This window comes from Bombus fervidus, chromosome 15, assembly GCF_041682495.2.
Source record: "Bombus fervidus isolate BK054 chromosome 15, iyBomFerv1, whole genome shotgun sequence".
NCBI classification, from domain to species: domain Eukaryota; kingdom Metazoa; phylum Arthropoda; class Insecta; order Hymenoptera; family Apidae; genus Bombus; species Bombus fervidus.
Window position 1 is genome coordinate 2,010,437 of NC_091531.1, and position 72,089 is coordinate 2,082,525.

A 72,089-nucleotide genomic window follows, 5' to 3' on the forward strand; every position below is an offset into this window, starting at 1 on the left:
ACCAGCTTTAATCCTCTCCCGTGCTAGTATCCCTGCACATAGCAGGTTAGCCGAAAAGTGGAATCGGTTTTGCCAGTAGCACTAAACTCTAGTCGACGCTACCCGTAACGTTTGAAATAAATAAAAATTTGAAATAGTCCTTAGACTATTTCTGGTGGCAGCAACTACCGTATTAATCAGAAATCCAAATAAATAATTCATACACAATAATATCATTTCAATATTTCCCTTCCGACTAAACTCTAAATCAAAAGAAAAAAATTTTTACAAAATTTCAATCTCAACTTGACTTAAAACAAATAAATACGTAACAGAAAAAATTTTTGGTGGCAGCGGTGGGATACGCTCCACAGAGGATTAAAGCTCTTACGAATATCAACTAAAAAAAATAAGTAGGAAAATGTCGACCGCCCGAGATTCGCTAGGTGAAGATACGCTTTTGGCGTTGACGGAAAAATTGAAAGCGTGGGACGAAAATTTCCGTGTATTGACCGACATAAGCTCAAGACTAATTAAATTAGAAGATGACGTGCGCCTAAGCAGACAAACGAACGAGACCGAAATACCCGTACCATCACCGATAACACCGCGAGAAACAAGACTGACCGATAATTATCAACCGATTAAATTAAAGGACGCGATTGAATCAGTACCAGTGTTCGACGGATACCGACCGTCTGTGTTCCAATTCTTGAGATCATGCGAGCGAGCGCGAAGTATGATTCCTAGGCATCAAGAGCCTCAGTTAGTAAAACTATTAATGAATAAACTTCGCGGACACGCGTTTCTCGCCGTAGAGGACCATGAGGTAGAGACCTTAAACGATTTCGGGAATAAATTAAAAGATATGTTTGGCCCAGGAAAAACCGTTAACGAATACAGGGGAGAGTTGGGAACGGTATTCAAACGACCAGGAGAAAATATATTAGATTACATCGACCGCGTCAGAAACCTCAGATTAGCTATAATTGATGGAGAAAGAAGTCAGTACGGTTCCATATCACAAGACGTTCAAGATACGATCGATTGGGACACGAGGGAGGCTTTCGTCAAGGGGCTCCCGAACGAAGTATATTTACGAGTAAAGTTATCAGAATACCAATCCTTAGAAGACGCGTATCGCCAAGCCGTAAAAGCAACGCGGGAACTAAAACAAGTAAACGACAGAATGCGATACCAACGTCCGACATTCTCAAGTAATAATAACCGAAACAACGCTCGTCTTTCTAATAACAATTACACCGGGAACAACCGAAACAACGTTAACTCTCCTAATAATAACTACACCAGGAACAACATCCAAGATCGAAGATCGGTACCTCCATCGCAGAATTTTTCGAATACTACGAGACAAAATATCACATGTAATTATTGTAAAAAACCCGGGCATTTAGTGAAAGATTGTTACAAATTTAAAGCCCGAGTAGATGCCGGATTAATCGTACCCTATACCTCAAGACCATCGGGAAACCAGACACGTCCTTCGGGAGAATGGGGCGAGCCACGAAGGAACGATACGCCGAATCGCCCAAGAGTACAGGCGGCAACCAGGAGACCGGCGCCGACGGCAACAAACAGAACGAGGGCAGCCGCCCCCGCGAGATCGACTCCACCACTCATAACGAGAGACAGAGAGAACGCAATGCCGACCGTAAGGTCGAACGAACAACCGTTAAATACTGTGGGGGAGTCATCCCACAACCAAACGAGGTCGCAAACGGAGAATCCGGAATCTCCAGACAAAAGAGAAAGAGTGAAGCACAAGCAACCGGCGAAGGAAAATCACCAAGAGTCGGACTCAGATTCGGGCAACGACCTCTTCGGATTATTTCAATAAAGCCAAATAATTCTCTATGTACTCCAACCGCGCGAATAGTCTCCCCGGATTTAAAAACCAAGACGAGTTTATTACTGGACTCCGGATCAGAAATCAATATTATCAAGAAACCTGCCTTACCCGCTTCAGCAATCATCAACGAGCAAGAATCGATAGAAGTTCGAGGAATCACGGCAACGAGCCTGGTCTCCCTAGGGCAGACGGTAATACAGGTTGCGGGCCATCCAGTTATTTTTCATGTAGTTGATGATTCATTGCTAATCGATCAAGACGGAATCCTAGGATCCGAATTTTTTGCAGGTTGTAAAGCTCGTTTAGATTATGAGGAAGAGCATATCAAATGGGGAAATATTTATATAGCCTTCGATACTAGAGAAAAAATAATTATACCGAAGCGAAGTTCAGTAACATGTTCAATTAATATTGCGAATCCGGAAATAAACGAGGGATTTATTCCAAAAATCGAGCCAATTAAGGGAGTCTATTTTGGTAACGCAGTTGTGAGAAACTACAAGGGACGAGGTTACCTAAGGATAATAAATACCACATCAAGAGACTACGAATTTATCACTCCTACTATGGTAATCAAAGAATTCTAAAATACCACCTCGCTCCCTAGTATGACGTGCAACGTGATCTCGAAATCAAAGGAAAGCAGATTCGACGAAATAATCAAATTATTACGGCTCGAACACTTGAATAAAGAAGAGAGAAAAAACGTCGAGGAATTAATACAGAAGAATCAAGACAGATTTCATCTTCCAGGAGACACGCTGGAAGGAACAGAAATCCTAGAGCATCGAATAATTACGACGGACGAGGTACCAATAAATGTCAAACAATATCGTTATCCGCCTGCACATCGAGAAGAGATAAATCGCCAAATTCAAGAATTACTGGATACTGACGTCGTGGAACCATCGATATCTCTATACAATTCTCCGTTATGGATTGTGCCGAAAAAACCAGATTCACAGGGAAATAAACGATGGAGACTGGTTATCGATTATAGAAAGCTTAACGATAAAACGATTGGCGATGCTTATCCCCTACCCAACATCACGGAAATACTAGATCAATTGGGAAGTGCAAAATATTTTTCCACGTTTGACTTGGCGTCAGGCTTTCACCAGATCCGAATGGCACGAGAGGATGCCCACAAGACCGCATTTTCGACACCATACGGACACTTTCAATTTAAAAGAATGCCCTTTGGATTAAAAAATGCTCCAGCAACATTTCAACGTTTGATGAATTCAGTGCTATCAGGATTGCAAGGAATAGAGATGTTTGTCTATCTGGATGACATAGTGATTTATTCGAGGTCTCTCCAAGAACACGAAATCAAATTTAATAAATTAATGGAAAGACTGAGGAAAGCTAAATTGCGATTGCAACCCGATAAATGCGAATTTCTACGCCATGAAGTGAATTATTTGGGACATGTGATCAGTGAAAACGGAGTTAAACCAGATTCAAAGAAAATCGAGGCAGTACTAAATTTTCCACGACCAAAGAAAACAAGAAACATCAAGCAATTTCTAGGATTAGCGGGATATTACCGGAGATTCATACCTAATTTTTCCAAAGTTGCAAAACCACTAACACAATTGTTAGAGAAGGACATTCCCTTCAAGTGGCAGGAAACTCAAGAAAATGCATTCAACTCTCTAAAAACAACTCTCACGACAGAACCCATTCTACAATATCCGGATTTTTCCAAACCCTTTAACCTTACTACAGACGCATCAGGATACGCAATAAGCGGTGTACTGAGTCAAGGGCCAATCGGAAAAGATTTACCAATCGCATATGCCTCAAGACTATTAAATTCCGCCGAACAAAACTACTCTACCATAGAAAAGGAGTGTCTGGCAATCGTTTACTGTACGATGCATTTCAGACCATACCTGTATGGTAGAAAGTTTACGATAATAACCGATCACAAACCGTTAGTATGGATGAATTCCATTAAAGATCCCACGTCGAGAATTTGGAAATGGAAATTGAAATTGTCGGACTTCGAATTTGATATCCAATATAAAGAAGGTAGAGCGAACGCGAACGCAGATGCATTATCCCGAAATCCGCCAGAGATGTGCTTGCCAATCAGGAAACGAGAAGAAGATTCGCCAGATCGATATCCACATCTAAAAAGATTTCAATTGGATACCTCGACCGAGGACTCTCCGATATTCGAGGCTAAGCCACGCGTATTGTCGCATTACGATAAACAGGGAAAACCTACTCGAAAGCATCTCACCATAGAAGAAACACCCGTAAAATATTTTGACGAAGCACTAGCCGAGCTCGATCGAGAAAAAGAATACACGGATACAACAAGCGAAGAAGAGCCCTCCACTGAAGATCCAGAACTAATTCAACAACGAGAAAAGGACACGAGACCTACGATAATCGCGGAACTAAGAATTTCAGAAACCCGAGACTCAATTACGAGAGTAAATGACCATAGAGTAATATTTATAGATGTACATGGAAATCCGATAGATAAAGGAGCATTAGAAATGAAGGAGACGGGAAAATTGCCTAGTTACGAAGATTTAATGTTGGAAAAAGCAAGATTGAATTACGATTCCGGGAAATACATCGTATCCCTACCGATAAAAGAAAATAGAAATATTCCAATAACACCAGAAAATTTATTAAACTCGCTAAGATCTCTACTAGATGTAGTAAATGAAAAACAATTAACATCCTTTAGCATCAGCAAAGGAAATTTAGAAGAGATACCCTGGCGGCATACAATCAGAAAATTAAAAGAAATATTTATGGAAAAAACCTTAACCATCACCATCTGCACTGGGGAAGTAATTACCCCGCCTGTTGAAATACGAAATAACATAATAAGAGAAAAACACGAATCATCCGTAGCAGGACATAAAGGAGTAACGAAGACCTATCAAAGAATACGACAATGTTATTATTGGGAAAATATGAAGAAGGAAATCCAGGAATACGTAAGAACATGTAAAGAATGCCAATTGAAAAAGTTAACTAGAATAAAAACAAAGCAACCAATGGTACTCACTGATACACCGGGCAGGGCTTTCGACAAAATTAGTATGGATATCGTCGGTCCATTACCAAAGACAGCAAAAGGAAACGAATACATATTAACAATTCAAGATTTATTAACAAAATATTCAATCGGGATTCCAATAGGAGGAATATCTTCAGCCGAGATAGCGGACGCTTTTATAAAACGATTTATTTGTCGTTTCGGGTCACCGAGAGCTATTCTTACCGATCAAGGAAGAAACTTTACATAGCAAAAAGATTCCGCATCAAACAATATACCACGACGGCATATCATCCACAAAGTAACGGTTCAATCGAAAGATCTCACCACGTATTGATTGAATATCTCAAGTTATATATCGAAAATTCCAGAAATTGGGACGAATGGGTGGAATTAGCCATGTTTTCCTATAACACCTCTGTACACGAAGGAACGAAATTCTCTCCGCACGAATTAGTCTTTGGACACTTGGCCAGAGAACCCACTGGCGAAATACTAATCGAAGAAAACATGGAACCAACTTATACGGAATATCTCAGAGACCTGTTCGATAAAATCAACACCGTGCAGCAAACAGCAAGAGAAAATTTGATAAAATCCAAACTAAGATCAAAAGAATATTACGACAGACGAATTAACCCTCAAAATTTCAAAATTGGAGATCTAGTATACCTACTAAAGGAACCTAGCAAAGGAAAGTTTTCCGATCAATACACAGGACCGCATAAAGTGCTAGAAATCTTGCAGAACCAAAACGTCAAGATTGAAGTAAATGGGATTCCGCGAACAGTGCACTTAAATAAGTTAAAACTAGCGCATAATCGAAATAAACGATGAATAAAGTGATTGCAGTGGGCAACGTAGTGCAGTAGTGTATGTTGTGGTGCTGTTCGTCGAATAATACAGATAGCGAAAACCTAAAAGAAAAAGGGAAAATTATTATGTGTGCTTCAATTATCGTTTAAATATAAAACGTGTTAACTCAATGAATAATTAACTAGTGAAAGTGAAAGTTACCTTGTGAACAAGAAAGTGTATGTGCAAATATAGGTTATGATTCCTTGTTCGTGGAACGTAATGTATGACAGCTACCTAAAATAAGTGAATAAATTAGTTTCAATTGTCTCAGTGCAAAATACAAGGTTACTCTTATTTCTAATAAACTCGACAGTAAGAAACGATTTAATAAATTGTTAATAGGAAGATGAATCACCTGGCAATCGTCAAATCACCTCATCAAAATAACACATGGCTCTGATCGCAGGAGAAACGGTCCACATAGTCAAATGCATTCCGGTACAAGTAAAGATACGACATACAACAGAATGCTACTCGGAGCTACCCGTTTGGCAAGGAAATCGCACCGCATTTCTAACGCCAAAAACACACATCATAACGCAACACGGAAACCATAGAGAATGTAGCGCAGTACTACCCACGTTATACAACATCGACGGACTCTGGCACAAATTCGTACCAAAACCCATGGAAGCAATCGCACCACAGGAACTCCGCCCGGACGTGCGCCAAACGTGGCGATATCCAGCACCATCGTCATTGGCCACGAGCGGAATATATACCCAAAAGGACCTGGACGCACTACGGGACCACGTCATGTTCCCGGCAGAAAAAACTGCAGTCTTGAACACATTGGCCAAAGGAGCGACAGGAAAAACAATCGGAACAGTAAACATCCTGGGAATGATGGACGAAAACACATTGACGACAATAGCGAAAAATACCGTATCAAGCTTATGGACTGGTTTCATGGAATTCGGAACTGCCAGTGCAGCAATAATTGGGATATCGATAACACCGGTAGTCACTCAACAACCAACGATATCTACATCCGCCATGAACGAACTCAGAGACACCATCAGTCAAATTTCCTTTGGAAATTTGAACTCCAAGGGCGGGAGTGTCACGTCCCGCGCTCCGCGCGATCCGTAACGCCAAAGTAAAATTGGTAATTTCTTTCAAATCAAGGTAATTTAAAACGTTTATTTGAAACCGTGTTTACAGTATTTGAAGTGAAAGGCAGTTAAAGCCGCTAAAAGCTATATCTTGCGAAAATTTATCTATGTTTTTATATTTATCTAATTATGTTTTTATAATGATATTAAGACAATTTAAATTGTAAACAAAGTCGTCAATTAAACAAACGTTGGAGATCTTCCCAAACATTTTCAAAAGAAAGACCCCGACGCTTTTCCATCTCCGACAGATATAAATAAATGTAGCGACTCAGAGAAGTCAGTAACAATAATTACCCTTCGTCTATCGAATAATAATATTACCGTTCGTCAACCGAATAATTAGCATTCAAAGAGTTAGTTAACATTTTGTCTATCGAAGAGTTATCATTTTGTCAACCGAAGAATTTTATATCTGTCAGTCAATTGTCAATATCGAAATCGAGCAAGATTTGAATAAATCATTAGATATTGTTAATTTACTTTCAACCAGCTTTAATCCTCTCCCGTGCTAGTATCCCTGCACATAGCAGGTTAGCCGAAAAGTGGAATCGGTTTTGCCAGTAGCACTAAACTCTAGTCGACGCTACCCGTAACGTTTGAAATAAATAAAAATTTGAAATAGTCCTTAGACTATTTCTGGTGGCAGCAACTACCGTATTAATCAGAAATCCAAATAAATAATTCATACACAATAATATCATTTCAATATTTCCCTTCCGACTAAACTCTAAATCAAAAGAAAAAAATTTTTACAAAATTTCAATCTCAACTTGACTTAAAACAAATAAATACGTAACAGTTGCTTCGTATCGTATCTTGTCATATTGTTTATTGCTCTTGTTTGATGGCCAATTTTTTCTAATTCTTCACTTAATTTTTTTGTGTTAGTTTTTGGATGTAAACCTCTTATAACTATTTTATAGCTCCTTTCCGTTTTGAGTTGGTACGTGTGGTATATAGCATTTTTTTTCCTTTAGTTCTTTTATCACTTTCCTATAAACTTCTGGGGTGTTTGATTGAATTTTTACTTGTTCTAATTTTGTTTGTTTTATTGTGTAGTTATCTTTCCCGACTATATTGTTTAGTAGTTTAATAAGCGGGTCTATTATTTGAGCCTCAACAAATATTGGTGGTGGTTTTGATATGTAAGGTGATTTAGTTGTGGCTTTGCTTGTCGGGTCATTGTCTATTTCTTCCGTTAATGAGCTGAAGGAGTTTCTTAAAGGTAATTCTTGCAGCCATCGTTGCTTTTCTGTATCTGGGTTTCCTGCAGCACTTGGCCTGGAATTATTTTACGTTTTTTGCTAGTCTTTGATAGCTTCCAGTTCTCGTCCTGGTAACTTCTTTCGTTATCGTGTCTGCACTCCTCCTGTCTCCACTGCTATTCCATTTCTTCTGTTTCCATATCGTTTTGGTTGTTACTATTTTGCTATTGTTGCTTTAAGCTTGGTAAATCTAACGACCCATTTATATAATATTTTTCTCCTTTCGTTGCAATCTTAATTGTTATCTGCTGCTGCATCGTTTGTCACTATCACTATTCGTAACACCTCTCTGAATCACTTGACTGGAGCACACGTTTGCTGATACACGACTTCTATGTACTTAGAATTTTTCATTTTTTCAATTTTTCAAGAAGTTCCCAAATTGTGATACCGCAATCGCTCTAGAATTATCGTAAATTTTCATTGGTGTCTCGATCATTATTTTGAAATCTTTCAATAATTTCCTTACAATTTTATTCCGCTCACTGCTTCTGACAAATCTAGATACTCGGCGACTGTTGATGATTTGGTCAAGCTAATGACTCTATGTAACTACTTTGGTCTAATTTCATCTCACATTTCTTGTGATCATATTCAGTGTTTATTCCTAAGTAAGTCTTACTTCACCTAAGTCCATCGCAAATTTGTTTGACAATTTGTTTTTATTTTCATCGATTTTTCTTTTGTTCTTTCCACATATTAGTAAGTCGTCTACGAATAGAATTGAAAGTATATGACATCATCGCTCTTATACTTCATATACACACAATAATCATTATCACTTCTTTGAAATCCTAATTTTTTTATATACTCGTCGAAAAATTCATACCAAGCTCTTGAACTTTCACGTAATCCATATAACGCCTTTGATAACTGACATACTTACCCGCTTTTATCGTCGTAAACCATAGGTATACAAATACTTTCCCTGGACGTCAGCAACGCCTTCAACTCTATCCCCTGGGCGAGGATAATGGAGGCTCTGCGACACTTCGAGGTGCCGGCGTACCTGGTTGAGGTCATCGGAGCCTACCTGAACGATAGGTGGATCACCTTCACTGGGAGGAACGGGGAAGAGAGAAGACGTGTGGAGCGCGGCGTCCCGCAGGGTTCGGTGCTAGGACCGATCTTGTGGATCACGGCCTACGACTCCGTCCTTCGATGCCCGATGCCCCCGGGCACGGGCTTGGTTTGTTACGCCGACGATACCTTGGTGCTAGCCGGGGGACGGTGGTGGAGTGAGACCGTGATTCTCACGAAAGACGCTGTGGCATGCGCGGTGCACGCTATTCAGCGACTGGGATTGAGCGTGTCGCCGGCCAAGTCGGAGGCCCTGTGGTTCTTCGACCGCCGCCGCAGGGGATCCCCTCCCGATGGTTTATCCGTGGCCATAAATGGCGAAGCGGTGCCGGTGAAGTGTCGTATGAGGTACCTGGGCCTCATCATCGACAGTCGGTGGACGTTCAGACCACATTTCGAGCTCCTGGTCCCGAGGGTGACGGCCGCAGCCAACGTCTTGTGCGGCCTTCTTCCGAATATAGGCGGAGCAGGGTCGGGAGTCCGCCGACTCTACGAGGGAGTGATCCGGTCCCGGGTCCTCTACGGGGCACCGGTGTGGGCCCAAGATCTGATGGCCAACCGTCGCAGTCGTACCCTGGTGAGGAGACTGCAAAGGACGATCGCTATCCGAATAGCCAGAGGATATCGAACAATATCCTACGAGTCGGCGACAGTGCTGGCGGCGTCCCCCCCGTTTGAGCTGCGGGCCCTTGAGCTCTGTCGGTTGTATGAACACCTGAGGGCACCGCCTTCGACGGCGGCGTTGTCGCCGGACGGCCTCTCGGCCTCGAACGTCCGGGAAGAGGCAAAGCTGGAGATCTGGGAGCGGTGGCGCTCCCAGCTGATGGAGGAGGACGCCAGGCGACCACACCGAGCCGTCCGCGCCGTGCTTCCCAATTGGGAGGCTTGGGGAGATCAAGGCGGGGTTCCGCTCACCTTCAGGACGACACAGATGCTCACCGGACACGGAGTATTCGGTGGGTACCTGCTGAAGATCGGGCGGGAGGTGACGTCCACCTGTCACCACTGCGGGGAAGAGGAGGACACGGCGCAGCACACGCTGGAGTTCTGTCCAGCGTGGGCGGAACCGCGGCGCGTCCTGCAGCTCGACATCGGCGAGAGGTTGGCTCCGGAAGCAGTCGTTGAGGCCATGCTCCGAGGGCCCCGGGAGTTTAACGCTATCCGCACCTACTGCAAGGAGGTTATGCAGAGAAAGGAGCGGGCAGAAAGAGGCCGGGAGAGAAGAGCCGATCCCAGTAGATCGTCGCATCAACGTCGCAAGGGCTCCGTACGACGCAGGGGCGCGGCGCCACCGTCGCTGCCCCGGGTACGTCAGATTAGGGGACGTGGCGCTAGGAGGAGTGGTTCCCCCTAGCTTTCCAACTCAAGCCGGGACGCCTCCCTAGACAACTACAACGGCAGGGAGATAGACGACGAGGTTGCACTCGGTAGTGATTCGCAAGAGACCCCGGGTGCACCTCTGAACGTCGGGATGACCACCGTGGGGTTTTAGTCGGTAAGAGTCCGACACTACACGGTCGTTGCTACGCAGCGCCGAGTGTCCATGAGGATTTCCCCACGTTAAAAAAAAAAAAAAAAAAAAGGCCCTCCTGCGCACAACATTCTGTCTGCAAATGGCACGGCGCGCTGCCATGTACGTCGTCGCGTCCTCTCTCAGAGGCCATCCGGATCTCCAACCGGACACTGCTTGGCGTCTCCCGGGTACCGGAGGGTCCAGCACCTAATTTCAATCCCCTTCGGAGGTCGCGGTGGCCCTAAAAATATATTCGCCCAACGTGGGGCTCGAGAACCCACGACCCTGAGATTAAGAGTCTCATGCTCTATCGACTGAGCTAGCCGGGTTTTTACGGCTACAACATACCAGTCTTCTAACTTCATTCAATTAACGTACGTCCTTATTCGATAATTTATTACCACCTGTTATAAAACTATCCTTTCTTTATGGTCAGCTCTTTGCTTGTCACATTTGACAGTAGCTCAATCTTTCGAAAGTAATCATTAGTTCACTTCGATATAATTTGTTCTATTTGAACATTTTAATGTTTTGGTTTTCTTTTATACAGATTATTATTCGAGGAAATTTTGGTGGCATTGATGATCGATGATCGATCCAATACAAATGTGATGACATTTTATTTACTTTAATGAAAACAGATATATTTATAAGTTTGTTTCTTCTTTTGAGTGGATAATTAATCGTGTTTATTAATTCGATATACATCATTAGCAAATAATTCATAATATTAACTCCATTAATATGGAATGTGACAAAATTATAAATAATTTTTATGATTTATTAAGATCATTAAGATGAAGATAGACAAAATTAATTATTTCTACCCATTTCGAATACATTAAGAAAGACAATATTCAGACATGTCATCTACGAAGCACATCATGCGAGAAGTTCCGTTCTATTGTAAAGAAGATTCTGACAAAATTATTGATTCCAATGCATTTGGATATACAAAATCTTATTAGATTATTTTTGTGTTGCTATAAGTAATTATATAATGCGAACAATATATGTTTCTTAACTTTTGTCGCAAAATTTCCCGATTCAATATTAATTTTACACAAGTCTAACCGAAAAACGTATATGATTGCGATTTCATATATACACTGTTATCTTCTTACACTCTTTTTAATTTCGTCCAATGTATTTCAGAAAATAAAAAATAAACAGTATACTCCAAGCGATCATAATATTTCTCAACTTCTGACAATAAGTGTATTTCAAATTTATTTTTATTGCTTAATGTTGGCCCATATGTCAATCTTTCAAGAGCATGAATTATCGAACAGATTTTGGATACGGAAAAAATCAATACATTTAAGTTCCTCAGACACCAAACAAGGGAGATAAAGTTCCAGATTCCGCCGTTACTATGCCGACGAACAAGAGGAATAATGGGTGTGCAGACCCAAGATTAATTTAAAAGCATGTACAACACGCTGAAAACTGAAAGAGTGTTCTTTACATTCATACCACAAGTGGAGAACCATATTGTTACGCCGTATGAAGCGGCAAACAAGTCAGCCCTTGTTACCTGACTGCCAGCGGCCCTCATACCGTCATTCTGACCTTCTACAGACCCAAGGACCCACCATATACTCTAACGATAGTTTAATGGCTAACGTATATAGATGGGTCAATCGGTCTGCACTAAAATTACGGGACGTAGAGTCCCAAAAAGTACTTTACGTTTACAGCGGGCTATTCACCACGACCTGGAATTTATTACGTGCTGGTAACAATCACGGAGAAAGCGGGTATCTGCCATATGGAAAGAGCGGATGTGTATACAAAGGAAAAAGGGATTCATCCCAAAAAACAATATCGTCAACTACCTAAGACGGTAGAAAGTCTCCTATTCCTGTGATGGCGTAAAAACGAACAGTGAGTCGAGTCTAGGCCAGTCTGTGCAAAACATCTCCCGGGTTCCATTGGTTCTTCAATCTCTCGCGACAGTCAAGTCAACTGTTCGTACGACAATCGGGCAATCATATTGACTCTACGTTCCGTGTTAGTAATCAAATTCACCGACTTCGCTTGTGTGTGAGAGTGTATATCATTATAAACTTGGAATAAATATATACATTAATAAAACTGTAGACTACAGTTTTATTCCATTAGAACTACCCCTATTATCCCAAAAGAAATATGGAGATCGACCTGCTCGTGGTGTCGATTTGTCCTCGCGAACGCGTCTCCCCGCGACAGGCCGAAAATACACATATAGATGTCATTGTAAAAAGTATGTGTGAGGCCTACTTCCCGAAAAACGTCTTCGAAGAACTAGTTTTAAAATCATTCAGGTCAAAGTCGTAAAAGTGGACAGATTCGAAACTAAGCATCTTCAACAAAACAGTAACAAACTTGACACGTTTATCATGAAACTATGACTTGCAAGTCTGTTCCAGAGGCACTATATGCTTGGCAAGATAGTGACATGAGACATATACAGGAAATCCGACAGACTACAATTCAAGAACTCGAAGAATCGATTACGTTGCAGTGAACAGCAACAGTAAGAGAGTGCGTAAAGTGTGTTGGGTGCGTAAAGTGTGTTGGGCGAGCACGCTCCGAACTCATGCCCAATAAACAAATATACAGTTGTGAACCAGCAAACGAAGAATAGGAAATCAAACCCTATAGAGAAAGTACTCGATTCATTTAGAAATCAAGAAGCGTGTTGAAATGACAGAGCAAGAAGCGAAAGAAGAGTAAAATAAAATTTTTCAACAACTTCGTAAGCCCGCCAAAGAGCTTCACACGTTTTCACCCCTTTACGAACAATCCTCCTGATCAAAGTAAACCCTTGTCTCAGTAGAGCAAACGATGAGTATGGACAACATGTTGAACCTGATGAAGAGCATAAACACCTTCAAGGAATTGTTCTATGCTCATTTGACGGTAATGAACGCTTTGTCGCTCAGATGGCACGGATAAACTCTGACAGATTTACCACAAGTCACTTTGGACGTGTAACAAACTTCGAAATTGCAAAATTCAATACCAATCTTCTTGTCTCGTAATATAATAATCGAAGGTTACTACTGCTACAGCTCCTGCAAGCTCACTCGTTTGAGGTGGCCCTGCTGACAAATACGAAGGTCACGGAGAGGCATAAGGTCCTGTTCAAGGGTCTTCGTTTCGAAAAAGTGTGACCATTTGAATTCGAAGTTCGGGGGCGAAGCCCCTTTATCACTTAATTCAATCCGATATCATTTAACTTTGAAGCGATAATCACTAGCCGTGCAGACAAGGGAAAATCGAGCTTTCAGTTATCACGATAAACATAGCAAACAAAACGCGGCTTTTCATATATTCTGTTTATTCTATTTACGTTGCAGGCTCTTAAGCTTGTGTCTTATTACAACGTCTTTGCCGCGGAATGAGACGCGCTTTTCGAAAAACTATATCCGTGCGATACAATTTTTTCATCCGCGGTGGTGATTATAACGCGAGACACGTTCCCTGGAGCAGCTCATTAAATAATAACAGAGACGAGAACCTGTAACACTGATTTAACAAGTGACAGGTGGATCTAGTCCTCCAGTTCAGCCACACTGATTTAGATGGCAGTCGTTCTTGGATTTGGTATTCGAAGAAAAGCTGGATATTTTTCTGTACCGAACTGTCAGAATTTGATATCTTTGTCCACGAGGATAAGAACACTGAGACAACAGTAACAAAATAGAGATCGTCCTCCAGACCATAAATAATAATATTCCTTCGGCCCTAGAATCCTCCATTTCAGCTCTCACATGGGATTTCAATTACGTTGAGAGATATCTGGATTCCCACTTCGGAGGTTTGCCGCAAGACAAACACCGAATCTCTGAAGAAGCGCTTCGGCACACTATGTTACTCTATCCCATCGTTCGTCGAACACGGCAAGGGATATAGAGCCATAAAAATGCGTATCAGTAAGGCCTTTGATAGATCCACGAGTTCTCTGCACTCAGAGAATTAAAGATTCCAAAACCATGTTTCTGCAAGTTAGATGAGGGCTGGGCTAACCTCTTCATCGGCGCCCTCAAATTTTCGTCAGACGACTCTCACCGTCTTCCACAGTTGAATAACCTTCTCGCCTAGTGTGACAGAGCAGAAGATACATCGTTACTGGTAACAAGCCGACAAATAAGTCCAGATCGTGATGTCTCCGGTACCGCCGGCTCCACAGAACTTACTAGTAACGCGATGGCATGCCATGAATAAACGTCTACGCAACACGTGATTCTGTTATTCACTATAGTATGCCATGACTTCCTTTCAAGTTATAAACTGTTCTCTGGACAGGTCTTTAATTACTATTGTGCTCGCGTGCTATTTTAGCACTTTAAACTTGTTAAACTTTTATCACTCGTTACAACAGCACTTGTTACTGATATCAGATTCCCAAATTTCAAAACCTTCAAAATGCAGATCTTCGTTGAACCGCTGGAACAAGGTCCGTACCTTCAGCTGAGGAAACAGGGATTGTAATCGCTCCGGCTCCGATGTCTCAGTGAATTATTTCACATCGTGGATTCAATTTAAGTTCCTGAATAGGAAAAGGTTATCAGGTTTCGATTTCTCCAAAGCAATACCAATATAGCTCCCGCAAAGGTACACATTCTTCTTTTCCTTGATCCTCAATGATCTCTTGAACCTGCATACTTTGATACCTGCATACTAAGATATGGAAGATGGGGAAAGTAGTTCCCTTGCTGGGGAAGGATAAGAAAAAACCAAATCCAGCCAGGTACAGATCAATGAGTTTGCTGTTTGCAGAGTATCCATTAGTAAGGTCTTTGAGAGGGTGATACAGAGACTCATACTGTTTCATTGTAAAGAGGCTTCCATTCCTCCCGATCAGCAATTTGGCTTCCGGGACAAATACAGTAAGATACACGCAATAATAAAATTCGTGACAGGCGTCTGCTGGTAGCAAAACTATACTCATAGACCTGGAAAGGGCTTTTGACATGTATCGATCGAGCGGTTTGCGATAAAAGCTGATACGATACGGTTTCCTTAATCATCTAGTTCGGGTGATTTGGTCCATAATCCCTGAAAGGTGTCTCATTGGATGGCAAGCTCGAATATCGTCTTCGGGTTGAATGACAGGCTGCAACAGGGAACGTTCAACACCTCCATCCTGTTTAATTTGTATTTTAGTGCTTTGAGCCTCCTCCATCTCAATAGCGACTTTAACCTATGCGCGTTAGTATTTACTAATGGCCTCCTGATTTACGCGACGGGAATGTATTCCTAGCTGCGGGAAATTTTCGATCGCATTATGGTTTACTGTGGTAACTGAAAGTTCCGTACATTCTCGCTGATTTCTTATCACCGGTAATAGCCCCTGTCCGTTCCGCATAAGAATATCCCGGTATATATTTCTATTGCAAATTACAGATTACACAGCAAGTTAAGACTCAAATATAAAATAAATCAGATAAGACTTTTATAGCAAATAATGGCTCGTTCTTCTCAAAGCATCTCTGCGTGAAGTGTAGTCTTCAGTTGTACAAATTGCTGGCATTAATCCTATCCCGACTTATGCCTGTCCGATTTGGCTCAATGTCACAACGAGCCTGATGGACCAGCTCAGGCGTTTCAAACGGAAATGTCCGAGGCATTGCATGGGGCTGTATCGCACGAGCTATTTTACATACCAATAAAAATATTTTACATAATTTTATATACTATATACAAATTGCACATAGCTTTTAAATTTCTCGTATCCGTAGGACGCGATGAGAGTACCATGGACTCTCAGTTGACCTGTTTATGTTAGAATTAGCGAAGAATCTTAGAGCCAAAGTATGTCTAATCGTCGATCAACTTTGGTGGAGATTCATCAAATCCAAATCATTACTTATATCATTTTTGTAAAATGAATTCAAAGTAAAGTATGTAGCATCTATTTTCCTCTTCAGGATTGATATTTCAACAAAACCGCGCACATGCATAAACCATGATAAATAATTTACGACTGCAACTATAATGCATTTTTATATGCTACTGAGAACACCTACACTTCGTTAGCAGTGCGATACTAGTAACGGTACTAGTGGTTTCGTGCGGGAATTGCTGGAAATTTTAAGAATAATCACTACTTTGGGCAACTTGTCTGAAAGTTAATTTCTCTGCGATCTGGGGGATATTGAAATATGTTGCAAGGCTCAATATTGTGGACAATTTTGTTTTCCTATACATATAACTGGTGATCGTTGGTTTACCAATTATATAAAAAAAATTTACAATCGAAACTATCGATCAGCTTTGTTAATGGGTTATATTAACCCTTTTGGTCCTAACACCGGATATATCCGGCATGTACGATGTGACGCGATAAAATTGTTTGCTCTTTGTGACTGCAAGAAGGGTTACATTCCAGACTTTATTATTTATACAGGGGATGGTACTACTATAGGGTCCGAACATACAGACTGTGGTAAATCAGGAACTGTTGTAATGTCCCACCTAGAACCATATTTAGGTAAAGGCCACGCCCTTTACGTCGGCAATCGGTACGCAAGCCCCGCATTATTTCATATATTACACAAAAATTTTACAAATGCGTGTGGCACTGTAGAAAGGAGAAGAAAAGTAATACCAGGAATGAACGAAAAATTACAAAAAGTAGTAGCGTGCTATCGCTCGTTTGCAAATATATTAGCCATAAAATGGCACGATAAAAAAGAGATTTTCAGAATTTCAACAATATATACAGAAGAATTTGTGGATGTACTAAAACACTACAGCGTACAAGAAATTTTACAGAAATCATCCTGTGTACACGACTATAATAAATTGATGAGTGCTGTAGACATGGTCATCGGCAGTATAAATTATACTCGCAAAACGACGAAATGGTACAAAAAATATTTCTTCCGTATGATTGATATGTTTTTATGGAATTCGTATTGTCTGTACAAATTGAAAGTCAACAAAACAATATCAACTGCGAAATTGCAACTGAAATTAATAAATCAAATTTTTAATCAAATAAAAGTAGATCACATTTATACCCATTAAATAAGTTTATATCTTTTATGTAGAAATTATGAGTACTTGAAAACTTGAAAACAGTCAGCGTCACACTATCGGGTCTTCACCCATCAATTAATTAGCTGCAACACGTATATTTTACGAAACGACGTAACTCTTTATTGTATTAAGTTGTTGGAAATATAGTCATTATAATCTGTCAATTGCAGTGTTATACCACATCAGCCACCCCTATTATCCCAAAAGAAATAAGGGATCGACCAGTTCGTGGTCTCTTTTATTGGAATCGTAACGGGAATATACGACTCCCCTTGATGCGCTTCCTCGCGATCGCGTCTCCCCGCGACTGGAAGAAAATACACTGTCCATGCGCAATTTGTACACTTTCGGCGCGAGGTCCAATTCAGTAGTGATGCTACGACGGACCGAATCGCCGTAGCAAAAGGGTTAATACCGATAAGAGAATCCCAGGTCTGGCCGTCCCTCTTCAGGGGGAGATCCAGATCGCGATAGCCCGGTCCTGGATGGAACTGATCGAGTCCGTTAAATCCGACCTGTGGGAGCTGCCTTACTGACTGGTCACGAAGAAGTTATGACCGCGGGTACCCCCACTGACCACAAACAGTGATCCGGTGTTGCTCGCCAATGTCATCGGGACTTTATTCCCACGGCGGCGAGACGACAATGACAACGACGACGCGAGGCGGAAATCATCCTCCCGCTCCAGCGAGACCACGAAGTGGAGCGAAGATCTGCGTGTAACCCAAGAGGAGCTCTTCGCAGCTACAAAGAGTATGGCATTCCGCGGCGACGTAGCACCGGGTCCGGACGGAATCCCAGGCCGGGTTAGGACGGAGTCTGTGAACACCTTGGCTCCCCGTCTGTTCACCAGATGCCTGAGGGAAGGGGTCTGGCGGGCATGGCGAACGGCGAGGTTGGTTCTGCTGAGGAAACTGGGTCGCCCGTTGGACTCGCCGTCCGCGTACAGGCCGGTGTGCCTTCTGAACGAGGTGGGCAAGCTGTCCAAAAGGATAATCGCCACCCGACTGGAGGCCCACGTGTCGGAGCGCGTGCCTGGACGACACGACAGCTAGTTCGGATTTCGTCGCGGTCGCTCGACGGTGGACGCTGTGAAGAGGGTGAGGTCCATGGTGTAAGCCATGGTTTCCCGAGAAGGGGCGGCACTGACGGTCACCCTGGACGTCACGAACGCCTTCAACGCCATACCCTGGGACGGGATAATGGAGGCGCTGGAGCATTTCGACCCCGTCAGAGTGGCTCGCCGAAGAGAACCGATACGACGCCGCGAGTCCGCGGCACCACTACTACCGCCGTCATAGAAGAGCGCGGCGAAGGAGCCGTCAGACTGTGGTGGGTCTGGGCCCCCCCTCAGACTCGAACGACGGCTCAGGGAATGCGGTACTAGGGGGGAGTGGCCCCTCCTTCCTTGCTGCCAACCTCAACCAGAATGCTTCCCACAACAACAAAGGGAGACGACGACAAAGGAGTGTTGCGGTAGCAAATCTAAAGAAAGGAACCGGGGCACTCCTGACTAGCGTCAGGAAGACCGCCGTGGGGTTTTAGTCGGTAAGAGTCCGACACTACCCGCCGCCCCCCAGAGGGCGGCCAGGCGTCCATGAAGATTTCCCCACGTAAAAAAAAAAAAAAATAAAAGATTTTTTCTCTGGACTTGAGAACTCGGGGACAGGGAAGATTGCCGTCTTACCTGTCCAAGTCGCACTCCTACCTCCCAGTGGTACCGCCAGTAACATGCTCGCAGCATCAGCGTGGAGAATTGTCCCCCGGATGCGGAGTGCGGCGACGAAGGAGCGAAAGACAATTAATTAAACATCGGCTTGCCGATTAACGGTTATTGTTATCGTGAAGTAATGGATGTAAGAAAAACTTTTAATAGATTGGAACTCGTTCATTGGTTGATGATGACGAACTTGCATGAAAAGGTTAATAAGTTGGCAATGGAATGGACTTATGATTGGGAGCAAAATTAAATGGCGAATTCGATAATGAATGTTTTACCTAACACTGGTATGGAATAATTGCATAGCTCTCCTTAAAAAGAAATAATTGTATCGACATTTAACAGTAAACGTTACAACGGTCTCTTGGTCTCATCACCCCGTGGCTCACCACACACAGACCCTATTCTTTGGGTGAGATGATTGCCGGATGTCGATATATCTTCACAGTATATGTTCAGCTAGCCTGAGGACCCGCTATAAATCTTGGGATTTAGTTAACTAAGGTCCTTCAAATTGACAAATAGTCTTCATCCTAACAGTTCGTAAATCTATCACCTACTACGGGAAGATACGGGAGATCGGCTTTCCTCACGAACGACGCTTCCCGCTAGCAGCTTTCTCTCAAGGGCGGCCAGCATCCTTTTCTAACCACCAACATAGAAATTAACCAATTAATTCTTTCACTTTCCGAATCAAGGCTTTCCTTACCGAATCCTATAATCTCGCATCCTAAGACACACACCAACATAGTTTTCCTTCGCGGCATCATCGTGACGGAAAGTCAGTTGTTACATATCGAACCGAAGCCGAACTTGTCTTTGTCCGAACTTAAACCAGACGTTGAACTTGTAATTGCAAATCGCGAACTGCTACTAGTAATACCGCGAACTGCTACTAGTAATACCGCGAACCGCTAATTTAATAATCGCGAGTCTTACGATAAGTGTACATCTTGAATATACCGAAAAAATTTTTTTGTTAAATATACTCAAGTGTTTCTTCCTCTCACTATCACGATCTATAACCTCATATCAATAGAAAAAGCAAGATAACCAATTATTTACATGTAGTTATTTACACCGTTATTTATATCAATTCTGGTTACCAGACGCAAGTAAATTCAACGCAACAACCTAACCAGAAAATTATTTATGACTTCGAATATATAGATTTTTTTATCTGCGTTAATTTGAGCTTTTTCCTTTCGTTTCACGAGCACTGTGACCTAAATTTTGAACAATATTTCCTAGCATCCTGTATATAAGCCTATGATCCAGTTCAACCCCCCCCCCCTTACGACATTCTCAATAAATTTAGTTTTTATATTCCATTGCAACGTACAAGAACACACGTTCTTTTCGTACCCGAAACTTACCACACACTTTATGGCTAAAATAACAGCTTGGATCACCTAGTTGTAAAAGCCAACGATTTCGACAGTAAACTCCACTATTTCTGTCACTCCTTCTACTCTTAAGCACTCCGCTCACGTCGCCGTATGAATCTACTAAAATTTTTTGTAGAAAGGAAATCTTCGGAAGAAAATCTTTATGTACATGTTTTACGATAATACCCTGGTTAATTAGTTAACGTAAAATGTTAGGTAGAGTAGCTCTTTTCGCTTTTATTGCCTAAATCATACTACTACTACCTCTGAAAGAGAGTTTCAACCGTTTACAAAGTCTTGCACGATTTAACTGCTTGAAACACTACAAAGTTGGTGGTTGAACGCTTTGTTCAAGAAGAAGAATTTACGATTTCTGTTGCCAATGATCCTATGATCAGATGGATTATTATTATCAGATGGATTTCGGAAATATTTCTATTTCTTTTCAACACACTTCAAGCCTTAAATAATAGTCTTTGTTTATTCACGCCCTAATACGTTATTAGCAGAATGCCCTTAGATTCGCACATTACGAACATTTTCGAACAACACGACCCAGATCCTGAAGGCAGAATATTGCAATGTAATAAAAAAAATCCAAAATAAACTAATGTGATCTGAGAGGAAAGGAAATTCGAGCAATATCTAGCTTGAAGCTGGAGCAGGCTCGATATTTGGAGAGTACGAGACGGGTATGGGATCTCGCGGTGTAGTACCATGTCTTGAGAAACCTCAGTGGATCTGATATCGTTCTTATGAGAAATTTTGGAGAAGTTGGCGAGCCCATACAGCGCAGCGACCGAGGGTAGCCGAATTCAACCGGCTGGCTGGTACGCCAAGCCCCCGGGCGCGATTCTGCGTCTGACGTAGAGTAGGTGAAAACCGGAGTGGGAAGGATGTCGGTGAAATCCGAGACAGCAGCAAGCGACCCGGCATTTTTCTCCTGAGACAAGATATCATTGCAGGAGGTTATGCTAGGCTTGGCGGGGGAGGGGGGGTCTGACGACAAGATGTCCGGTTCTTGCGTTACTACCGCATTGGGTAAGCGCCCGTAAAAAAGAAAAGTTTACCGATGAGTTTAGAAAAAGATAAACACACACGAGCATAAAATTCATAAAAGAATGCTAACTATACAGAGGTCTACGTGAAACATCAAAGGAAACAAAATTGACGAAATTCCTTCTTTATTACTAGCTTATGGAGTCATTTCTGAATAGTTTGAAATTGGAAAATCTATTTGACCAGCACATAATGATGCAACTCCTGAGTAGAGAACAAACAAGGAATAGAACTGAGTTGCTGACAGTTGCTGTGCAAGGTGCAAAAATAGTAGAAATCAAATAAAACACCGTTCCATTCGCAAAAATGCGATTCGGACTAAAAATATTTGTGGATTAAATTTTGCGCACTTTTCCATAATAAAAAAAGCTATATTTCCACAAAGCTTCAAGTTGTCATATTCAATTGCACATTAATAATTCACAATTCGAAATACCGTGTAGCATTCATTTGAATCACTCAAGGATGAGAAGTGTTGGACATCCAAATTACGCGATAATAAATTATCAATTTATCATCTGTTGTCTATGACACATTTTCCAGTCCAAGCGGATTATGCCCCTGTACCCCAAGAGTGCCACCCCATAAGTAACCTCCTTCTAAATCTCCAACTTTCTGCAGCTACACACCACTTCCCTTGTCGGATTTCGTGGATTAATAACTTCATTTCACTTCGCGGCAGATTCTGTCCAAACGTGACCGAACGAAATTTAAGATCTCTGCCTACCGCTGTAAGCAACTAACAGGCTATTACCTTGACTCCAACAGTAGCGTTCTATACGTTCACTTGTTGCTGAGAAGTTCACGCCAACATTATTACCTGTGTACTTAAACTAGTGCTATCTGTTCCCATTTTAAAACTGCTTAGGCGAAAATTGAAGCTCCTGGAATACGAACACGGTGCCGTACATATGTCTGAAGGGACAAACTGTAATGAGTATCGATTGCTTCATAATTCAGTGGTCTGCATTTCCTCCTTTTCTTGTTCAATTTCTCCAATTATAGAAAACCGTCCTCGATGAAGCGAAAGGATGTTATGCGAATATCGTATTACACGGGGTTTTGTCCAATTTTCAAACCGTACTGGACCACGGTTTTTATATTATAAGTATATCGTGTTATGTGGACAACATCGTCCTAGTCTACTCTTTGTCCCTACGGAAATAACAGCTAAAAAATTGCTAAATTGCTTCCGCCATAGACAGTCAAAGTGGATCGTAGTTCAATTCAAGACTAATAAAATGGAGATTGAAATTGTTAGAGTAGAGACGTTCTGGAACAATAAACAAGAACGGAATCAAGCTTGTATCGTAATTGAGTCGTTCCGCGAGTGGTCTTGCATAGTCTGTTGTGAAGATAAAGAATTGACACAACAATTATCCAAGTTAGACACTACAGCTGATAACAGCCGGTCAACTTCTTCAAGAAATGGGCCGAAGACGAGGAAAATTTACACACACACAAAACTCTATGCAACGATAAGTCCTACATACACACATAGAAACGCGCACGCTACAGCGCAATGGTTCATTTCAATATTTTCTTCCCACGCGTTCGATCTACGAGTGTGAAAGAATCACAGCAAACGATATTCTATCTAAGAGAAGGACTTATGTTTGCGCAACATATTTTCTTCTACATTTATTTAAAGATCGTACGCTCGATTTAGACTATGGAAAACTTAGGGCCAACGAGAAGTAGAACGCCAAAATTTCTTCCTATTCGACGGTACTAATTTTTCCCCAATTTCTGAGGTGTGAAAGGGGTAGTAAGAAAGGTTAGACGGGTTGAGTTGGTCAACAGACTCGCTAGGAGGAATTTCTGCAAGATTGGGTATCGAAATCACACGCATCACGGACCTTAGTTAGATACTTGGTTCGTCGCAATTGGCGGGAGTAACTATGACTCTCTTAAGGTTGTCAAAAGTCTCGTCATCGTACTAGTGACGTAATTGGCCCCTTAATGGGGTGCAATGTGTTGCGGGCCTTGGTGTCGCATGCGCTAATAAAGGCTTATGGGGGGATTCGCTGCGTACGGTCTTATGGTCGTGCGTAGCGATTTTTTTCCATTTAAGGCTTTTTTTATACCATCGAGAAAGCAATACGCCGCTGGACTTAGCCGGATATCCGCTATGGAATTACTAGCGTCTGGTTCGGTGCGTACGCTAAAAAGCAATACGCCGCTGGACTTAGTCGCTCATTACAATAGGGAAGGGTTCGCTGCGTGCGGTCTTATCGATCGTGCGTAGCGAATTTTTTTTTCCTTTAAATCGATTCCCATCTACACCTAGGCGGTGTCCCCGGCAGTGCCAGCTGGGTATGTGCTATCATTTTGACACGCGCCAGAAAGCAATACGCCGCTGGACTTAGTCGCGCACACTGGAAGAGCAATACACCGCTCAACGTGGCGTTGTATGTGCTTGGAAGGTCTAAGAGCGAGCAGTTCGGTGGTGCTTTTGTCGGAAGGCTGCACGTTTCGGGTTTGGTGGCTGAGCTGGAAAGCAATACGCCGCTGGACTTCGATTCGCACACTCGAGGGGGGATTTTCGCTGCGTGCGGCCCTTGTTGGTCGTGCGTAGCGAATTTTTTTTCCCTTTGAGCAAATTGACGAACATCTGGAAAGCGATGCGCCGCCGGGCCCTGCCTCACATTGCTGCCCCTCAAGGCCCTTAGCGTCTGGCCGCTACATAACGGCCTTGTCCCGGGGCCTTGGGGAGTCATAGGTACTCGGGGATAGGCAGGGCCTTGGCCCTGTCTATCCAAGTTGCACTCCTACCTCCTCGTGGTACCGCCGGTAACATGTTCGCTTCGCTAGCGTGGGGAAATATCCCCCGGGTGTTAGCGGACATGGCCAAACGGAGTGTAGCGACGAAGGGACGTGAGCTGAACAAACATCATCGGCCGTGCCGAAACGGGAAATGGAGTACCGTGAAGAGGAGGATGTTAAACCAACAACAAGGAACTCGTTCCTTCATACCTATGACGACTTGGCTAATCAATGGACATGAGATGGATGATGGATGGAATTAAATACTTCGGATACACATATTCTTTGTTTCAATGTTCGATTCAACCGAAGCCTCGGACGCGACGCCTCTCGATCCCGGAGGCGCCGTGGCGGATTTTTCCGCTTCTCAGGGGATCATGGGTGACGACCAAGCCAGCCAACGGACAACGAGTTATGGAATTACGGTACCTTTAGTGGGCGATCGGGTTGCGTGTCCAGTATGTGAAGAGAAGGGAATAAACCTTTTCTTCATGTCGTTATCCGACCTGAACAAGCACCTCGATCTACACCATACAGACGCGCATGTTAAATGGAGTTGTCTCTGTGGGAAAAGTTTCTCGAAACTTCATGGGACCCAGTGCCACATTCCTAAATGTACTGGCACTGGGCAAAAGGCAGTGGGAAAATATAAGTGTGAAGCATGTCCCATGAGTTTCGGGACCCAGAGAGGACTCTCGACCCACGAAAGGCATGCGCACCCTGCCCTAAGAAATCAGAAAAGAAGGGGACCGGACCCCCCAAAAGATAAAAATTGGACTGAAGTAGAACTTAGTCTCTTGAGAGAGCTTAATGAAAAATTTAAAAATCATAAATATCCAAATAAAGAAATAAATAAGATCCTCACAAACAAGACCTTAGACCAGATCAAATATCAGAGAAAAAAGCTAAGACTGGTCGGTGAGGCAACAAGCTCTCAGGAGGCTAATTGGGCAACAGTGGGAGGGTGCGATCTCGTGGATCCAGGCAATGCGTCTTCAAATGCGCCTGAGATCCGCGTTGACAATGAGTCTCTTAGTGCATGGAGACTCAGCTTGGAAGAAGCCATACTGACGACAGCCGACGTACCTCCTGTTTTAAGTGAGGCTTACGATCGGCTGGAAAATATTTTTAAATTAAACCAAGGGAACGAGGAAGCCCTTGGTAAAGAATTAAACAATTTTATTGCACATCTCTATGAAATAATAAAGAAAGTTAATAAAATAGAGATCACTGAATGTAATTTAAGTCGGAATAAGCCCCAAATGGGACATAAAAAGAACAGCCGCAACGCAAGAAAGCGGTTTTCATACGCACGATGCCAGGATCTGTTTTATGAGTGTCCAAAGAAGTTGGCCGATGTCGTTATCAACGACGATCGCGCATACCTGGAACCAGCCAGGCAGCCACCGGCAGCTGAAGAAGTCAAGAGACACTATAAAGAATTATGGGGGCAACAAGGACCATCTAGTGTCCCGTTTATTAATGATCAATGTGTCTCTAAGCTGTCGTTAAACGAAATTTTTACGCCGATAGCTGTTGAGGATGTGGCGGAGAAAATTAGAAAGATCAGAAAGAAAGCCGCGGCAGGTCCGGATGGATTAACAAAAGAACACCTGATGATCCCCGGACTGCCTGAAATACTATCTAAAATTTATAACATCTGTTTATATAGTTCCTGTTATCCTTCCATATGGAAGCGTAACAGGACTACATTAATTATGAAAGCAAAGAAAACGGGCCATAAGGTCGAGGATTGGAGACCTATTACGATAGGTCCCATTCTCGGCCGAATTTTCTCCTCCATCCTTGACAGAAAGTTAAGGAGAGGTATTGTATTGAACCTAAGGCAGAAGGGTTTTACATCCGAAAATGGATGTAAAACCAATATCGAACTTTTAAATTCTGCCTTAAATACAAGTAAAAACGGGGGCGGCGGGATATTCACGATCGTGGATATCTCGAAGGCGTTCGATACGATACCCCATTCGGCTTTAACACCTTGCCTGGCTAGGAAAGGTGTGCCGGCCCCAATAATTAAACTAATCAAAAACATGTACGTGGATAATTCCACAACAATTCGGACCAAAGACAAAGTTGGGGTCGAGATCAAGATCCTGAGAGGAGTCAAGCAGGGCGATCCCCTGTCGCCCTTGCTTTTCAACTTATGTCTCGATCCACTGCTGGAGACGATCGAAGAATCAACCAGTGGCATCAAAGCGAATCAAAATCAAAACAGAGGAATCCCTGTTCTGGCGTTCGCAGACGATGTAGTGTTGTTGGGCGCAAACGAGAGGGAGGCGCAGAGCCAGGTGGATGCTCTCCACGAATATCTGAGTGGCCTGAACATGAAGTTATCTAGAGAAAAGAGCCAAACATTCCAGATTGTCTCGAAAAGAGACACCTGGTATGTTAAAGATCCAGAAATAAGGCTCGACGGGCTGAACGTTCCATCTACAGACCCGGATGAGGCATTCAGATATTTAGGCGCCAAAATGGGGCCTTGGAAGGGTGTTCATTGTGGCATCGTGGTACCCGAGATTCTGAGCGTGATCAGGAGAATCAGAAAACTCTCCCTGAAACCATGCCAGAAGATCGAGCTCATCACGAAATACGTCTTCCCTCGCTATATATACCATCTTTTGATCAGTCCGCCCAGCGACACTGTATTGAAATTGCTGGATAGCGAAGTCAGACAGGAGATCAAGGCCATCCTCCATCTAGTGCCTTCAACTGCCACTGGTTTCTTTTACGCCCCGAAGAGCTGTGGGGGGCTGGGAATGCCTAGATTTGAGCACATCGTCAAACTAGGTATTCTTAAGAGCGCGATTAAAATGAAAGAGTCGATCGATCCAGCGGTCTCGGGACTTTTCAACGACGAAACAGAGAAAAGATTTAAGAAAGTGGCCAACTCACTCAGGATCAATTGGCCGGCTTCCTTGGACGAGATTGAGAGGGCAAGAAAGCGTTTGAAAGGCTCCCATATACAACTCTGGGGAGACCTAAGAAGTCAGGGACAAGGGGTACCTGACTTCTCCAAAAGCAGAACTGGTAACGTGTGGTTGAGCGAATACAACCTGCTCAAGCCATCGAGGTTCATCGATGCCTTGAGACTCAGGACAAACACCTTTGGTACGAGAACGGTATTGGCACGGGCCGACAAAAATATAGATATAATGTGCAGAAGATGTCGAGCCCAGCCCGAGACCCTTGGTCACATATTAGGGCTGTGCCAATACACCAAAGGCCTGAGAATCAAAAGGCACGATGAGGCGAAGCTGATCATCGCTGACACTTTGCAACAAAATAAGAAGAATGAGGTGTTTGTCGAGCCGACCCTTAAGGTGGGCAGTGATCTTTACAAACCGGACCTCGTAGTTAAAAACGAGGAACGGGTTCTCGTGGTCGACGTTACTGTCAGCTACGAGAACAAAGATTATCTGTCCAAAGCCGAAAAGGAGAAGGTCGACAAATACCAACCATGCCTTAATTATTTAAAAAGAAGATTTAATGTCGGCGGTGGATTGGTTTTGCCCGTGGTCTTGGGCAGTAGAGGGGCTATAACGCCCAAGTCGGAACATAACTTGAAACTTATGGGCGTTTCAAACAAAATAATTAAAACGATTATCATGAACGTTTTAAGAAGCTCCATAGAGATGTGCAATATTTTCATTGACAACTAATTTTATAAATTGACCAAAGCTAACTTATTTATTTATTTATTATTTATTATTTTAATCAACAACGCTCGCTTCATCAATTGTTTTCAATTCTTGAAGCGAAAGCGAGAATTATTTCCCTACGAGGGGGTTTACCTCGGAATTGTGAGCTTCTTCCAAGCTCATAGAATAAGGTTGTCAAAAGTCTCGTCATCGTACTAGTGACGTAATTGGCCCCTTAATGGGGTGCAATGTGTTGCGGGCCTTGGTGTCGCATGCGCTAATAAAGGCTTATGGGGGGATTCGCTGCGTACGGTCTTATGGTCGTGCGTAGCGATTTTTTTTCCATTTAAGGCTTTTTTTTATACCATCGAAAAAGCAATACGCCGCTGGACTTAGCCGGATATCCGCTATGGAATTACTAGCGTCTGGTTCGGTGCGTACGCTAAAAAGCAATACGCCGCTGGACTTAGTCGCTCATTACAATAGGGAAGGGTTCGCTGCGTGCGGTCTTATCGATCGTGCGTAGCGAATTTTTTTTCCTTTAAATCGATTCCCATCTACACCTAGGCGGTGTCCCCGGCAGTGCCAGCTGGGTATGTGCTATTATTTTGATACGCGCCAGAAAGCAATACGCCGCTGGACTTAGTCGCGCACACTGGAAGAGCAATACACCGCTCAACGTGGCGTTCTATGTGCTTGGAAGGTCTAAGAGCGAGCAGTTCGGTGGTGTCTTTGCCGGAAGGCTGCACGCTTCGGGTTTGGTGGCTGAGCTAGAAAGCAATACGCCGCTGGACTTTGATTCGCACACTCGAGGGGGGATTTTCGCTGCGTACGGCCCTTGTTGGTCGTGCGTAGCGAATTTTTTTTCCCTTTGAGCAAATTTGACGAACATCTGGGAAGCGATGCGCCGCCGGGCCGTGCCTCACATTGCTGCCCCTCAAGGCCCTTAGCGTCTGGCCGCTACATAACGACCTTGTCGCGGGGCCTTGGGGAGTCATAGGTAGTCGGGGATAGGCAGGGCCTTGGCCCTGTCTATCCAAGTTGCACTCCTACCTCCTCGTGGTACCGCCGGTAACATGTTCGCTTCGCTAGCGTGGGGAAATATCCCCCGGGTGTTAGCGGACATGGCCAAACGGAGTGTAGCGACGAAGGGACGTGAGCTGAACAAACATCATCGGCCGTGCCGAAACGGGAAATGGAGTACCGTGAAGACAAGGATGTAAAACCAACAACAAGGAACTCGTTCCTTCAAACCTATGACGACTTGGCTAATCAAAGGACATGAGATGGATGATGGATGGAGTTCAAATTTCGGCTATATATTAACTACTAAATGTTCGATTCAACCGAAGCCTCGGACGCGACGCCTCTCGATCCCGGAGGCGCCGTGGCGGATTTTTCCGCTTCTCAGGGGATCACGGGTGACGACCAGGCCAGCCAACGGACAACGAGCTTTGAAATAACGGTACCTTTAGTGGGCGATCGGGTTGCGTGTCCAGTATGTGAAGAGAAGGGAATAAACCTTTTCTTCATGTCGTTATCCGACCTGAACAAGCACCTCGATCTACACCATACAGACGCGCATGTTAAATGGAGTTGTCTCTGTGGGAAAAGTTTCTCGAAACTTCATGGGACCCAGTGCCACATTCCTAAATGTACGGGCACTGGTCAAAAGGCAGTGGGAAAATATAAGTGTGAAGCATGTCCCATGAGTTTCGGGACCCAGAGGGGACTCTCGACCCACGAAAGGCATGCGCACCCTGCCCTAAGACCTCAGAAAAGAAGGGGAACGGACCCCCCAAAAGATAAAAACTGGACTGAAGTAGAACTTAGTCTCTTGAGAGAGCTTAATGAAAAATTTAAAGATCATAAATATCCTAATAAGGAAATAAATAAGATCCTCACAAACAAGACCTTAGACCAGATCAAATATCAGAGGAAAAAGCTAAGACTGGTCGGTGAGGCAACAAGCTCTCAGGAGGCTAATTGGGCAACAGTGGGAGGGTGCGATCTCGTGGATCCAGGCAATGCGTCTTCAAATGCGCCTGAGATCCGCGTTGACAATGAGTCTCTTAGTGCATGGAGACTCAGCTTGGAAGAAGCTATACTGACGACAGCCGACGTACCTCCTGTTTTAAGTGAGGCTTACGATCGGTTGGAAAATATTTTTAAATTAAACCAAGGGAACGAGGAAGCCCTTGGTAATGAATTAAATAATTTTATTGCACATCTCTATGAGATAGTAAAGAAAATTAACAACATAGAGATTACGGAAAGTAATTTAAGTCGGAGAAAGCCCCAAATGGGACATAAAAAGAACAGCCGCAACGCAAGAAAGCGGTTTTCATACGCACGCTGCCAGGATCTGTTTTATGAGTGTCCAAAGAAGTTGGCCGATGTCGTTATTAACGACGATCGCGCATACCTGGAACCAGCCAGGCAACCACCGGCAGCTGAAGAAGTCAAGAGACACTATATAGATTTATGGGGGCATCAAGGACCAGACAGTGTCCCGTTTATTAATAATAAATGTGTCTCTAGGCTGCCGTTACAAGAATTTTTCTCGCCGATAGCTGTTGAGGATGTGGCGGAGAGAATAAAAAAGATCAGAAAGAAAACCGCGGCAGGTCCGGACGGGCTACTAGAAGAACATCTAATGATTCCCGGACTGCCTACAATTTTAGCAAAAGTATACAATATATGTTTATATAGTTCCTATTATTCTTCCATATGGAAGGATAATTTTAAAACAAAAGAAATCTGGCAATAAGGTCGAGGATTGGAGACCTATTACGATAGGTCCCATTCTCGGCCGAATTGTCTCCTCCATCCTTGACAGAAAGTTAAGGAGAGGTATTGTGTTGAACCTAAGGCAGAAAGGTTTTACATCTGAAAATGGATGTAAGACCAATATTGAGCTATTAAATTCTGCCTTAAATGCAAGCAAAAATGAGAACGGCGGAATATTCACAATTGTGGATATCTCAAAGGCGTTTGATACGATACCTCATTCGGCATTAACACCTTGCCTGGCTAGGAAAGGTGTGCCGGCCCCTATAATTAAATTAATTGAAAATATGTATGTGGATAATTCCACAATTATACGTGCAAAAGATAAAATAGGGGTCGAGGTCAAAATCCTGAGAGGAGTTAAACAGGGCGATCCCCTATCGCCTCTGCTTTTCAATCTATGTCTCGAGCCGCTGCTAGAGGCGATCGAAGAAACAACCAGTGGCATCAAAATAAATTCAAATCAAAATAGAGGAATCCCTGTTCTGGCTTTCGCCGACGATGTAGTGTTGTTGGGCGCAAACGAGAGGGAGGCGCAGAGCCAGGTGGATGCTCTCCACGAATATCTGAGTGGCCTGAACATGAAGTTATCTAGAGAGAAGAGCCAAACGTTCCAGATTGTCTCGAAAAAAGACACCTGGTATGTCCGAGATCCAGAAATAAGGCTCGACGGGCTTAATATTCCATCTATAGACCCGGATGAGGCATTCAGATATCTAGGTGCCAAAATGGGGCCTTGGAAGGGTGTTCATTGTGGTATCGTGGTACCCGAGATTCTGAGCGTGATCAGGAGAATCAGAAAACTCTCCCTGAAACCATGCCAGAAGATCGAGCTCATCACGAAATACGTCTTCCCTCGCTACATATACCATCTTTTGATCAGTCCGCCCAGCGACACTGTATTGAAATTGCTGGATAGCGAGGTCAGACAGGAGATCAAGGCCATCCTCCATCTAGTGCCTTCAACTGCCACTGGTTTCTTTTACGCCCCACAGAGCTGTGGGGGGCTTGGAATACCTAGATTTGAACATATCGACAAACTAGGTATCCTTAAAATAAAAATGAAAGAGTCGATCGATCCAGCGGTCTCGGGACTTTTCAATTCCGAAATAGAAATTAGACTCATGAAAGTGGCCAACTCACTCAGGATCAATTGGCCGGCTTCCTTGGACGATATAGAGAGGGCAAGAAAGCGATTGAAAGGCTCCCATATACAACTTTGGGGAGACCTGAGAAGTCAGGGACAAGGGGTACCTGACTTCTCCAAAAGCAGAACTGGTAACGTGTGGATGAGCGAATATAACTTGCTCAGACCATCGAGGTTCATCGATGCCTTGAGACTCAGGACCAATACCTTTGGTACAAGAGCGGTATTGGCACGGGCCGACAAAAATATAGATATAATGTGCAGACGATGTCGAGCCCAGCCCGAAACCCTTGGTCACATATTAGGGCTGTGCCAATTTACCAAAGGCCTGAGAATCAAAAGGCACGATGAGGCGAAGCTAATCATCGCTGACACATTACAAAAGAACAAAAAGAATGAGGTGTTTGTCGAGCCGACCCTTAAGGTGGGTAGTGATCTTTACAAACCGGACCTTGTAGTTAAAAACGAGGAACGGGTTCTCGTGGTCGACGTTACGGTCCGCTACGAGAACAAAGATTATCTATCCAAAGCCGAAAAGGAGAAGGTCGACAAATACCAACCGTGCGTTAACCACCTCAAAAAGAAATTCAATGTCAGCGGAGGATTGGTTTTGCCCGTGGTCTTGGGCAGCAGAGGGGCTATAACGCCCAAGTCGGAACACAACTTAAAAATAATGGGCGTTTCGAATAAAACAATCAAAACGATTATCATGAATGTCTTAAGAAGCTCTATAGAGATGTGCAATATCTTCATAGATAATTGATTTTATAATTTGACCAAGCTAACTTATTAATTTATTTATTTATTATTTTAATCAACAACGCTCGCTTCATCAATTGTTTTCAATTCTTGAAGCGAAAGCGAGAATTATTTCCCTACGAGGGGGTTTACCTCGGAATTGTGAGCTTCTTCCAAGCTCATAGAATAATAAGGTTGTCAAAAGCCTCGTCATCGTATTAGTGACGTAATTGGCCCCCTTAATGGGGGGCAATGTGTTGCGGGCCTTGGTGTCGCATGCGCTAATAAAGACTTATGGGGGGATTCGCTGCGTACGGTCTTATGGTCGTGCGTAGCGATTTTTTTCCATTTAAGGCTTTTTTTTATACCATCCAAAAAGCAATACGCCGCTGGACTTAGTCGCGCACACTGGAAGAGCAATACACCGCTCAACGTGGCGTTGTATGTGCTTGGAAGGTCTAAGAGCGAGCAGTTCGGTGGTGCTTTTGTCGGAAGGTTGCACGCTTCCGGGTTTGGTGGCTGAGCTAGAAAGCAATACGCCGCTGGACTTTGATCCGCACACTCGAGGGGGGATTTTCGCTGCGTGCGGCCCTTGTTGGTCGTGCGTAGCGAATTTTTTTTCCCTTTGAGCAAATTGACGAACATCTGGGAAGCGATGCGCCGCCGGGCCCTGCCTCACATTGCTGCCCCTCAAGGCCCTTAGCGTCTGGCCGCCACATAACGGCCTTGTCGCGGGGCCTTGGGGAGTCATAGGTACTCGGGGATAGGCAGGGCCTTGGCCTTGTCTATCCAAGTTGCACTCCTACCTCCTCGTGGTACCGCCGGTAACATGTTCGCTTCGCTAGCGTGGGGAAACATCCCCCGGGTGTAAGCGGACATGGCCAAACGGAGTGTAGCGACGAAGGGACGTGAGCTGAACAAACATCATCGGCCGTGCCGAAACGGGAAATGGAGTACCGTGAAGACAAGGATGTAAAACCAACAACAAGGAACTCGTTCCTTCAAACCTATGACGACTTGGCTAATCAAAGGACATGAGATGGATGATGGATGGAGTTTAAATTTCGGCTATATATTAACTACTAAAATGTTCGATTCAACCGAAGCCTCGGACGCGACGCCTCTCGATCCCGGAGGCGCCGTGGCGGATTTTTCCGCTTCTCAGGGGATCACGGGTGACGACCAGGCCAGCCAACGGACAACGAGCTTTGAAATAACGGTACCTTTAGTGGGCGATCGGGTTGCGTGTCCAGTATGTGAAGAGAAGGGAATAAACCTTTTCTTCATGTCGTTATCCGACCTGAACAAGCACCTCGATCTACACCATACAGACGCGAGCATAAAATGGAGTTGTCTCTGTGGAAAAAGTTTCCCGAAACTTCATGCGGCCCAGTGCCACATTCCTAAATGCGCGGGCACTGGTCAAAAGACAGAAGGGAAATACAAATGTGAAGCATGTCCCATGAGCTTCGGGACCCAGAGAGGACTCTCGACCCACGAAAGGTATGCGCACCCTGCCTTAAGAAATCAAAAAAGAAGGGGAACGGACCCCCCAAACATAAGTAGAAATTGGACAGAAGTAGAACTCAGTCTCCTGAGAGAACTCGAAGAAAGGTTTAAGGATCATAGATATCCTAACGTCGAAATAAGTAAAATCGTCACTAACAAATCGATCGATCAAATAAAATATCAACGAAGAAAATTAAAAATGGTTAGTGAGGCAACGAGCTCTCAGGAGACTGCTTGGGCTACAGAGAAGGGTGCGATCTCGTGGATCCAGGCAATGCGTCTTCAGAGGAACCTGAGACTCGCGATGACAACGAGTCTCTTGTTATGTGGAGACTCAGCTTGAAAGAAGCTATTTTGACGACAACCGACGTACCTCCTGTTTTAAGCGAGGTTTACGATCGGTTGGATAAAATTTTTAAATTATACCAGGGGAACGAGGAAGCCCTTGGTAAAGAGATTGATAATTTCATTATTGCACATCTCTACGATGTAATTAAAAAATTAAACGATATTGACAATAAAGAGAATAACAAAAGTTGGAATAAGCCCCAAAGGAGTTATAAAAAGAATGGCCGCAACGCAAGCAAGCGGTTTTCATACGCACGTTGTCAGGACGTGTTCAAAGAATGTCCAAAGAGGTTGGCCGATGTCGTTATTAACGACGATCGCGCATACCTGGAAACAGCCAGGCAACCACCGGCAGCAGTAGATGTCAAGAGACACTACGAGGATTTATGGGGACAACAAGGTCCAACTAGTGTCCCATCTATAAACAATCAACGTGTCTCTATGCGCCTTTGCAGGAATATTTCTCGCCAATAACTGTCGAGGATGTGGCGGAGAGAATTAAAAAGATTAGAAAGAAGGCCGCGGCAGGTCCGGATGGGTAATTGAAAGAACATTTAACGATACCCGGCCTGCCTGCAATATTAGCTAAGATATACAACATTTGCTTTATCCTCCGTATATCTCCTATTATCCTTCCGTATGGAAGAATAATAGGACCACATTAATTCTAAAACCAAAAAAGTCTGGCAATCTGGTCGAGAATTGGAGACATATTACGATAGGCCCCATTCTCGGCCGAATTTTCTCCTCCATCCTTGACAGAAAGTTAAGGAAGGGAGTCGTATTGAACCTAAGGCAGAAGGGTTTTACATCCGAAAACGGATGTAAAATCAACATAGTATTATTAAATTCTGCGCTTAATGCAAGTAAAAGTGAAAATGGCGGGATATTCACGATGGTGGATATCTCGAAAGCGTTCGATACGATCCCTCATTCGGCGCTAACACCTTGCCTGGCTAGGAAAGGTGTGCCGGCCTCTATAATTAACCTGATAAAGAACATGTACGTGGATAACACCACCACAATTAGTGCAAATAAGAAAGAAGGGGTCGAGATTAAAATCCTAAGAGGAGTCAAGCATGGCGAACCCCTATCGCCCTTGCTTTTTAATTTATGTCTCGAACCACTACTGGAGACGATTGAAGAATCAACCAGTGGCATAAAAATTAAATCAAAGTCAAAATCGAGGTATCCCTGTTCTGGCTTTCGCAGACTATTTAGTGTTGCTGGGCGCAAAAAAACTGAGTGTCCTGCAAATGAAGATCTCGAGGGAAAAGTGCCAAACGTTCCAGGTTGTCTCGAAAAAAGACACTTGGTACGTCAAAGACCCAAATATAAGGCTCGGTGGGCTTAACATACCAGCTGTAGACCCGGAAGAGGCATTCAGGTATCTAGGCGCCAAGATGGGGCCTTGGAAGGGTGTTCATTGTGGTGTCGTGGTGCCCGAGATTCTGAGCGTGATCAGGAGAACCAGAAAACTCTCTCTGAAACCATGCCAGAAGATCGAGCTGATCACGAAATACGTCTTCCCTCGGTATATCTACCATCTTCTGATCAGTCCGCCCAGCGACACTGTTTTGAAACTGCTCGATAGCGAAGTCAGACAGGAGATCAAGGCCATTCTGCATCTGGTGCCTTCAACTGTCACTGGTTTCTTTTACGCCCCAAAGAACTGCGGAGGGCTTGGGATACCAAGATTTGAACATATTGTCAAACTAGGTATCCTTAAAAATGCTATTAAAATGAAAGAGTTGATCGATCCAGCAGTTTCGGGACTATTTACCACGAATATTGATACGAAATTAAAGAAAATCGCTAACTCCCTCAGAATTAATTGGCCAGCTTCCTTGGACGACATAGAGAGGGCAGGAAAAAGATTGAAAGGCTCCCATATACAATTATGGGGAGATTTGAGAGGTCAGGGTCAAGAGGTACTTGACTTCTCAAAGAACAAGACTGGGAACGTGTGGATGAAAGAGTACAATTTGCTGAGACCATCGAGATTCATCGATGCCTTGAGACTCAAGACTAACACCTTTGGTATCAGAGCGGTATTGGCACGGGTCGACAAGAATATGGATGTAATGTGTAGAAGATGTCGAGCCCAGCCCGAAACACTTGGCCATATATTAGGGCTGTGCCAATATACCAAGGGCCTGAGGATCAAAAGACATGATGAGGCGAAGCTAACTCTCGCCGATACTTTACAAAGAGACAAAAGGAATGAGGTGTTTGTCGAGCCGACCCTTAAGGTGGGTAGTGATCTTTACAAACCGGACCTTGTAGTTAAAAACGAGGAACGGGTTCTCGTGGTCGACGTTACGGTCCGCTACGAGAACAGAGGTTATCTCCAAAAGGCAGCTAAAGAAAAGGTCGACAAGTACTCTGCTTGTCTCCAAACATTAAAAAGAAAATATGGCGTTGATGGAGGAGCGGTTTTGCCGGTGGTGCTTGGCAGCAGGGGGGCAATAACGCCAGAAACAATGAAAAATCTAAAAACAATGGGCACAAACAAGAAAGATATTAAAACTATAATTATGAACGTGCTACGCTGTTCGATAGAGTTATGTAATTTATTTCTAGACGAATAACAATTTATTTATTTATTTATTTATTATAAAAATTGTAAATATAAATGAAACTAGTCATTTTATCTTTTGATAATTACTAATTAATTAATCAATTAACGAATTTACTGACTAGTGTTTTAACTATTTAATTATTTATTTTATTTATTTATTATCATTTAACATATTGATGATTTGCTTTCTTATTGACTATGTCAATTCTAAAGCAAAAATAATTTTAAGTCCCAACGAGGGGGATATACCTCGGAAGTATGGGTTTGTGACCATAAATCTACAGGACCATAAATTTCATAGTTACTCGGGGACAGAGGGGATCTAGATGTCGCCTACCCAAGTCGCACTCCTACCTCCCAGTGGTACCGCCGGTAACATGTTCGTCGCCTCTCTGGGGGAATCCAAGGCCCCCCATAGAAGTGGCGTCATGGCTAAACGGAGTGCGGCGACGAAGGAGCGGAAGCAATGGGTTAGTGAACAAACCCAATTGTAAATAAGCGAACTTGTTCGCTGGGCTCCACAAGACGACTTGGCAAAGTGATCGGATATGAATTGGATATGATTTGGATTGGTTGAAATGGCATTGTAAATAATTTTATCTTAAGAACTGGATTGTACATAATTTTAAAGAAATGGTTCGTCGCAATCGAAACTTAACTTCAATTTAATATGTTTTTTGAAATACCATATTTTCAGAGATAGAGTCTATACGTAGATACCGTTATTATTACATTAAGCAGACATAACTCATAAGTCATATCGTATATAATATGTCCATTTTAAGTGCATATGCGCTATTATTTCTATACATATAAAAATAGGGGAAAAAGTTTTATATAGAAATTGAATGGTATCAAGGAGGACTCGTACTTCTGTTATTAAGTGCTCCAACCTATGACCGGCAATCGGAATTTGAAATAGATATATCGTTAGAAAAGTAACAACAAACACAAAGAAATTCGTTTCAAGAGGTTTCTGCAGCGCTTCATTTTTTCGCCACTAGTATACTACGTTATTTCCTAACATTTCAGATCATATTTCAACTAAAGTATATAATTCTAAAATTTAATTTTGTGCAGATTAGTTTTGGTGCACATTGCTTCTATTTTCATATTCAATACTGGCAACCTTGTTCTCTCGCTTCCTGAACTTTCACGCTAAGAAAATGATTTCCTGCCTAATTTCATACCTCGACAAAGATACGCAGGAACAAAATCAAAAACGTGTTTATCAGAAAGAAACTTGACATAGAGTCATCGAGTGAAGTTATCAAACCTTGCGAGCTGTTTTAGTTGTCAAGTTTTAGCTGTTAAGTTTTCAAATGACGCGGGGGAAGAAAAGTGAGTTAGGCGCACCCCATGTTTCAGAAAATACTATGAACTGTGGACACCTATATCACAAATTAAAAAGGTGATTTCTGTAAAGATACAAGACCTGTATAAGTTCTATAATATAACATACTTCACTGAACAAGGCATCCCCTCACAAAGTAAAATCTGCTTCCTGGCGCTCGCTTTATTATGCGAAGGAAAGGGAAGAAACTTCAAAACATAAAAGATGGGTAGAGGGAGGTGTTTATGAATGTTCTGTCAACGACGAGAGAAAAGTGCAGAAAAAATGTGGGTAGACGCCATGACTGAAATGTTTTTGCTTTCTAAAAAATTACGTTGCGTGAAATAAATGAATCATATCGATAACGGTGATACGATGGTAAAACATTAAGCGCGAAGCTGATTTTGATGTGCTCTCCGCACGAGCAGCGTGCAGACGTGGGCACGGGAGGTACGAATTAAAGTATAAGCAGACGATGATCCACACACGCGGTGACGATTTAGTTTCATTTTATACAAATTATAAATGGAAAATAATGAGATGGGTCAATCAACCCTCGTAGTTTCCGTTAAAAACGGGACTGCGCCTTCCTATCTCGGAAAGTAATGTGAAAAAGAATTGTTTGTGTTGTTCGATAATTCCGTTAAACGAAATAATGTTAGCATCCATATATCTCTTGTGCGGTCATGTCTACAAGTATCTAGTTACATAATTATTTACATTAATACATATTAAAGAAGGGGGATTAAAACAGGCGGATTTTAGGCTACATTCTTATAGTACAATATAAATATACATAACAATAAGTATAGTTAATAACTATATCAAAATAATATTCATAAACAATATTACATACGTTCACCGCGGAAAGTATATTGACATCCTACAATATGGACTGTTTGATGAGAGATTCGGAGGTAAACTGAAGGTTCGTCCTTCCGAATCTGGTTTTTCTTGTTATTGTTCTTTTTTTTTAACCTACCAATCAGTCGAAACTCGTGCTTTGTAAACAGCAGTGTTGTGACCGATATCGGAACGTTTCATATCATATAAAAAGGTATTAACCTATTTATGTCGAAAAACTGTTAGTTCAGATTATATCTTACGTTTAATGTGTTGTATGAAAGATAAGCATAGGACACGAAGCGGTATTGTGTTTACGCTGAAAAAACGAAAAACAAGAACAACGTAAACACAAGAGAACCGTTTCGCGTCCTTACCTGTCTTTCATATGACGAATTCAAGTTAAAATATCTGATGAACTAACAGTTCTTTTTAATTTTTTCACAAGGAATACAAAGATAGATTGATGAATATATTAAAAAGAAATATAGTTCTATTTGCAAAAATGGAGTTGTAATGAAACCTTATACTGGATCTACAAAAAAGTAATTTGCACCGTATGTAATGTCTTCTTTCGAACTAAACAATTTTTGTTAAACCTTTTTGTGATGACATCAATCTCACGTGAGATATTCTACCGCTTACTGTTTCGCCATTCGTTAAATATTGTGGCTAGGTTTCTATGTATAATAAAATATTTACGTATAAAATACATATAAAAATTGAAAGTTTTAGACGACTTTGTAGACATCAGATTCGATATATTATTTAAATCATGTCCATATCTAATTGTAATAACTTGCAACAGAATCTGAGTACTCAGGTTTGTTTTTTTCCATTCATAATTTTTGGTTGATAAATAGAAAAGATAACGAATGAATATACTGTATCACTTTTTTAAAATCAAACAGTGCATTTTGCGATAAAATGCGGACATTATAGCAAATAATAAAGCAATAGTAGATAATCAAAAAGAAGTAGGGAAAAACTTACCATTACAGCATAGAAAAAAATTTATTAAGTATTGTGTTACTGGAATAAGCTTCTTTGTGTATCACGAAGTGCATCAGGGGAGGATTCTTAAACAAATTTCGTAAGAAATTACTATCTATCAGATAAATACTATACGAGATTCGAAGAATAATTAATAGTAACAAAAACATAATTACTTTATGAGAACATAATATTCAATTATAGAAATATTTGTACGCTAAGTTCTGTAATTAGTAACCATTATCGATGACCGACTTTATTTTTGGTTCTGAATAAACATTATCTCTGATGAAAACATTTTTTAGCGAAAGAAAATAAAATAGACAGAACGATCTAACATTTATATAAAAAGCTGTAATCAATATATTTAATTAAAACTAAAACATAAATATGTATAACATCACTCTTACGTTAATATAAATGTATAAATGCAAGTGCTATATTAGAGAGGGAAAATATAATAAAACTAACAGAAATGAAAAATAAATAAGAAAACTGTATTGGGTTCTACGACTTACTTCCACATGTGGAATTACTATCTGGAACTATCTGGTTGCCGTATGACCCATCCTAGAGACAGAACAAAGTTGTTAGATTAAAATAATTCACGGAAAGTTAAAATAATTCATAAAATATGTAAGTATAAAGTATTTACCCTGAATAAATCCTTTTTATAGAAAATTGCAAGTCAACTTTCGAATAACCAGATCTTATATTTTATCTAGCAACTAGCACTTCTTACCAATTGCTCAAACACTTGCTAAACACAAAAATTGTAACGTTCAAACGTAGACAACTACTTCGTAGCACCTTCACACTATCGCGTCTCGAATATGAAAGACTATTGAACAATACCATCGCTAATAAAGACAGATTCGTACTGCTTGTTGATTGGCTATGCTTGTGGACTATAAGGGGCGAATCCTGTACGCTGCGCAAATGTCTCTGCGCCGATTATAGTTCAATTTTACTATAATACATTAACGACTTTACATCTTGAAAATTGTCACTATTACGCTGCAGATTTTTATATAAATATTATATATCAAAGTGCACACAATATGTAAATGCAAAATATATTTAAACTATGTAATAATTGTACAATATTTTACATTGCGAATATGATCTTAATTGCTTACCATGATCTTTTACTACAGTTTGTTTACTGATTTTCAAATTTAATGTAAATAAAAATCTCAATTAATATATATAACGTATAGAATATATGTATATATAACATGTGTATAATATATAGTACAGTATGTGTATATATTATGTATATCATAGTAACTAAATTATGTATATATATATATATAATAACATATAGAACATATGTAAATATACATATAACGAATAGAAGAATTATTCAACAAAAAGCAAAAGTTTTATATGATTGAATCCAATGTAATAGTCTTTTAAACAAAGTTGTTTTTATGCTGCTATGAATAAATTGAAAATCTGGAAAAATCCACGACCGACGAAGATAGTTCGAATCTATGGATATATATATATGTTGCCCAATTGTTGCGCGCGCGAGGAGGAGCAAATGCATTAGGCATAGAGGCTCGCGCCTCTGAGTTATGTTGGATTCGGCAAGGTGGTAGCGCCATACCCACTAAAAACCTCCCCCCTTCTCTCGTTCTGGTGCGGTAATTAAAGTAATTTGAACCCTGGAAATATCATGTGGCATTTCTTAAGGGTTGTCCTCTACATAAGCGTACGATAAGATGGTGGGTTCTATAAAGACGAATAAAAAGTTTCCCAATAATGTATCGAACATAATTATTGAAAAAAAAAACGGACGAAAGATGTTCTTTTTGAAGAAAAAATTAATGAATAATGAATAAAAATGAGAATAAAATTTTAAATAATAAATTATTTAAGAAGTTGCCGACAACTTGAATTTCCATGATATGCTGTAGAAATCAACATTTTCAATAACTTCATCCTTAGCTATTTATCGCCGCTTGGTTACAGTTCCCGAAATATTCGCAAAAAACTGTCAATAACACTACATGTATATCTCTAACACAGTCGCAAGCATAGCTGACACGTTCGCCGCTTTGTTCGGCGTATTGCTTGGCGATTTATTTATTTACATCCATTAAACATTGATGTTTTTGTGTTTGAACTATACTTTCCGCATCTAATAATAATTAATTATTTACAACTGTGCATTCGAGACTATAAGAATCATTGCTAATATTGGCTGAAATGTATTTAACTTGAAATAATAACAATAAAATATAAGGCTTAATATAAACTGTAATTATGTCATTACTTATTCCACAAACCTGGCCAGCCTGCTCACGGGGGCCGGATTTAAGAGACTTAGATTATTCTAAACCTAACTCATACCATTAATGATAATAATTTTTATTACGCAGTTCTGCAAGCGGCTATAATTCGAAGGATCCTTGGAATACCCAAGTTCGCCCAGTCTTTGTTTACATATTCCATATAAACGGAAGATGTGAGTTAGGTTTGCATTAGCTTTCTAAATTCGGTCACAGCAAAGTAGTTGACAAACAATACGATCATATACGGTGCTACAGACACACAGTTATATGTATCATTCATTGTACTGGTGGTACCGACAGATTTTTGCAAAGATCTCGCAAAGTAAGGACGAGTAGTGGTAACATGCAAAGGAAAAAGTTAAATTAAAATTAATTTTAAAATAAATTTTAGTTATAAATTCCTACGAGGGGGTACCTCGCAAGTATGGGGCTTACTTAAAAGGAAGTCTCACAGGTTTTTAGCCAAATGCCTCGTCGTCTAATTAGTGACGAGCATGAATAGATCAACGAGATCTCTCTGTCCCTGTCTAATATTATGAAATATTTGTCAAGATCCCAGGAGATTTTTAAATAAGATTTTTAAATAATATTTTTGGGCTGTTGTAACAAATTTTGTATGCTTTCAAGTGGATACAGAACATAGGCTCAAGACAACGGTAACAATTTGGAGTTAGATTTCCTCAGTCAACGGGAAACAAAGAGAATGCATAGAAATTCATTGCGACAGAAAAAAATATCGAATAGGATGTACAGATTAAGAAACGTGGGTAATTGTGTTGTAAAGTATTACGATAGAATTCTTTTCTACAATTTTCTAAAAGATATATAAGAGTTATATTTTCCAAGAAAATAATATTAATATTTTTGTACGATTTACGAAATGGGGAGCGGCAGCTGTAGCGTGATAGGTGAATTTGCTGCACTAAACAATATTCAATATTCTTTTCATACTTCCATACATGGTCTTCATATAGCTTCAATTGCGCTTGAAATTATAATAAAAAATTGTTTGCGAGAAACCGCAACGCCAGGAAAATGTTTGATCACATCTCTGCAAACTCGTCTCTATAAAACTACGTAGTTAGTTAATTAAAAAAAATTAAAAATCTTTCTTACAAACATTCAACAAAATCGGAAGATTCATATGATAACACGTTTTTATACTGATTTGTGCAAATCCATAGTGACTGCCAATGTTCCACAGTGGTGTTTAGATATCGTGGTATTAGTAAATTTTTTGAAGAAAATATACGAATCAAAATATTCCCAACGAATCAATTTTGAGAAAAAATTACTTAGAAGATTCGTATAAAATAATTATTTAAAGTATACGAAATGATATTGGTGACAAAAATATGTATTTCAATTCATAAAACGACAGATAAAATTGACCGCTATGTAGCAAACATGGCACATTATGTGCGAGGACCTTTAATGCTTCAGTTACTTGCCTGTAAAGAGTAGGAAAAGATAGATTACGCTATTGTTGCATGATTAGTGAATACATTATCGAAAATAATATCGCAGCGCAATCGCGACTCTGTGTGATTGCTCAGATAAATGTTTTAAAATAAAGGTATTTCTGCCACCGTTTCATAGTATTGAACAAGTGTAGGTGGAAGATGTTCTGCATTCATAACAGCTTGCTTAGTCTAAATGCATCCTAACTCAAAACCAAAGTTGCTTTGAGTCTACACAGCAAATAGTGATCAAAAATATTGAAACTTAATCGCGCGATTAATCTTATTTAATTTTCCGCCATAAGTAGTGGCGTTTACACACAAAATATTGTATCCTGAATCCTTGAATATTGGCGTTTAGTATCATCGTCAGTGAGGATAGAAAATGAAATAAGTATATCAGGTACATAAACAAGGATCTGTATCCAAATTATTTGTTTCTCATAGCCCGATGCAACAACGCCTGTTATCTATTATGCGTGGATAATCTTAAAGATGAAAGATATATCAAATAATACACATACAAACATATATGTTTAAAAGGTATATCAGGTAGGGTAGGACAACCGAGTAGGGGATGATTCTATAAGTAAATATAACTTTGTCCTATGAAGTTCTTTTATATAACAATAACGAAGAAGTTTAGGTGATTCCACTTACTTGTATTCATTGCTAGTATGTAAGAATAGACAAAAAAAAAAAAAAATTGTCCAGCAACAAATTATACGAAAAAATTGTTCAAAAATGAACAAAATATATAAATAATTTTGTAAGATTGTTTGCATTTTGAAAATTTGTACGCATCGTGAAAGCAATAATAAAGAGAAGTCGCAAATATAAACCTCCGTTTTCCTTTTATTAATTTTTTTTTCCTTGCATGGACATGAATCAGGATCACATCACATACATATACACCGTCAGTTTGTTCTTTAGTTAACGAAAGCTTTTTCTACAATGAATATTTCCATTCACCATCATATATTTTCGTAACCAGACATTTCCATGTCCTACATATTGCTGAACAATACAATCAGGATATCTCTTAAGTGAAATCTTCCATGAAGTCATCTATTATCGACTATGCATGTTACTGAATATTAAATTGTTTGTCATTAAAATATCTTGAATGATAAACATAAATTTATTACACAATTGAATTCGGCAAACAAGAATACAACTAAAATCACAAATCGAAACGTACATTACAAAAAGTTCTTTTTAGAATTTGTTGTAAATCCTTTTCTCTTATTAACATATTCCTTAAAAATATTTCAAAGATATGCCTAACGAAATTTCACTCTTGATCTTTCATTTATTCTAACTTTTTCACGAGTAACTTTTTTGAAAACCTTCATATCCCATACCTTAACATCAAAAACACTAAATGTTTTACAATATATAAATATCTTATCACGGGTATTATGTTAGAACCAATTTGTATCGTTTTGAACTAATACAGACTTCTGAAACACGTTGTAAGTGTTCTCACGAAATGTTATCAGAAAGCGTTTATAGAAAAAGATTTCAAAAACGTCGATATACTTCAGCTAGTCTTTGGTTTATAACATTCCTTTCTTCCATTGACGTGAACGTTCTCTCCGACTTTGTTTTTCCCTTTGTCGGAAAGATAAGCCTTGAAGAAGAATTTTCCAAATAGGATTAAATAACTGAAATAGATGGCGAAACCAAGTATAAAATTTTTACGCGTAGTGTAGCATTCAAGTTCATTAATTTCTCGATAATAGTAAGCCGCGATAGTTACAATGCAACCAATCACCATTTGTACCAGCTCGTACTAATCGTAGTAATTATTATGGCAAAGCCTTTTGGTAATTTGTATCGCATTGCTTTCAAAGTATGATAAGAATACATCCAGGAATGAACAAAGTAGTTCATTACGGCATACCATCTTGTGGCTACTGTAGTCTCCGCATATGCGAGCCAAGAGTAAAGAACAACAGTTAAATGATGGTAAAAATGTAGAAATATTAATGGTTGCTTTCGTAACACAATGAAAATCGTATCGCCAAATTCTGGGATCTTTGATAAGATAAATACCCATGTCCAAAAGCCGGAAACATGATCTTGCAAAAGGTTGCTGAAAAGAAAATAATTCCATTCTTATTGTATATCACAAATTAACATATTTGAAATATCGATTCATTTTGTGAATATGACATGTAAATCAAAGCCATGTATTATGTTCCATACAATGAAACAATAAGAACTTTGTTATTTTGATTTGGAAATATAATCATCCAATGTGTATAGTATAGGTCGATATTTTGCGAATTGGTAGACATAACTGATTATATCAACCGATGGAACTCATTTCAGAAAGAAATTTATACGTGAAATCTTTTTAGAGAATTATTATATGAATAATATCGTAAACAACTATTAAAAATATATTACCTATTTCACTAACGCTTTCCACATATCAATGTTCTCTAAATACCAAGCATAAGAAATTATTTCATATAACAATTCATTAAATTAATAGCGTTTCATTAATCATTATTTTTTAAAATCGCCATTCACCTGAAAATATATTCAAAGGTAAAATATGAAAGTAGCATTACCTAGGTATGCAAATACTATGGTAAAAGCCATGGTGTCTCAATGTAGAGAACATTCCTGGTGCTGTTCTACAAAATCCAATAATGGAGAATACTTCAAGCAATCCACTCCATAATGCAAGCGGACCCTTCAAATCAAACTTTGGTCTGCTCGACATGTAATACTTCCCGCCAAAAATTAGGATCACGTAAATAATACAGCAGTAGTAGCAGTACTGAAAATTTTTCTGCAGCCATTTTTGAGTGTTTGGATAGAAGTATGTTTTTTCGAAGTTGAAGACACGCGAGTAGGTAGGTTCAATGATCTGCAGAGAATCCTCTTTATTCATCGTAAAATATTTTTTTCACATCCACTGATCGCAAAACAATTAAAGAAAATACACAGTCTTTCGCCCACGTTGTCAATTGACTAAAATGTAAGAAGAAGAACTGTTAACATTTTCTTTTAAAACTATGGAAATTGAAATATTTAATAAATAATGAATTAAAAACAGTGTAAAATGTTCAGAACAAAGTAATAAGACAATACAAACTAATAAATTAATCATTTTTATCTATCGTATTTAATTACAATGTAGTACTAGATATTATTGTAAATTATTCGTATCATTTCAAATTTAAGGAGACCAAAACTTATAATTTGAACCATATTAGAAAATAATATTCGAAATATATGTTCTACTGTTTATGAAATAAAAGTTAAAAGTTTTTGTGAAATGAAGTGACGTAAAACATTTATCTGCTTCCTTACAAAATGTTAGAAGTATTTAAACACAGCATTGAATGTTTTCTTACAATTATACGATATAGACGTTTATTCTGCATTTGCAAAGTTGCTTTATTTTTATGAGCATCGTTTTTGATCAGAATTCATTACGTTGTTAATGTTTAATGTTTGTTACATAAGTTACATCAATTAAATCACTATATTTTCATTATGATGCGGTGATTGTTATTCATGTGTCATAAATATTTACACTTTTGTTTCATATTCATATATTATGTTGTATTATGTATTTATATGTCGCGTTATGATTGGAGTTAGGGGCGAATAATGAATCTTCACGTGAATTGGCCATCGCTGTTATGTACTATCGATGATAGTTATTGATAGAAACGTGATTATTACAGAATTTAACAAGTAATGGCGGCGATTGAATAATCTAGAAGTCGATGACAATGAATTTAAGTTCGATAACGAATCCACGGACAACGGTAACTGCCCCTATATACCCCTGTCCGTACCTCTCTGTAACCCTCGGATCAATCTTTATTTTTAAGGAGAGCTATTTGATTAATCTATACCGTTGTTAGGTACACGCCCCTCCCGTGACCGTGGCTACGTTCAGCAACCCATTATGTCACTTAGAGCCTAAGTTCACTGTCATTAATTTCGGAATTAAATCATAAACAACTATTTCTCAGTTTTATTATTTAAATACAGCTATAATAAAATGTCTGGACTAAAGTATTGGGAACCTTCCAAAACATTACAAAAGAAGGACCCCGATGTCCTTTCATTTCAGACATGTATATAGAGGATGCTTAAAAAAGTTGGTACCAAATTTGAGAAGCGCGTACGAGTACTCGCTAAAACCAGCAAAAACGTCTTAATGTACATGGGTCTAAAGAATATTACTTATTAGGGGTATTTGATGCATAAAAGCACAGTTCATAGTGTACCAGTTGGTTCGTTGAGTGAGCTGATACAATGACTTCCTCTAACATCGAAACTAAAGGTTTTGGATCTATATTTATTAAGAACTTTTTGGTTCTTTTGATAAGTACTATATGCTCGTGAAGTGCGGCATCAACTTTTATTGACATCCTATATATGTACGCAAAGAGCTCACTCCAGGAGCAAAATGTCGAGCACATACATACTTCGGGCACAATTCTATGTATATTTTTTACGGACAAGACTCAAAGTAGTTATATATTAATAGCACGGATTTCAGTACAGTTTCAAACATATGTATATATATCAAGGCAATAATTTGGACCCATTGCAGGTCTAACACGAAACTAACAGGTGGCGACATTGGTACTAATTTTTGGGTTGTTGAAGTAAATGCGAGAGACATTCTGTTCTGGTTTACTATCTAAACTCGTCAGTAGGGATTACCTAGCACAGAATCAGATTTAGACACCAAACAACGACAAAGGAACATCGTTTTGGAAGTTGTATGTATAGGAAGTGTTTGGAGATGTCGTAAACCACTGGTGACAGAGTGAAGAAATTTCGTTTAGATTCTGTAACAATACGAATAACAATATTATTCATGCAAGACAGAAAATCATCAGTACATAAAAAATTTGGACGTTTTTGATTATTGAAATAGAAAAGATGGAAGCGGATATCTTTTGTATATAAGGTGAGGTATTTAAATGGAAACACCTAAAAATCTCTGTAATTAATGGTCGTATGATAACACTCTACAGGATAAAGTTATATTATTTTTCCAAATAATAATAATTTAAAACATAATAATATCCAAGTTCCATGACACATGCAATATAAAATGTCATATAAAATTTTCTCTGAGAATCATTTTTTTTGTAAGATTTCATCATCGTAAATTTTTTTTAATGGGTCCATATATTTCTTTGTATATTGAGCGATCCATCTGGGTATTCCCTAAAAAAGTCTTATTCTATGTATGTCGAAAAATCGTTAATTTATCAAATATCTTAACATAAATTTTTTCAAATTTAATGTATGAAACACTTATTTTACGAACCGTCTCAACCTATACATGAAAACAGACGCACAAGGATTTAAAGCTGAAGTATAAAATATATACGCATATACGTCGCAAAAGAAATGTTTCAACAGTTACTTAAATAGCTCCTTTTTGACCAAATTTTATTTATACTTTTTATTATTCCTACAGTTCAGAGAAACTTATAATGCAACAATATTTTGAAAAATTACAAAACATAAAAACGAAGCGTGTAAAATATCTCTCATATTATTCCGTATAAATAAACGATGTATAACATATTCATATTCATAAATATGCTAATTATGTGTTCCAGAAAATTCTTTTTCCGATATTTAATAAATCGATCAAATATGATGACTTGTAAATTTTACACGACAATAAATTATGCGATAAGCATATAAGTACTCATTAACTTGAGGTGATAAGAACACGTTTGCGATCGTTAGATCGCAACAATCTCGCAATCAAAGATTTTCAACTAGATATTGATGACTTTGAACCAATTTTTCGACCGCAGCATTATTTCAATCATACAAGCAATTGGTATAGCAGCTCATTAGGATTCAGTAATGTGATATGGGACACCAGCCGATATTTCTTTACTGCATGATATAATGCGCTAAAAGTCAGGATGAGCACACTAAAAAAGCCATTAAAACTTTTGTAGCGTTGCTCAAGGAGACAGTTTTCATGTTAATAAACAACTTGTACTATAATTAAAACAAGACATATGACCATTATTTAACTGTTACAAAATATTGTATAATTTTGAAACGAATTCGAATAAATGAATTCGATTTCTCAGCTTGGACAGATTAGGAATTAAAAGTACAATCTTAAAGATTGTCTTTGTGAGATTCAAACAGTATTACATGTTTATGGACATTTCTTTTCATTACCTTCTATCGTACAATTAAAATAAATATAATAAATAATCAAAAGAAACTTCGGAATAAATTGAAATATAAACTTGTTTGACCTTGCAATTCAAAGCTTCTAAATTGTACTTTACTCGTTAATCTAGAAGGCTTTTTGACATATTCAAATATATCCCAGATATTAGTTCTTATCGATATACACATATCGCTATTAACAACAAAGTGTTTATGTTTTACATCAGCCTTGTTCTAAAATAACTATTATCTCGAAAATTAGAGCCTGCTCAGAAAAACGTTGGAACATTTTAAAATTGCTTTTATATAAAATATCTTTCAAAGCTATGCTAAAATGAAAGACCCATATCCTTAAATCGCCTTATGCAAATCAACATTAATCATTGACAGATTATGTAGCGATTTCTATTATTTATTTCATACTTATATTCCAATATTCCAATATTTTATATTATACAAATATGTTGTATTTATTAAGTAGTTTATTAATGTAAAACTTAAAGCTTATAAAACAAACTCTCGTTGCAAATGTTTTTCTCGTTACATTTTTATATGTATGTTCGTACTTAAAAAACCTTTTTTAGTAGTTTGAAATATGATAAGCCGTATAAAATCTTAGTCCCTCCTTAATGTCTTGTCTTATCTCAACTGCTTCCCTTGTCTCTTATTCTTACGTTCAATATATTCACAACACAGAGATACAAAATCGGATAATACCGGTACAATTTTTGGAAAGTGACCAGTAACAAATTTTAAAGTACGTCGTAGAAGAAAATGTTTAATATAAAAATGAAAATTAAACAAAAAAAACAAAAAAGAACAAAAAAAAAAGAAAATACATTGTAGTTAAATGTCAGGTAGGCAGAATTCAAAATATGAATTATTAAAAAAAACAATTACGTGTGAGAACAAAACTGGATGCGTTTGTTTGTATCACGCTCAAGAAGATCACCCGCATAGTAATCAGGTAAACGAAACATTCTGCATACCACAACCATCGAAACAATAACCAGACAGTAACGAAATAGCCGCCTCTGATACACACCCGACGATAACCCCACCAAAGGCACTAAAACCTCAATATAAAAACCCTCCTAAATTTGCGCTTGACACATTATTCTGTTGTAACACTTTGAACCGTCACTCTGTTGGATTTATATAATAAAATCCATTATCATATACGAAGTTCAATTTCTTATTCGTGAAACATTCGAACTGACGCGAGGAGATTATCGGCGATCTAGCGATTTCGTGATTTCTTGTGTCTCCGACGTGACACTTGCTTCGAAGATTCAGAAACGCGCACAGACATGAAATCGTCGGGCGAAAACGCGTGGCTCGCTTTTTCAAAGATCGTCTTCTCCTTATTGTGTTATACTTTTAGCAACATTTCATAAATGACACGCTACATATAGTCGTATTAGTAAGTGTACATGTTATGCTATTGTCATTCGAATATGTCCTCACGAGCACAATAACCCTGCATATACATATTGTAGTACGTGATTTAGATTCTCCGCAAACCTGTAACTAATTTTACTCACTCGTTTAATAGTATCATGTTTGTTTGCGATTTTGTATCTGGCCAGAGTGTGGGAGTTAGTTGCAATAAATTTTAAGTTATCAGCAGGATCTTAATGCTTCAACATTTCTTGGTTTGATCTAATGCACACTATGTTCTGTTCCTTAAGAGATTCGAGAATATAGAAATAAATCAGACATTCGCTGTGTTGTACGGATTTAATGATTCAATTAATCTAAATAAAATCATTTAATAAACATTTAATAAAAAAGAATAAAGTCATATACATACCTCTTGGATAGAATATGGTATTAATACGATACTACTCAGTTGTCAAGGTCATATTCTGAACGCCAATCAGTTAAATATGCATATGAAAAATGAATGCATATGTAATATGAAATATGTAAAAAGGAGAGTAATAAAAATGCTATGAATTTCCATTATATAACAAATTTTATGTTTTATTAAAAAGATCTTGAAGCTGAATATTTATAGTAGAGACTTTATCATGTTTCATACGTATTAACAAAACATCTGCGAATGCAATAACATTCTTATTTGCGACCGTGTTGAGGTCAAATGAACGCAGCACGTCGCTGCAGTAAACATTAAATGACTAAGAAAAGATTATTTTTGAATGATGTTATGCTACGAGGCTTGCCATAGGCCGTATTTCTAACCGTTGCTCGCGGTACTACAACGTCGCAGACAGATCGCCTTATAGGACCGACGAGATGTATACAATGTAGCGACAAGCACATATTTATCATCAAGCGTCGAGTTCTAGAAACGTCGATTTCGATCCGCTATTTTATCCACACAAAGAAGGTGGCATACGTGATCATAGGGGCGAATGGTGGCGTGACCTCGAAGATCGAAGGGCAATCAGTCTCATTTGAAGATTCAAACAACATGCATCGAGAGGTTTTGACGAATAAAATTAAAGTCGCTTAGTCTAACGAATTCGTCGAGAGATATCGTAAAGTCGGGTCGAATTTCTGTAACACATTAGTTGTATTCATCGCTAAATAATTCGTGACGTTTTTATTATTATATTAATTATTGTTAAATATACAAGTTTATATTAAGCCTGTTAATTCAGTGTTAAACTAATTTCAACTACCTCTGTTATATTGACCGAAACAGGGGAACGACTAAATCGCGGCGTCGATTTTCCGAATCGTAGCGAGAATTTACGCCTCGCTGACGTGTTTCCCTCGCGAACGCGTCTCTCCACGAACGATCATAACAAGTCAAATGAGAAATTTTTTCTCATATGTTATATTTCGTGAGAGATGATTTAGGCGTATACGAAAATTCTTGTTGTAAAGTTAGTGAAAACATTCTTCTCACTGTATTGGATTGGAAACTTTTTCGATATCGATTAATAGCGCTCCAACGCATAGACTCGCCTTTCGTAATAGATTTACATTGTGATTATATTCGTGAAATAATATAAAATATTAATTTGACATTTTATAGAAACTGTTGAAGAAACGTCTATAAATTTTTTGATAAATATTCACTTTTCATCACAAAATGTCAAATTAATATTTTATATTGTTACGTCGCGTGAGTCAGTACCTGCGACGCCCCTCATGGTCAGGCCTCCGAGGCCCGCACATCGTCACACTGACCTGCAATAAACACAAGGAACCACCATAGCCCACATCCGTCAGCAATAAAATTGTATTCTTTATACATATTCGGTTTATGAGTGGTCCCTAAAAAGGATCCTTAGGTTTATTGCATGCTCACACTCATTACGGAGAAAGCGGAGGTTTGCCCAGCGAGATAGCGGGTTTTTCCCAAGGACAGAAACACCCGTGAGTCACATTTGCGGAGGACTGTCCCCTCGTATTTAATTTATTAACATTGGTAATATCCAATGGGCATCGCGGATCGTTACCCTCACTTTCCTACCGAAAAGTGTAAACAACGAATCCGCGTTCGTAGTTCAGAAGGGCATACCCTCACCGAGCTTTCCTCCGTAAGTGACATGCGAGACAAACCAGTCAAGTTCTTGCCTCTCTAACTACCACGTCTAGCAACCTTCGGGTTCATCACCACGCTTTCCAAATACGGTCTGTAATCCAGTGTAAATAAATACATATATAATATAACTGTGAAATCCAGTTATATTCCAACCCAATCACCCTTTATTCTCCCACAAGAAATAAGGGGATCGTCCTGTTCGTGGTGTCGATTCGTGCAATCGTAGCGGGAATTTACGACTCCCGTTGACGCGCTATAACGCGACCGTCTCCCCGCGACTGGACGAAAATACATGGTCCTTCGAGCCGGATTACAAACCAGTGAAAACGGATAACGTGCCAGTGGAAAGATCACTTATCAGTGAACACAGTTCCACGTGAAAACAACTCCATCACACGAGTGACCGTCGGAAGAAGAGCGCTTTCCTCGCTGATCACACGCGCGATCTCACGCCGCCCAGCGCCGAGCAGCTATTCACACCAGCGTCCATTGCATATCAACCAGGTGAGATCACTCAATGGATTCAGACTCCACCATGTCTCAATCCGAACGTATCAGTAAGTTGCGCCGAAGACGAGGCGTCTTACTCGGCCGATTGAAACACGTGGATCGTCAGATCGATGAATGCGAGCAAGCTGGCGCCATCGATCAAGGCTTTATCACGTCTTGCCGTCAAACTGTCGACGAACTCGGCAGCAAGATAAACAATATCCAAGATGAACTAGACGAACTAGAGGATCCAGAGACTGAAAGTGCCGAAGCCGCACAATACGAACACATTCGCATTCGTGGACGAATTACGGAACTCGTGAAGAAATCACAGTCCGCAACCCATCCGACACCATCAAAACACGAGTCAGAAACCGATTCAGAGGTAATCGCCATCAAACTGCCAGAGATCCATTTGCCCACGTTCGACGGCACCATCGAAGAATGGAATTCTTTTTACGACACATTTGTATCCACCATAGATCGCAATGAGAAACTGACACCGGTTCAAAAATATCACTATCTGCGATCGTCCGTAACTGGCAAAGCAGCGAGAAGCTTACAATCGCTGGATATTACCGAGTCCAATTATGCCATCGCAATTAACACGCTTCGAGAAAAATTTAATTGCCACCGTCGGGTATGCCTGCGTCATTGGCATCTGATCCGTGACTATCCCAAGATATCGAAGGAAACACCAGATGCCATAGAGGATTTTCTTGAGACGGTACAAATTAATCTCAAGGCCTTAGAGAAATTAGGAGAGCCGGTCGCGTCGAATGTCGTATTGATCGATCTGATCACAATGAAGTTACCTTCTTCCACTGTAAGTAAGTGGCACCATACATTACCCGACAAAAAGATGCCCTCGTACAGGCATCTAATAGAGTTTCTAACCGCACGGGCAAACGGTGACCAACCTAGTAATAAACCAAAGAAAATAAAAGAGTCGTCTTATCAACGCCCCAGACATCAATACGACTCGTCCCGAGGACAAACTTTTACCACCACCAAGAGGACGGGGACGTGTCGCATATGTCGAGGACCTCATGACATAAAGAATTGTCAACTCTTCAAGGCAAAACCCGCAAAGACACGCGTTGCACTGATAAAAGAAGCATCATTATGCACAAATTGCCTAGGCAAGGGACACACCATTACCCAATGCTCCGCCGGATCATGCCGTATATGTCGACGACGACACCATACTCTTCTCCACAGAGATGACATTCAAGTCAGCGGTAAGGTTGCAAACTCGCGATCATCTTGCAGTAGGTCACCGAGCGACCGATCCTTAAGTGAACGATCATCAAGTAGTAGATCACCGAGCGATCGACGCTTAAGCGAACGATCATCAAGCAGTCGGTCGTCGAGCGATCGATCCTCTAGCAATCATTCATCGAACGGGCGGTCCAATAAAGGCCGATCTCCAAATGGGTCACCGACACCTCGCTCTACCCACCGTTCAAAACGTACTATCGAGCCAAAGCGAAAATCTTCTCATCACCACAAGACACGCTCGTCACGACCCAACTCCATCGAATCACACGGTTCAGCCAAAGAACAGCGATCCAAGAGGAAGTGACTAAAAACAGCAATAGGAACAGCGAACGAGGCACTAGACATATCTCCAAAGGCCCCCCAAAATCATGATCTGTTGGTTACCGCCCAGATCAACATCTTGGATCACAGGGCACATCCTATCCGAGCTAGGGCGTTACTGGACACCGGCTCTAGCATGAATTTCATGACTGAAGAATTCGCCCGCTCACTTTACCTCAAACAAAGGAGATGTTCGGTGCCAATCGGAACCCTAGATAATTTGACTACCATTGCGAAGCGACAAATCACGGCCACCCTTACTTCTGTAGATGGCACATACTCAAGCACAATGAAATTTTTAGTAATACCTACTATATCGCCAGCAATTCCGGACCAATCCATCGATCGATCGCTAATCAAAATACCTCGAAATCTAAGATTAGCTGATCCAGAATTCCATAAGTCACGCCCGATCGAAGTATTATTGAGCGCCGGACCAACTTTAGCATCACTATGTATCGGGCAAATCAAGCTAGGTCAAGCAAATCACTCCGAGTTATGTTTACAAAAAACTCGATTCGGTTGGGTCATCGGGGGGAGCCCAACCGCACAAGTGGCTACCTGCTCCTTTCATGCTAATACCACTGATTTGCAAGCAGATCTAGCACGTTTCTGGGAACTCGATGAAGGACCCTCCATCACTCATTTGTCGGAATCAGAAAAAACATGTGAGGAGCATTTCCGTAATCATGTCCGACGCACAAAGGAAGGGCGATACGTCGTCGCCCTACCATTCAATGAGAGACTCGCTTCACTAGGAACATCGAAAGCCGTAGCCATGAATCGACTTACCTCGCTGCATCGTCGATTCCAACGCGATAAGCAATACGAAGTAGCTTATCGCTCAGTCATCCGAGAGTATCTGGACCTGGGACACATGAGCAAGGTCACGTCCACCAGTTCCTTAGATAAAGCATACTATTTGCCGCATCACGGCGTAATCAAGGAATCTAGCGACACCACTAAACTTCGGGTCGTGTTCGACGGCTCAGCACCCAGCACGACCGGAATTTCCTTAAATGACACTCTTCATACCGGTCCAAAGCTACAAGAGGATTTAGTCAGCATTCTGTTGAGATTTCGATCTCATCAATATGTCCTCACTGGTGACATCGAAAAGATGTACCGTCAAATCCTAGTGAGACCAGCGGATCGGAATTATCAGCACATTCTGTGGAGCAATCACAAAGGCGACGTCGAAACATATCGGCTCAATACCGTAACCTTCGGGTTATCGGCAGCACCGTACCTTGCCATACGGTGTCTGAAACAATTAGCAGATGACGAGGGCCATCGATTCCCACGCACATCATCGATTTTAAGACGAGATTTCTACGTCGATGATGCCCTCACCGGAGCTGATACAAAAGAAGAAGTAGTATCTATAAGAGAGGAATTAACCAAACTACTGCGAACTGCCGGGTTGAATATAAGAGAGTGGGCGTCCAACGATCAAGACATACTTCACGGATTATCGGAAATTGATAAAAATCGAAAACTGCAATTAGGTGAGTCTCCAACTCTGAAAACTCTTGGGGTTTTCTGGGATTCGCACGACGATGCTATCCTCTATTCGGTTGAATCCAAAATCAGCATATCACATATCACCAAGCGATCAATCAGTTCTGTGATTGCCAAAATATACGATCCGCTTGGATTGTTAGCGCCAGTAATAGTTCGAGCAAAAATTCTGCTCCAACGAGTATGGGCATTGAAGGTGGACTGGGACGAATCACTTCCATCAGATCTACATTCAGAATGGAAGCGATATTATTCACAACTATCATTATTAAACAACATTCGATTTCCCCGAAAGGCCATCATCAAGGCCTCCGTTAATATCGAACTTCACGGCTTCTGTGACGCCAGCGAGAAAGCATACGGAGCTTGTGTATACGTTCGCACGACCAATGGTGACGGAATCATCCAGACCACACTACTAACGGCGCGATCCAAAGTAGCCCCACTCAAAACTCAAACCATACCAAGGCTCGAGTTAAGTGGAGCACTACTCCTTACCTCGTTGATGTCCGTGGTAAAGAATTCCTTAACGACAAGGATTTCCCGAACCGTTTACTGGACGGACTCATCTATCGTGCTGCAGTGGATCAAATCCTCAGCACATACACTAAAGACCTTTGTAACAAACCGAGTATCGGAAATTCAAAGTAAAACCAACATCAACGACTGGCGACATGTGCCCACCAACAGCAATCCAGCAGATTTGATTTCCCGAGGTCAATCTCCTAAGGAGTTTTTAAAGCAGGATCTCTGGAAAACCGGACCGGAGTGGCTGAATCAGACCGAAGAGAGTTGGCCAAATTGGAGCCCTACAACGGCGGACGACATACCAGAACAGAAGAGGACCATCTGTTTAATGAGCAACACGATCGAACCTTCCTTCTTAGATCGATACTCTTCCTGGTCGAAACTCATCAGAGTCGTCGCTCGATGTCTTCGTTGGAAAAACAAACAAAATCGAGGGACACCGCTGACAGTAGATGAAATCAATTTATCCCACAACAAGGTGATACACTTGATACAGAGTATCCATTTTTCAAATGAAATTAGCCAGCTCCAGAAGGATCGGACCAACGAGGTCGGAGGGAAGCTCCAAAGCTTAAATCCCTTCATCGATAAGGAAGGGATACTACGAGTCGGAGGAAGACTCAGAAACTCATCGATTCCCTTCGAACAAAAACACCTGATCATTTTACCGAAGGCCCCGATAACTAAAATCATAATTCTTCACGAACACACGAAGAATCATCACGCGAGCATACAATCGACTTTATACGCTGTGAGGCAACGCTATTGGCCTGTCGATGGTCGCAGTCAAGTATGGCGAACCATCAAAGAGTGCGTACGATGTTGCCGATCTAATCCACCTCCAGTAGAATACCTGATGGGAGATCTCCCAGAGGCGCGCATTACCGAGTCACGGCCTTTTACCAACGTCGGGACAGATTACTGCGGCCCCTTCTACGTCAAGGAAAGAAGACATCGGAATCGCAGCAAGGTCAAGGTTTACGTCGCCATCTTCATATGTCTAGCCACCAGAGCAGTACATATCGAATTGGTAAGTGACCTCACCACCGACGCTTTCATAGCAGCTTTACGACGGTTTATATCCCGGCGAGGACATTGCGCGACAATACTCTCGGACAACGGCACCAACTTCGTCGGGGCTAACAGAGAATTGAAAGATTTCCAGGCCCTCTTCCAGTCAACCAAACACAAAGAGGAGATACAGAAATTTCTCACAGACAGAAAAATACAATGGCGTTTTAATCCGCCCAACTCACCACACTTCGGGGGTCTGTGGGAAGCTGCGGTAAAATCGTTCAAACGCCATCTGATCCGCGTCGTCGGCAAGTCTTAACATACGAACATCTCAACACATTGGTCATTGAGATAGAAGCCATCCTGAACTCCCGTCCCATTACCCCAATATCATCAGATCCTAATGATCTGCCTGTCATCACTCCTGGTCATTTTTTAATAGGAGAGGTACTAACCAATCTATGCGAATGAAATTTCAGAGACGTTCCACCAAACCGATTATCCAGTTGGCAGCGGATCGTCCAGCTAAAACAACATTTTTGGAGCCGATGGCACCGCGAATACATCACTGAGTTAACCAAACGCAACAAATGGAATAAAGGCACTCATAGTATTCGCGAAGGCACCATCGTCCTAATCAGGGAGGACAACATTCCTTCGATGCAGTGGCCCTTAGGCCGCGTAATCAAGGCACACCCCGGAGCAGATGGGATAATCCGCACAGTCACGATTAAGACAGCCCACAACACCCTGGATCGCGGCGTCAAGCGATTGGTTCCCCTGCCCTGTCAACCAGATACCTAACCTTCAAGAATTTTGATCAGTATCCGATCAACGGGGGGAGTATGTTACGTCGCGTGAGTCAGTACCTGCGACGCCCCTCATGGTCAGGCCGCCGAGGCCCGCACATCGTCACACTGACCTGCAATAAACACAAGGAACCACCATAGCCCACATCCGTCAGCAATAAAATTGTATTCTTTATACATATTCGGTTTATGAGTGGTCCCTAAAAAGGATCCTTAGGTTTATTGCATGCTCACACTCATTACGGAGAAAGCGGAGGTTTGCCCAGCGAGATAGCGGGTTTTTCCCAAGGACAGAAACACCCGTGAGTCACATTTGCGGAGGACTGTCCCCTCGTATTTAATTTATTAACATTGGTAATATCCAATGGGCATCGCGGATCGTTACCCTCACTTTCCTACCGAAAAGTGTAAACAACGAATCCGCGTTCGTAGTTCAGAAGGGCATACCCTCACCGAGCTTTCCTCCGTAAGTGACATGCGAGACAAACCAGTCAAGTTCTTGCCTCTCTAACTACCACGTCTAGCAACCTTCGGGTTCATCACCACGCTTTCCAAACACGGTCTGTAATCCAGTGTAAATAAATACATATATAATATAACTGTGAAATCCAGTTATATTCCAACCCAATCACCCTTTATTCTCCCACAAGAAATAAGGGGATCGTCCTGTTCGTGGTGTTGATTCGTGCAATCGTAGCGGGAATTTACGACTCCCGTTGACTCGCTATAACGCGACCATCTCCCCGCGACTGGACGAAAATACATATATTAGTCCACAAATATATGTAGTCAAAATGTTTGCTACAAAATAAATAATGAATGCGATAATTGTGCTTCTAATCTATGTTAGAGCTATCTTTGAGTATCACGTTACCATTACAAAAACTAAAAACCATATCCCAATATTTTTATTGTTTTATTGGCTATTATTTAAGGCTCGAAGAAGTGATATATTTCGGAAACCCAGCTGGTAAGTAGAAAGTCTACTTTTCCAATGATCATCTGGTAAATATGAAATATGAATAAATCTCTAACTATGTAAAGTTTGAAGATTATACCAAATAGGTTTGCGCTTTTTTTAAACACACCTGGTTGCTTGCCTATTCGCTTTCTCAATACCATACACTTGCTTTCCAAAGGAACTTCTCAAATATTACTACTGTTGCCAGTAAATTTCGAGTTATACAAAGAAGGTGAAAGCATTGGTAACGAGTATCGTAAATTTTTCTTTTTAAATGAACTCTCGATCACCACATTGCCGTATTTTAACTGTTTTCAAGCAAGAGGCTGGAACAGTTTTTGAGTAACAGAATCATTCCAACAGTCGAAGAAGAACTTTCAGAGAACTGGAAATATTAAATTAAAATGTTACTTGGGTGTATTTTGTGTGTACAGTACGTGTACTGCGTGTAATGTGCGCGGTTTTATTAGCTACATTTATTATAAAATGTATACATTTGCAGAACTTTCAGACATGTACTTTTGCTATGGTACAGTAGTCAACAATAGCGCAATAACGCAAAGTTTATGCACCGAAAAATATCCCGATAGGATTATACCCATCGCAAAGGTATTTTACAAAATAGACCAACGATTGCGTGGTACCGATACGTTAAAATTTGCGAAATGCATGCAAGAAAATTTAAACAGAAAAAATCTTTGCAAATGGACGAGTTGGAAAAATTCAACGCACCATCACGTTCTACCAATGTAATATAATGCACTTGACCTGTTGAGCTATTTCGGAAACAGATGGACCGGTCAAAGAGAACCTGTGCTTTAGCCTGCTCGGTCCCCAGATTTAAATCCTCTCGACTTTTACTACCAGAGACAGATAAAGACACAATACAGCAAAATTTTAAAAGGAGACTCAGGCTCTGTTTACAAGAAAACAGGGACATATAGAACACCTTATTTTACTTTATTATCTCACGATTGGGACAATCGCGGTGCGTGTGTGATTTTGCTGTGGATACTCGCAGAGGAAAAGGATTACAGGAATACAGGAAACTTTAATCTTCTCTATTCCGACATTCCATAGGGCGGTTCTCGATATGCTCTTATTAGTTTATTTAGTATTATCTTATTAAGTTTAATGCTCAATCTACCATTTTTTTTTTCTTTTTTTTTGTAAAACGTCGCGAGGCGTTGTTTATATTTTTGAGTACCATGGTCTTTTTTATGGCTTGTAAGAAGTAAGCTGCCGCTCATGTGTCGTTCGGATTGAGGATCACTGTGCGCTCCGCTGCATAGGCTGACCCTTCATTCGTATAAGGATTACTCACGTGCAGGGTATTTTTAACTGTCGGTATTATAAAACGCAATTCTTTTATTCTTGATTTTCGTTTTATCAAGGCGTCAAGAATCATCTCTTAAATTTTCAGAAACCTGTAGCCGGACACCCTGTATACATAGGTCAGTATTGTCTTTTTCTCAGATTCGGGCTTGCTAGCTAAGAACGAGCTAAGAATAATATTTTGTTTACGAGAACTATTTGTTATAGCACTAAGGACATTCTCAAGGAAGGAGAGTGTTAAGCGAACGCTTTTCTTTCTTATCGAATGTCAGTGAGATATGTACCTAACACGAATATTAAGGCCTAAATTCAGCTGTGTATTGAATAAGGAGTAAGGAATACAATTTTATTACCTATTCGATTTTTATTCCTTATTCGCTTTTATTCAAAATTATTATTTGCACTTCGTCTTAGAGAAAAACTTTCTATTAGTCTATTGCAATAAACAATTCTTCCCTCTTATGAATCGATTTGCAATTGACAACAAAATTTTAACAGGAGAATATAATGAAAGATTAAAATTACATTCATAATGTAAAATATTGTACAACTATTACGCATTTTAAATGTATATATTATATTTTGCATAGACATATAGTGTCTCTCGAAAGTATTTGCAAGCTCGCCATTGAAACATTAAAGAATAAAAATATATGGGATAAATTTTATATTTCAAGGCAATATGATAACTGCATTAGGATATAGGTATCAGGTTTGCGTGTGTAGAATTTGAATTGGATAATATTTGTAGAAGTTAGAGGATGCTCGTTACAGAAACACGCAAAAAGAGAATCATAACATATGGGGACGCTTAGAGGTAAGCTATATTTACATTGAATTTACGCAGTAAATATTAATACTAACGAACGTAATTTGTGCTAAGGCGTCATTTACCGAGTTTAATGTTATAATCAGTTACGATTAATAGAGTGTAGACATGAACTCGAAAAGATCTGAAACACAGAAGTCCGAGCGTGAAGTAATAGTAAAATTGCATAAAGATGGAAATCTTACAGAGAGGTAGCCGATTTCTTTAAGAGAAGTAAATCGAATATAATACAATCCATTATATTATAAAAAAATGGAATAATGCTGAAAATGCTAAAAATACATAATCTTCACTTTCCGAAACATTGAGCCTGAGTTATGAAAGAATGGATACTGTATAATACACGTCATCACAGAGCCAATATATAAATCCAGTATGATATTTATGGGATGGAATAGATAAAAGATTAAATAATTGTAAAATAAATAAAGAAACGATATGAAAACAGACAATTACTTAAATATGGAATAATATTGACATAAATGTCACACAAAAATTAGAACACAATATGAAAAACCGTCCTAGAGATGTTATTCGAGGCAAAAGTGACCGAAATAAATAATAATATGAGGTAAGAAATAGAAATAATGTGATAAGAAATAGAAATATAGAAACTTTTATAACAGATTTTGCGTGTTTCTGTAATGAGTGTTCTCTAACTTCTACAAATATTATCCAATTCAAATTTTACACGCATAATCTTGATATCTGTATCTTACTGTAGTTATGAGAATAATTTGAAATATCAAGATCATCAGACACACACACAAATATATATCTTTAAAGTTTCAGTAGCGAGCATTCGAATACTTTCGTGAGCCGTTGTACATAACACATACATGTATTTCATATATTTTACTATACTATAACCATATACAAAATTCGGAGTATAATAATCGTTATTTCCGGTATTAAAGTCGTTATTAAACATTTATTTAATTAATCTTCAAATTGAAGTACAACTATGGAAAATTAACAAAAGAATCACATCTAGAATTCACAAGTATGCCACAAGGTAACTTCTGCGCAATGATCGTGTACATGTTCCACCTGTAGTTCTAAAGCGTAGCCAATCAGCAAGCAGCACCACTCTTTCGTCTTCACTGTTATTAAAGAAATCGGTGCTGTTCAATCGTCTTTCGTATTCCACTCAAGGTAGAGTGTACATCGTATAAAAATTTACTGAACGTTATAATTATTTAATTTACCAAGCATTACTTGGTAATGAGTATTAAGTGGAGAATTGAATTTGATTAGAAACTTGGTCTGCAAAGTTTCTATATAAAGAGATTTAGCGAAGGTAAATATTTTATACATACAATTTTATAAAATGAAAAGATTCGTATACATTTTGGTTTTGTATAAATATATTTAACTTAAAAATTTGTTCTAGAATGGATGGGGTAGTACAGTAATCGGAAAGGAAATTATTCTACATGTAAAAATAAGTCGTAATAACAAATACAATTTTCTTATTTTATGTTTTTTGTATTTTCATTACATTTTTGATTTTCATATATATAACCGTTTTTCATTTAAAGAAGAATTTACTTTCTCAAGGACTTTTTGTACAAATTTGAATAATAACTGCTATTTTTGATGTCTTATTTTAACCTTTGTCCCTGTTTGTTTGGGCTAGTGTATCGCTTATTTCCTTTTATTGTTTTCGCGCTGTACTAATTTTGTGTGAATAATCTAGGAATATGTGAGGTTTGGCAAATGAAACGATTTGATGTGGAAAATTCTAAATTTTCATGAAATAATTCTGAACTGCCATGACTGAGTGGAAACAAAGAAGCTCGGAAATGAAGTATAAAATAAACCGCTTCGCAAATGTACGTTGAGGGACTAAATTACACGTTTCATCCAATATTAGTTGCTTTTTGTATTGTATTGTATTTGTAAAGAATTTAACGTCATAACGATATAGGTGGTACACATTTTTGTTTATTTCATTGCATACAGTGTTTAGCGTATCATAATATTGCTTTAAGAGGGTTATATTAGTATACTGAAGACGGTTATATTAGTAATGTTTATATAGGCAAAGTTCAATGTACACTATCGGAAGTATTTTTATTAATATCTCGGAAATTACTTTCAAAGATTTCCACTTCACCGATTTCGATGATTTTTGAATATGCTATTGAAATTAACTTGTTTTATAACTTTTGCTTATATATATAATTGCCGTTCGGCCATAGTTTCCCAAATATTCGCAAAAAGTTGTCGATACCACTACAGTGAATTTTGCCTATAATTGTACGTCTGTGACAACGTATGCGTCAGTATTGGTTGCCGGCAGCCTTATAGCGACAGGTATAATGACCCAAATGAAATCTAACTCTCATCTTTTGTTTATAGTATAATTCTCTACACACACACATGCACGACACACGCACACACACACAAAAGTAGTTCATACATACCAAACCGTTTAAGAGAAATAATTAAAAATAAAGAGTATCTAACGAAATATTAAAGCGTTATACTGTAGGTATTACTTTCACTTTATAACAAAGTAATAAAATACCTCAATATTTTGTGATATAAAATCAATTGTTTTGGGATTCATAGATTTTCTGTATTATACTCTAACATACTTCAATACATTTTTCTATATAATTGCACTCTTACTCAAAATATAGAGCTTAAAAGACAAAATTATGCTGGTGCCCAAACATTTTTGTAATCGACTGAATAGATATCATCTTCACATAAAATTAAGAGGAAAGAGAGACATTTAATAGACACCACAGTTCAAACAGAAAACATTGGATGAAAATCCTCATATTTATGCTCCTGACATAAAGGGGACGATATTTTTTTTCTCATTTTTAATTATATTATCAACTAATTTGATTTTTGTACATGAACACTACCGCATCCCTGCGCATACAAACCTTCCCTTATTCCTGTTTCTTTTAATATTATACTTCAACAATTACTTCATTTTTCTATAATGTTTTAGGAAATTATTTGAGGAGTCTACATTGCCAGAAATATATGGTAAACGCATTTTGCGATATATAAGGAAACTGATTTCTGAGCAAGTCAACACTTCATAAATTCTTTGCTATGCTGCTACGGTAAGTCCGTTTCTTTTATCCGCCCTTAATTGTAGGATACGCTATTCCATTTAAAAAAGATGAATTCCATTTATTCATTATCTTTCCTAATCATTATTTATAAATTACAAATGAAAAAGACAAGTTTCATTCTTGTTTAGTTTCATATATAAATACTTTAGTATTTATGTTAATTAACTAGATTCTATTGCGTTCAGTATTGGGCATGATGTTAATACTATACCAAGTCTCATAAGAACAAAATTATCTAAAATCTCTCAATTTTTTTATATTGCTATATATTTCTATACGTCAACGTGATATGGAGCAAGGTATACTATGTTTGTAATCATATTAAGAAACAGTTTATCCTTTCTTCTTCAAAAAGAATAAATGATATTCATTATAGGAAAGAAAAGCAGTAGAAATCCAGTTTATTTTTAATTCCTATAGTAGCGTAACAATATTTTATTATACACACAAAAATTTAACTCAGGATGGAATAAAGAGAAATTGTAACGCCAACGTTTAAGATAATAATTATAACAAATTAAATAGACTGCGGAAGTTTATGCAGTAAATATGGTGCATGTGAGGTTGCGCCGAACGGGGTCTAACAAGCATTTAGGAATATCTTTGCGTCGGAGAGCGCTCAAAGAATTGTTGCAAGTTGTTACCACGATGATTTTACAATAAACATCTCTTTGAGATGTGTAATGTTGTATTATTAAGTGTATATATTGACATAAGTCATTCCTCTCTTGGAGCGAGCACTACAGTTTCCTAACGTAATCTTTTCTTTTTTTTTTTTCACGTGGAGAAATCCTCATGGACGCTCCGCCGCTGCGAGCAGCAGCAGAACAGTGTCGGACTCTTGCCGACTAAAACTCGACGATGGCCTGCCTACGCTTACGATGGGAATGCTCCGTGATCCCGTTCTTTGTGAATTACTATCGGTGCATTCCCCGCGATCCCTTAATCGAGTCGATCCTAATGTATTGGCACCAGTGGGGGTCATTGCTCCTGGCGTCATCCCCCTGCTAGTCGCGACCGGTTGAGGGTGGTGGTGGGGCGGCCCTGGGTCGCCTGACCGCCATCCCCCTCCATCGCGTTATCCTACAAGGCTTTCTTTCTCTCCCTTTCTGCCCGTTCCTTTGCGAGCATGACTCGCTCGCAGAAGAGGTAGACAGCCTCGTATTTCTGCGTCTCGCTCAGCATTGCTTCTATGATCGCCGAGGGGATCAGCGAGCGGGGCCGCTCCCACGTCGGACAAAACTCCAGCGTGTGCTGCACCGAGTCCCTGGTCTCCCCGCAGTGGTGACAGATGTCCGTCGTCTCGCGCCCGATTTTCTTCAGGAACTCGCCGAACACGCCGTGTCCTGTAAGCACCTGGGTCATCCTGAAGGACAGCGGAAGGCTGCGTCGGCTCCTTCATGCCTCCCAAGTTGAGAGGACGGTCTCGACGCCTCGATGTTCGCCTCCCTTACTGATCAGCTGGGACCGACACTGATCCCACACATCCTCCTCGGCGGTTCCCTGGTCGTCTGTAGCCGCCTGATCGGCCGAGTGCTCTCATGCAGATGTATCTCCTCTTCAGCACGAACGGCCGCAGCTCCCACGGTGGAGTCGCGGTCAGGACCGTCGTCGACGCGTGGGACACTGTTCGGTATCCCCTGATGATTCTGATGGTGGTTATTCTGTGCAACCTCTTAAGGAGCTGGATGCTGCGACGATTCGCCATCAAATTGTTTACCCATATCGGGCCCTGTATATCACACGGGACCGAACAACGCCTTCGTACAGTCGGCGCACCGCGACATCCGCCCCACCGATGTTCGGCAAAACTCCCGACGTAATCTAATTAATGTTTAGTTCCCTTCTTTTCCTTCTTATTTTTGCTTATATATACATATAAGTATATACATATATATACATATAAATGTAATATATATATATATATGATATTGGACTACAGATATAACAAAATGTGAGGATCGACTGTTAAGGAGAACAAATCAAAAATAGAAATATTGTATTTTCGGCTTTGCTTTTTTTGGGAGTAGTTATTGACAACTAAAAATCGGCTGAGACCACTGTACACGAGCACGTCTCCTTATATTGATTTACACAAAGTAAAGTTAGGGTAGTTTGAGCAGTGGGCAGCTCAGAGACCCTTAAATTGAACAACACATGCGCAACAGCTGTCCGAGCATATGTAATCGCATAAAGAAGCTATGACATTCGGAAACATAAACGATTCCAACGACTTTCGAACTTTTATTCGTTCTTCTTATTAGTATTAATCGACTTTCGTCAAACCTTTTGCTCTAATACATTTCCAGTTTCCCTTAACTTTTGTAAGATTTCTTTTATTCGATTTACGAAATATTTCCTTGAAGAGGAGCTAATAGTTGCTACTTGACGTTAAAAATGCTTCCGTCAGGAGAGTTCTCTCTCTAATCGGAAACGCGATGATGCTTAAAGCGTAGAAGCATAGAAAGGTGATTTGGTGTATGAATTTCAAAAAAGACTCATTGAAGTTTGGAGTAAATGCAACGAATTGTAACTAAGAACTTAACTAGAAACTCAATTGTTACTTTTTTATTGTTGCATAACTATAGCACCATTACAAATAATGAAAATAATAATAGCACATTTGGAATATAGCAAAAGGTCGTAATAATCTGTATGACCATATTTGTTTCTAATTAGTTTAACAATGCAGATTTACCATACGCTCGATTAGTTCTTGGAGAATTTCTGTTATTCCAAGCAGATATTATTGCATCATTTTAATTATGAAGTAATTTCCCGTATTTTAGATCTGGAATTATCGATTTTTAACATAAATCTTCCGAAGAAGACTAACTACTACGTATTTTCCATTGGGTTTTGATTAGGAAAACATGGTGGTTGACATTTAAAAACATCAATTTCATCTGTTTCGAACTATTTCATTGTTCTTGAGATAGAGTGAATTGCAGCAGTATCTTGTCGATATGTTCATTTAATCAAACCGTTTCTTAGGAAAACCTGCAACAACGTTTTCACAAATTGATATATATGCGGTGTTATTTATCATTCTTGAAGGGAATGTTAAGCCACGGATACCATACCACGGATATAAGAAAACAGTCTAAACTATTAGATTTCTACCACTGAAATTCCTTTTTGACAAATATTTCGGTGCTGTGTGGAGATCTCTCAAACAATTTTTTAATAAGATTTTAATATGTAATTGATTTTTTATATTACGAGTTAAAACTTAGAATTACATGGAAAAATGGATGACACTAAAGCCTGTCGTATTAGTCAGTAATGTTGAATGTCATAACGCAATATATCATGAGTTCCGTTAGACCAGATTCATACAACGGTCAAGCACAGTCGCCATCCTTTAGAATCAGGTGTTCAGCGCACTGATCATCTGTGTGCCACTCAGATGGCACAGAAATAATTTAACAAATCTGCAGTAGCACAAACTTTTAACTTCTACCCATGGCATTTTCCTAGATCTATAACTGATGGTGGAAAATCCTATCATAAACCTAGGAGACAATCAAACAGTCATGCCGGCAGCAATCCAAGACTTTCAAAACATAATTCGAACTCCCTCGAACATTTCCTACGGATAAGCATTCACTATCTCGAAACACACCTCCTACATTGCACTGAGTCTCGATCCCTCTTTGAATTGCTTCAATTACAGGTGTATTTTATGTTTACGTATTCGTTTATGATAATTTGATAAAACTAATAATAAAAATATTATTATTAAATAATTGCTTAATATTTAATATAATAACTTATCATATTTTAGGGTCAGAAGTTTGGTCCGCTCGACAGATTTAAGCAATTGCTCCTGAGCTTCATTATTGTACAATGTGTGTCGTCTAATGCCTGAGAAACCGCCCAGTTTTGGCGTATTAAACAATGTTATTTTGTAGAATATTCTAAGTGTTCCTCCTGAATGAGACAGCCTGAATTGAACTTGGTGAGACAGAACTATTTGGCGAACTATTGATAAATTGTCTGAAGTGAGTGAATTTGGTGTTTGGTTTTTTGCTTTTGGCTCTAATTTTAAAAATTAAATCTGTCTTCCTGGTCTCATCTATCTGCTCCAAGAATCCTCCTCCGATAGCCTTTGGAATCATGAATTTGTGGCACTCTTATGTATGGTCAGAACTCAAGTGACCTTCTAGGCGTTGAGTGTACCTTCGTGCAGTTGCCCAGATACTCTAAACAAGACCACAGCCGTGACAAAAACTCCATTAGCGGTGATTGTTAATGACATAATACATTAACGTAATATATGTTACTAAAGAGTTATTCTTAATATTAAAAGATACCAACTTATTTTATTCTAAATTACTACTTGAATCACTATCAGTGGGAATGCTCGTTTCATTTGATGTTTGATTGGAAGTATTTATCAGGAGACAAGAAATATCGTTCGATATTGTAGATGTTAGGTTAAGTTTGTGTTTGAAAATGTTCTAAAACTTGAAACAGATGAGATAATTGCGAAGAATGTAAATTTTTGTATATATTCTAGATATTTTGAGAAAGAGTTCTTTCCGAATCTCTTGAATTCTTTATGACGAGATTCTTGGATATCTTTGAATAACTGATCGATCGCAATTGGAAATTTAACTTATGAACGAAATTAAACCTTTTATTATAATTAAAAAATTAAACTTATAATTCTGTAGTTTCGCCAGCATATGTTTCAAACGTTAAAAAGTTAAGCTGCAGTCCGATTGATAATGTCCTAAATATTATAAAAAATCTTTCTACAATATTTACATCAATACCACTTAGATCTGATGTTAGAGTGGCATTGTGGAAAAACTAACGGGCAATACTTTCTCATCGTTCATGTTTCTGCCATATATATCACTTGCTTACGTACATCAGTCAACAATCCAATTTCCGCTCGAAACCTTCTAATAATGATTTCCTTCCTCTTGGTTACAATCTTCTTTTCCTCGACATTTCGGGCTTGCCACTTTTTAATATCTAACTTGTAAGAAATATGTAGGAGACATTTCAAAAATTTGATACACCCCGGAAAGCGCACTATAAGTGTAACCCCTTTTTTAACTTTTGAAACAATTTTGCGTAGCTTTTGTAGTCTATAGTGTTTAATAAGTCCAGCAAATTATTTCAATGCGCTTAAATACATTTATTATGCAAAGAAGAATTTTTATTATACAATATATACGGAAAAACGACAGATCTGTGCGTCAGAAAGATAGCACATCTCTCTTAAAATATCTTAAAAATAAGAATATGTTTATAAAAATATTATTTCAATATTTTATAACTCCGCCTTTTGCTTCTATAACTGCCAGTAAACGTTTTCGTATAGATTTCGTATAGATTTAAATAATTTTTTATCAAATTTCCGACTTAATGATGTCCAGTTTCGTTCGATGTATCATTTTAATTCCTGAATGATGTGGAATTGTTTTCCGCTTACATATGATTTACGCATACACTGGTCTGGTTAACTGTGCTCAGAATGGTTCGATGATGGCATCAACGAACGCCTCTACCTTGCCCCACACCTGCTCCAAATGAGGAGAATATCTCTTAGCGTTGTCCAATAATACACCCAAATATTTCACTGTACTTTTAGTTTATATTTCTGTGCCTCCAATATCAATATTAAATATTTTCGATACGCGCTTCCCCGTCAAAAATATAATTTCTATCTTTTCTTGGGCCAGATGAAGTCCCGTGTCCGCACACCATTCCGTGACGACCTTCATGGTTTCCCGAATCCTATCGCCGATGTTTCGTAGCTTTCTCATCGCGATGCCCAGGTACTGTAAC

At 39.9% G+C, this 72,089-nt stretch overlaps 1 pseudogene; it reads right to left on the minus strand.

The window, feature by feature from the left end:
- Window positions 1-45,727: 45,727 nt before the first annotated feature.
- Window positions 45,728-47,370, minus strand: LOC139994798 (very long chain fatty acid elongase 6-like; annotated as a pseudogene).
- Window positions 47,371-72,089: the final 24,719 nt, after the last annotated feature.